At 37.3% G+C, this 72089-nt stretch overlaps 2 non-coding genes across 2 annotated transcripts; both read left to right on the forward strand.

The window, feature by feature from the left end:
* Window positions 1-13771: 13771 nt before the first annotated feature.
* On the forward strand, window positions 13772-13879 carry LOC148567141 (small nucleolar RNA R71). Its single transcript, XR_015881521.1, has one exon. It is a non-coding gene; the product is annotated as a small nucleolar RNA R71 (small nucleolar RNA).
* Window positions 13880-19708: 5829 nt separating this feature from the next.
* LOC148567142 (small nucleolar RNA R71) lies at window positions 19709-19816 on the forward strand. The gene has a single exon (XR_015882171.1). It is a non-coding gene; the product is annotated as a small nucleolar RNA R71 (small nucleolar RNA).
* Window positions 19817-72089: the final 52273 nt, after the last annotated feature.

Here is a 72089-nt window from a genome sequence, read left to right on the forward strand (position 1 = left end):
ACAAAACAGCACTTCCACCATTCAACATCATCAAATTCATAAAACCGGCATTTAAGCCACAAATCACTTTTCTCAAGCCATTTCACTTTGAAATCAAATTTCAACTCTTTTCAGCCTTGGCTTTAAAGATCTCATTTCTCAAATCATCTTAGGCTCATAAGCCAAATTTACTCAAAGTGAGTTCCCTGTTTAAAACAAAGCCACTCTCGGCATTCTCTTTCCAAAACTTCTAAAACCATGGCAAGTTAAGGATTTATTTCAAAGTATTCAAAACCACCCGTCCAACAATGGGATTTTATAATAAAAGCTTCTCGGCAGAGTCCCAAGTCTTTAGGGGAGAATAACATAACTTATTCCGCCAAATTCATTTAAAATCATTAAAACCTTGGCTTTCCTATTTGAGTAATAAAATAGGATCTAAGCCAAACCGAGTCACGTAATCATTTACTTCTTTCAAAGCCGTTTCCTTTACTTAGGCAAAACCAACTTCAACCCCCATGATAAATTCTAGAACGTTTCAACTGTTCAAAATTGTTTTAGTCTTGCAAGAATTCAAAATTCAAAGAGTACTTAAAACATTTCTCAAAACATTTCAAAATGAAACTTGTCAATAGGCATTCAGGTTCTTTCAAAGTCATTGAAACTTCTATAATTGAAACCCCCAAGTCAAATTCAAAGGCATAAACCCTTTTCACATTCAAATAGCTTTAAAACACAAGTTTCATCTAAATAACCTTCTCCTGAAAGAGACACAAGGCCTTTCTTAGGAAGCAAGACTAAATCACAATTTCCGCTTTAATAACTCATTTCGAAAGCGCGAATCATCCTTTTCTTGATAATTCAAAAAAAAATAGTTGAAGTCTTTAGCTCATAATTTTTCCAGACAACATTTCAATAAAGACTCAGATTTTATAGAAATTTTGGCAGCACCTCCCCTAAAACTTGGACTTTGCCACCCGGTTCGGGTCCCAACTAAACCGTTTCTCATCCCTTTTCAACAGCTCAAAACCAGAAATCAATTCAAAAGTAAGCTAAATCCGACAGTCGCCTCAGTGGCATATCTCAATGTAACCATTTCAAAATCAACTCAATATCAACCAATTTAACTTATTTTCAAAGCTTTTAAAGAATCGGTTCGGCAACAAATCATTTGTCCAAACCAAGTCAATTAAAGTAAACCAGGCTGAATTCAAAAGTGCATTCGACTTTTCACATCATCAAATAATTGACTCAATCAAATCAATCCTCAATGGATTAAACTCAGATTTCAAATCTTTAAAGAATCATTTCAAAACATTACATTTCACAAAGCCGCACAACCATTCAACCAAACCAACATACATAATCACTCGAGTCAACCAAATAACACATAAGGCAGATACAATCACCAAATACACAATATCTCACAACAGTATCCATATGTAATAATTCCAATAATAAACTATAGTTTTGGAAAGCGCCCCTACCTCAAAAGGCAATTCCATAACCCAAACATCTCACAGAGTCCTTTCCGCCTCAATCCGAAATCAACAACCAAAATCCCGGCTCTGTTTGTTTTTCGCAACAATCTTAACGACTCTAGTCGCAACATAGAACAATCAGGACTTTACCACACGTTACCACAATTCATATTCATTAACCAACACAGCGAAATACTAACGCGAGGCTTTCTGAAACATACTTACTTACCGAAACGAAGAAGGAACGGATGAACCGAACAGCGGCGGTCTCCAAACCGGTTCGGCGGCAGCTTTAATCGTGACCCGCAATAACCGGAGCTTGACCCTATGTTACAAAACCTCAGAATCTGTGGCTAAATATAGCAGCATATTAATTTTCAAGAGCTCCGGAATGAAGATGCTTACCGGGAGAAAGGATTAAAGACTGAATCAAACTATAGAAGTTCCGGTGATGGTTCCGGCGGCCACAACAGCTTTTTCGGCAGCCATACAAGACAGGAGACAACCCCTGTTGCAGCTGGTTGGGCAGCGACAGCTTCTGACGGCCATAGAAGCTCCGGCGGCCAGAACAGCGGCACGGCTTCGCCCTCCTTCTTTCACGGCTCCCACGACAGCAACCACAATTTAAAACCCTTACCGGCAGAGCATCCTCTGGCGACGGTAATGGCGTTTCCCGGCAGCCAGGCACGGCGAAACCAGACAGCGGCAGCAGCTCGTTTGCGGCAGCGACTTCCTCTGGTGGCGCGGGCAACGACGGTGCTGATAGCTGAGCTTGTGAACGACGGTGGCGCAGGGGCAGTTTCTTCCCCTCCCGAGCGCACCACTTCCTTCTCTCTCCTCGAGGCTCGACGGCGGCAGCAGTCCGAGACGACAGCGACAGCACACGGCGACGCATCCCTGCGCAGTGGGTCGCGCTCCTCCTCGCGTCATTGGCCTGCATTTTCCACCCTCAACATCGCGCAATCTCTCTCTCTCCGCTGAGCTCCCTCTCTGTGTATCAGTTCGGTGGCGACGGTGGTGACGAGGCCCACCGGTGCCGGCGCTCTTCCCTCTTCTCTTCTCCTTCTTGCTGCACTCAATCTCCCTTTCCCCTTTTTGCTTCGTTTTTTTTTTCTTGATTCCTTTTCTCTACTGCTGCTGCGCATGAATGGAGAAAAGGGGAAAAAGGTGTGTGGCTGCTGCTGGGTGTGGTGAAGAGAGAACCGGGTCTTTGGGTTAGGTTTCAGGGTTAGGGTTTCATTTTCAAAAATTAGGGTTAGGGGCATTTTAGTAATTTCAAATAAAATTGAGAAAAATATAGTAATTGAAACCCAAATTAAATCCAACACTAATTGTATATAGAAAATACTATTTGCTCACCAATTTTACAAATTATTTTCAATAAAATGCCCAAATCAAATAATTAGAAGTAATATAATTAATTTCTCTATTTTTCAAAATAGCTGTACTAATATTTAAAATATTACTGATCTAATCCAAACCATGTAAAACCCCTATTATTTCATAACTGACAAATTTATAATCTAAATATAGAAAATAATCCAATAATTATAAAATTGGATAATAATCATAACCCATCTCAAATTCGATAAATCAAAACTTGCCTTAATTTTCTTTAATAGAGAAATTTCTGAAATTAAGGTTACAGAAACACTGAATTTGAAATTAGTTAATGATAGCCCTCTTTCAAAGGTCTTGGGTCTTACATTCTACCCACCTTATAAAAATTTTCGCCCTCGAAAATTGATACAAAACGAAAGAAATTTTATAACAGTTCACCCTTGAACACATTTAAGGAAGAAGCAAAAATATATCTCAACGTATAAACATATATACGATTTTCAAATACTTGGATGGTCGTATGCATAAAGATACAAAGGTAGGAGTGTGATTGCAAAGCAAACGTCCCAAGATAGGCTCAATGCACAAGGTTATATGATCCCAAGGTTTTACAAAAACTTGAGGTGACAAAGTAGGATGCATATCAAGATAGGTGTTCACAACGCAAAGTGGTGGTTAATGTGGTAAAAGGCTGCAAAGCATGTTGGTATTTAAACAGTGGCATAACGTTCAATGACAATTCTTGTTCCCACCTCAGAACTTCAATTTTCCAACTCCACCAATCATTTTACAACCTCTTAGCCAATCATAAGCCTAACAACCGCAAATCCGTTCACAAGGAACAAACCACTCTTAACTCATAACATGGTACACCTACCGCTTCAACTTCCGTATACACATATCACGTCTTAAAGAACTAACGCATCGCGTTACTACGTCTACAAGTCGCACGTGATATCAAAACAATTCTCGAGCCTACTCAGAGGATACAAGATTTAGAAAGGAGAATCAGATGCCAAGGATAGTACTCATAGATTTGAGAGAATTTATCCAATTCCCAGATAAACAAAGACGCTCAAGCAATGAAGTTTGCTAGAAATAAATCAATTGACAACTTCAAAGATAACCCTTGGATCCAAGAAATTCAATAGGACCAATAAGAAGAAGAATCAGTGCATTAGTTTGAAACAAGTCCAAGCTGAGTCGAAGAACTATGAGGCTTACAAAAGAAAATATCTCAAACCCAAGACAAAGCTCACAGAACTCAAGAGCACGATTACAAATACTTTCGGATACATTGTTCATGAAAGAGTCGAAAACTTGTGGAAAAACCACTTTGCAGTCTAGAAGAAAAGTTGAGCAACAAACATTCTTCAAAAGAGTAACAAAAGCATAAATGTGGCTTTACTTCAATACAATTTCATGTTGAAGTAGATCATGTAGAGTTTTAAAAACAAAATGCACACAAGTTTGGCTAAGAGCTAAAATATTTCCTCAAATATTTTAGAAAGATAATTAGATGCACAACTTAACCAAAAGCAGTTCATAAAAACTCGAAAGTAATCAAATGCTTGTTCGAAATTCTCAAAATTTCATATTCAAACAAGCGTGTATAACATTTATAGCAAGTACGAAAGAGGGAGTTAAACTCTCTTTAGAAAAGAAATTCTGAGGTAGAAATTTGCTTACAATTTGGTAAAGGAAATAAGTGGTGTGTTACAAATGAACCGGTTTCCACTAAACAAGAAAACTTTCCAAAACTTCATTTAAAATAGTGCATCCCAACTTTAAATTAACTTCTTCAAAATTGAACCATGGTTTCAATCTAAATCAAGCAACAGAAAATAAATTCCGTTTAAAACTTTTTACAAGAGAATTCAAAACTTCTTTAAAAGTTCAAAACAAGACTCCAAAAGTATACTTGAAATCACCATTTCAAAAGGATATTCAAGGATATTAGGATGTACTTGAAAAGGAGTCAAGCCATACAAGAAAGAATCTTAAATCAAAGTAGTTCAAACAAGATCCACTAGGCATGAGGCATCAAACAAGCTTTTAATTGATTCAAAAGAATACGAAAGTCATAGGAAAATACAACCCAATCATTAGTAATTTCCCAATGATAAATCTTTGACTAAAAAGTCTTGTAAAGATAATGAGAGATTAAACGATGCACTGTTTTGAAACGAATCAAACTGACTCATATAAGAATGAGGTTCACCAGAGAAGAAAAACCAAGATCAATGGTAATGTTCACAAGATGTAAAAGATTAGTTGAAAACAAAGCCAAGCACGACACCTATGGAGATGGAAGGCTTAAGAGAAACTTTAGTCCGTTTATAAGGGGAAAGCCATGAGTCCAACATTTTCAAAAGAACAGCAATGGCATAAACCATATAGCATGCTAAATCAAACTCAATTCAAAATAAGTTAAGTAACGCTTATCAAACGAAACTCAACCGGAATAAAAGTCAAAAATCCTTTCTTTTCAAAATCTTGAAAAAAAATATCCAAATTCATAATCAAATGAAGATGTGCATTGGAACTATAGTAAAACCACTAGAAAGTCAATTGTAATTTAAAGTAAATGCAGTTCCATAAACCAGTAAAAATACGGACGGGGCCTTAGAATTAAATAGTTATTAAACTGTATAAGGAATTTTCAAAGTTCCACATATATATAAGTATATATATAATCAACAGTAAATTTTTATAAAAATCTCAAAATTGGCTGTAATCACTGTCAAATAAGAGAAAACTGAATCAACAATTTCTCTAATAATGGACTTGGAATCCGGAGTTAAAATGCACAGTGCAGTAGGACAAGTTCAAAGTCATGTCAAAGGATACATGAATCAAGAAGAACTCAAACAGAGAAAGATAGATACAACAAGGAGTTCAACCAGGCATATGCACTTAAGATCAAACAAGAATGCATATGAAAAGAGGAATAGAGTTGAAAAGTCAAACTATTTTTCAAAGGATTATCAAACAAGAACTTCAAGTTAGGACATGAAAGAACAGGTCGACTCAAACAAAATCCAAAACACACAACTGAATAGCCTCGAGAAATAGTTTCCAACGTTCCCAAAACCCACGATTTGCTTTACTCAAAACTAGTACGTCATCTATGATAACCCATCAGTGCTTTCATATACATAATTCAATAGTATTAAGCCGGCCAAACTTAATACCAAGAATTATGCAATGGAAAACTAACGGCGTTAATCAATAGATCGTCATGTGCATAAAGCTCTAATTCTTGTCATTCGACAAGACCTATTCCATGACAAACGCTTAGAGTATGCAACTGAAGCATAGTCGGTCCATTCCTCAGGCTCTACAGGAAGGACTGCTCTGATACCATAATGTAACACCCTAACTACCAAAGCTCACGCTTTCGGCTGCGCGACTCTGATAGCTCGGACATTACGACAACACTTATACTATTTAATATTACAATATGAGCCTGTTTAAAACTTTTAACCGCAATACTGATCCAAAAAGAATACTTTCATTCGATAACGTACATTAACAGAATACCATACAACTTACAAAAGCTCATAAGGAGTACATCCATATACACACACACACACACACACACACATATATATATATATATATATAAGTCATATTACAAGCATTAGACAATACAATTCCTATCCCTCTTACAGAATATATCAAATAATGACGAGGGTTCAATAAACGATAACTAAAACAAGACAGAGCATCTCAACAACAACTAAATAAACTCTTCGTGACTTATGCGCCCATATCCTGAAAGGGGAAAAATGTAGGGGGGGTGAGAACATCATCCTCGAAAGGGTTCTCAGTAGAGGGTTTTTGGGAATTATTGTAATAGGATACATGAAGATAAATCGTACCAGTGATTAATAACCGTCTCAAGCCTATTTTCAAAAACGACAGTTTACAATAAGAGTAAAGTCGGAAATCTTTTCTAAAAGAGGAACCGTTCAATTCTCAAAAACTCAAAAGTCTTTCAAAACGGTTTATCTATGCTGAAACAAAATAGCCTTTCATATTTTATAACAAACCAGAAACACAAAACCGAAATCAACCATCGGTTCATCTCATTCCAAACACGGCCCTAGGCCCAAACAATCCAGCCATCAACCAATCACCACAGTCCAACAGAGTCCCAGTAGCAAACGCAAATAGGATGATGCAAGCACAAACAAACAGTTATTGCAAGTAGAACAATTAGCAATTAATCACATAGGCAAACCAAGTATAATATGCACATCCAAACAATGTCACATAGATGCATATGATGCATGCCTGTCCCTAGTGGCTGATGATATCATCTGTCGGTTATATAGCCAACCCGACACGTCTTGGTAGCTAACCATGGACAGAAACACCCATCGCGGAGCAAGTAGGTTTGAGCTACAAACTTCATAGAAGTGGTCTTGATGGACCTTAGAGATGAATCTCTCCATCTCCCATGACTCAGAGGTGGAAGCAATTGCCTTTCCTTTCCTCTTTCTAGAGGTTTCTCTGGCCTTAGGTGCCATGAATGGTTATGGAAAAACAAAAAGGGGTTTATATAGGAGTGGGCAGGGGTTTAGGGTTTGGCCATATAGGGTTGGGTTTGGGAGGGAAATTATTTTGAATTTAAAGGTAGTTGGGTTTTTGGGGAAGAGAGGATGGATGTGATTGGTGAAGAGGTGATGGAAAAGAGTGACTGAGTTGATTGGTGAGGGGTATTTGTGGAAGAGAGTTATGGAAAGATGTGAAGAGGAGAGAAGAAGTAGGTGGGGATCCTGTGGGGTCCACAGATCCTGAGGGAATTCTGTGGGGTCCACAGATCCTAAGGTGTTTGAGGATTTCTTATCCCTGCACCTATTAGGCGTGTAAACGCCCTTTGTAGGCAATCCTGGCGTCTAACGCCAGACTACAGCATGTTTCTGGCGTTAAACGCCACTTCCATGCTTGTTTTGGGCGTTCAACGCCAGTCTATAGCATGTTTCTGGCATTGAACGCCAGTATGGTGCATGTTTTTGGCGTTAAATGCCAGTCTGATGCTTGTTTCTGGCGTTTAACGCCAGCTTTCCTCTGGGTGCAATCCTGTTGTTTAAACGCCAGACTGCTGCTTGTTTCTGGCGTTTAACGCCAGTTTCATGCTCTGTTCTGGCGTTAAACGCCAGCCAGATGCTCCTTACTGGCGTTTAAACGCCAGTAAGCATTTCCTCCAGGGTGTTCTATTTTCGATGCTATTTTTCATTCTGTTTTCGATTTTTTAGTAGTTTTTGTGACTCCACATAATCATCAACCTAATAAAACATGAAATAACAAAGAGAAAATAAAATAAAAATGATTAAATAACATTGGGTTGCCTCTGGTGCGCAGAAATTGTGATTACACTTTAATTATGTAAAATTCATCGCTCTTTCTTTCCCTGGTAATGGCGCCAAAAACATGATGCCAATACCATGGTTCACAACTTCGCACAACTAACCAGCAAGTGCACTGGGTCGTCCAAGTAATACCTTACGTGAGTAAGGGTCGAATCCCACGGAGATTGTTGGTATGAAGCAAGCTATGGTCACCTTGTAAATCTCAGTCAGGCGAATATAAAATAGTAATGGAGTTTTTGAATAATAATTAATAAAATAGGGATAGAAATTCTTATGTAAATCATTGGTGAGAATTTCAGATAAGCGAATAGAGATGCTTTCGTTCCTCTGAACCTCTGCTTTCCTGCTATCTTCATCCAATCAGTCTTACTCCTTTCCATGGCTGGCTTTATGTGATACATCACCACTGTCAATGGCTACTTTCGGTCTTCTCTCGGGAAAATGATCCAAATGCCCTGTCACGGCATGGCAAATCGTCTGGAGGCATCACCCTTGTCAGTGGATTCATCTTATCTTCTCAGTGAAAATGGTCAACGCACCCTGTCACGGCACGACTATTCATCTGTCGGTTCTCGATCATGCTGGAATAGGATTTGCTATCCTTTTGCGTCTGTCACTACGCCTGGCAATCGCGAGTTTGAAGCTCGTCACAGTCATTCAATCATTGAATCCTACTCGGAATACCACAGACAAGGTTTAGACCTTCCGGATTCTCTTGAATGCCGCCATCATTCTAGCTTACACCACGAAGATTCTGATTAAGAGATCTAAGAGATACTCATTCAATCTAATGTAGAACGGGAGTGGTTGTCAGGCACGCGTTCATAGGGAATGATGATGATTGTCACGTTCATCACATTCAAGTTGAAGTGCGAATGAATATCTTAGAAGCGAAATAAGAAGAATTGAATAGAAAACAGTAGTACTTTGCATTAATCTTTGAGGAACAGCAGAGCTCCACACCTTAATCTATGGAGTGTAGAAACTCTACCGTTAAAAATACATAAGTGAAAGGTCCAGGAATGGCCGAATGGCCAGCCCCTCTGATCTAAGAACCAGGCGTCCAAAGATGGTCAAAAGGACTAGTAAAATGTCCTATTTATAATAAACTAGCTACTAGGGTTTACATGAGTAAGTAATTGATGCATAAATCCACTTCCGGGGCTCACTTGGTGTGTGCTTGGGCTGAGCTTGAGTGTTGCACGTGTAGAGGTCCTTCTTGGAGTTGAACGCCAATTTTTGTGCCAGTTTGGGCGTTCAACTCTGGTTTTGGATCTTTTTCTGGCGCTGGACGCCAGATTTGGGCAGAAAGCTGGCGTTGAACGCCAGTTTACGTCATCTATTCTTGGCTAAAGTATGGACTATTATACATTTCTGGAAAGCCCTGGATGTCTACTTTCCAACGCAATTGGAAGCGCGCCATTTCAAGTTCTGTAGCTCCATCAAATCCACTTTGAGTGAAGGGAGGTTAGAATCCAACAGCATCAGCAGTCCTTCTTCAACCTCTGAATCTGATTTCTGCTCAAGTCCCTCAATTTCAGCCAGAAAATACCTGAAATTATAGAAAAACACACAAACTCATAGTAAAGTCCAGAAATGTAAATTTAACATAAAAACTAATGAAAACATCCCTAAAAGTAACTAGATCCTACTAAAAACATACTAAAAACAATGTCAAAAAGCGTATAAATTATCCGCTCATCACAACACCAAACTTAAATTGTTGCTTGTCCCCAAGCAACTGAAAATCAAATAGGATAAAAAGAAGAGAATATACTATAAATTCCAAACTATCAATGAAACATAGCTTCAATCATATGAGCGGGACTTATAGCTTTTTGCCCCTTGAATAGTTTTGGCATCTCACTTCATCCATTGAAGTTCAGAATGATTGGCATCTATAGGAACTCAGAGTTCAGATAGTGTTATTGATTCTCCTAGTTCAGTATGATGATTCTTGAACACAACTATTTTATGAGTCTTGGCCGTGGCCCTAAGCACTTTGTTTTCCAGTATTACCACCGGATACATAAATGCCACAGACACATAATTAGGTGAACCTTTTCAGGTTGTGACTCAGCTTTGCTAAAGTCCCAAATTAGAGGTGTCCAGGGTTCTTAAGCACACTCTTTTTATTTTTTTTTGCTTTGGACCTTGACTTTAACCGCTCAGTCTCAAGTTTTCACTTGACACCTACACGCCACAAGCACATGGTTAGGGACAGCTTGGTTTAGCCACTTAGACCAGGATTTTATTCCTTTAGGCCCTCCTATCCACTGATGCTCAAAGCCTTGGGATCCTTTTTATTTGCCCTTGCCTTTTGGTTTTAAGGGTTATTGGCTTTTTGCTCTTACCTCTTGGTTTTAAGAGCTTTTGGCTTTTTCTGCTTGCTTTTTCCTTTTATTTCTATTTTTTTTCGCCTACTTTTTTTTCTTTTTTTTTCTGCAAGCTTTGTTCTTTGCTGCTTTTTCTTACTTCAAGAATCATTTTTATGATTTTTCAGATTATCAAATAACATGTTTCCTTGTCATCATTCTTTCAAGTGCCAACATATTTAACATTCTTAAACAACAACTTCAAAAGACATATGCACTGTTCAAGCATACATTCAGAAAACAAGAAGCATTGTCACCACATCAATATAATTAAACTAAGTTCAAGGATAAATTCAAAACTCATGTACTTCTTGTTCTTTTGAATTAAAATATTTTTCATTTAAGAGAGGTGATGGATTCGTAGGACATTCATAACTTTAAGACAAAGTTACTAACTACTAATGATCATGTAATGAAGACACAAACACAGATAAGCACATAGCATAGAAAACGAAAAACAGAAGAATTAAGAACAAGGAATGAATCCACCTTAGTGATGGTGGCGTTTCCTTCTTGAAGAACCAATGATGTCCTTGAGCTCTTCTATGTCTCTTCCTTGCCTTTGTTGCTCCCCCTTCATTGCTTTTAGATCTTCTCTGATTTCATGAAGGATGATGGAGTGCTCTTGATGTTCCACCCTTAGTTGCTTCCAATAATTGTGTGGAAGAAAATGTATCCCCTGAGGTATCTCAGGGATCTCTTGATTTGCAGTCAAATGTTCTACCACTGAGCTATAGACCCTTGATGGAAGCTTTTGTCTTCCCTTTCCTCTTTCTAGAGGTTTCTCTAGCCTTAGGTGCCATCAATGGTTATGGAAAAAACAAAGAAGCTATGCTTTTACCACACCAAACTTAGAATGTTGCTCGCCCTCGAGCAAAAGAAGAAAGAATAGAAGAATAAGAAGAAGACATGGAGGAGATGGATGGGAGTGTGTATTCGGCCATATGGGTGGGATTGGGTGGGAGAGAGATGTTGGATTTTGAAGGTAGTGGGTGTATGGATGTGAGTGGTAAATGGAAAACAGAAGGGATGATCATGAATGGAAAGAGAGATGATGAGGTAGGTGGAGATCCTGTGGGGTCCACAGATCCTGAGATGATCTTGTGGGGTCCACAGATCCTGAGGTGTCAAGGCATTTACATCCCTGCACCAATTTAGGCATGTAAAATGCCCTTGCACACAACTCTGGGCGTTCAGCGCCAGGTTGGTGCCCATTTTGGGCGTTCAACGCCCATTTGCTGCCATTTCTGGCGTTGAACGCCAGAACCATGCTTGTTCTGGGCGTTCAGCACCAGGATGCTGCCCATTCTGGGCGTTCAGTGCCAGAACCATGCTCTGTTCTGGCGTTTGAACGCCAGACAGATGCTCCTCCAGGGTGTGATTTTTCTTCTGCTGTTTTTGATTCCGTTTTTGATTTTTTTTGTTTGTTTTGTGACTCCACATGATCATGAACCTATAAAGACATATAACTAAGAAAAATATAGTTAGATAAATAAAAATTGGGTTGCCTCCCAACAAGCGCTTCTTTAATGTCAATAGCTTGACAGTGGGCTCTCATGGAGCCTCACGGATGTTCAGAGCATTGTTGAGACTCTCCAACACCAAACTTAGAGTTTGGATATGGGAGTTCAACACCAAACTTAGAGTTTGACTGTGAGGGCTTTGTTTGACTCTGCTTTGAGAGAAGCTTTTTCTGCTTCCTCTCCATGGATGCAGAGAGAGATCCTTGAGTTGTAAACACAAGGTTGTCCTCATTCAATTGAAGGATCAATTCTCCTCTGTCCACATCAATCACAGCTCTTGCTGTGGCTAGGAAAGGTCTTCCTAGGATGATGGATTCATCCTCTTTCTTCCCAGTATCCAGGACTATGAAATCAGCAGGGATGTAACGGTCTTCAACCTTTACTAACATGTCCTCTACTTGTCCATAAGCCTGTTTTCTTGAATTGTCTGCCATCTCTAATGAGATTTTAGCAGCTTGCACCTCATAGATTCCCAGTTTCTCTATTACAGAGAGGGGCATGAGGTTTATTCCTGAACCAAGGTCACACAGAGCCTTAAAGATCATGGTGCCTATGGTACAGGGTATTATAAACTTTCCAGGATCCTGTCTCTTCTGAGTCAATGTCAGTTGATCCAGATCACTTAGTTCATTGATAAACAAGGGAGGTTCAACTTCCCAAGTATCAATGCCAAATAATTTGGCATTCAGCTTCATGATTGCACCAAGAAACTTGGCAGTTTGCTCTTCAGTAACATCCTCATTCTCTTCAGAAGAGGAATACTCATCAGAGCTCATGAAGGGCATAAGGAGGTTCAATGGAATCTCTATGGTCTCTAGATGAGCCTCAGAGTCCTTTGGTTCCTCAGAGGGAAGCTCCTTATTGGTCACTGGACGTCCCAGGAGGTCTTCCTTCTTGGGATTTACGTCCTCCTCTCCCTCTTTGGGTTCGGCCATTTTGATTATGTCAATGGCCTTGCACTCTCCTTTTGGATTTTCTTCTGTATTGCTTGGGAGAGTGCTAGGAGGGATTTCAGTGATCCTTTTACTCAACTGACCCACTTGTGCTTCCAAATTTCTAATGGAAGACCTTGTTTCATTCATGAAACTCACAGTGGCCTTAGATAGATTAGAGACTAAGTTTGCTAAATTAGAAGTATTTTGTTCAGAGTTCTCTGTCTGTTGCTGAGTGGATGATGGAAAAGGTTTATTATTGTTAAACCTGTTTCTTCCACCATTATTAAAGCCTTGTTGAGGCTTTTGATCCTTCCATGAGAAATTTGGATGATTTCTCCATGATGAGTTATAGGTGTTTCCATAAGGTTCACCCATGTAATTTACCTCTGCTATTGCAGGGTTCTCAGGATCATAAGCTTCTTCTTCAGAAGATGCCTCTTGAGTACTGTTGGATGTAGCTTGCATTCCATTCAGACTCTGAGAAATCATATTGACTTGCTGAGTCAATATTTTATTCTGAGCCAATATGGCATTCAGAGTATCAACCTCAAGAATTCCCTTCTTCATAGGCGTCCCATTATTCACAGGATTCCTTTCAGAAGTGTACATGAACTGGTTATTTGCAACCATGTCAATGAGTTCTTGAGCTTTTGCAGGCATTTTCTTTAGGTGAATGGATCCACCTGCAGAGGTATCCAATGACATCTTAGATAACTCAGACATACCATCATAGAATATATCCAGGATGGTCCATTCTGAAAGCATGTCAGAAGGATACTTTTTGGTCAGTCCTTTGTATCTCTCCCAAGCTTCATAGAGGGATTCACCTTCTTTCTGTCTGAAGGTTTGAACATCCACTCTAAGCTTGCTCAGCTTTTGAGGAGGAAAGAACTTGGCTAAGAAAGCCTTGACCAGCTTATCCCAAGAGTTTAGGCTATCCTTAGGTTGAGAGTCCTACCATATTCTAGCTCTGTCTCTTACAGCAAATGGAAAAAGCATGAGCCTGTAGACTTCAGGATCTATTCCATTAGTCTTAACGGTATCACAGATCTGCAAGAATTCAGTTAAGAACTGAAAAGGATCTTCAGATGGAAGTCCATGAAACTTGCAGTTCTGCTGCATCAGAGAAACTAATTGAGGTTTCAGCTCAAAATTGTTTGCTCCAATAGCAGGAATGGAGATGCTTCTTCCATGTAAATTGGAATTAGGTGCAGTAAAGTCACCAAGCATCCTCCTTTCATTGTTGTTGGGTTCGGCTGTCATCTCCTTTACTTGTTCGAAATTTTAAATCAAGTTGTCTCTGGATTGTTGTAATTTAGCTTCTCTTAATTTCCTTTTTAGAGTCCTTTCAGGTTCTGGATCAGCTTCAACAAGAATGCCTTTTTCTCTGTCCCTGTTCATAAGAAAGAGGAGAGAGAAAGAAAAGAAGAGGAATCCTCTATGTCATAGTATAGGGATCCCTTTGTGAGTGGAAGAAAAGAGGGAGATAAAGAATGTAATGTAATGGAAGAAACACAACTGTGAGGAGGGTAGAGATGTGAGATGAAATGTTAGTAAATGAATAAATAAATAGAAGGAAATGAGAGAGAAGGAATTTTCAAAAATAATTTTTGAAAAAGAGTTAGTGATTTTTGAAAATAGTTTTTGAAAAATGTTAGTAGTTTTTCGAAAATTAAGATTTAAAAATTAAAATAATAGTTAATTAAAAAGAAATTTTGAAAAAGAAGGAAGGAATTTCGAAAATGAGAGAGAGAGAGTTAGTTAGGTGGTTTTGAAAAAGATAAGAAACAAACAAAGAGTTAGTTAGTTAGTTGAAACAAATTTTGAAAAGATAGGAAGTTAGGAAGTTAGAAAAGATATTTTGAAATCAAATTTTTGAAAAAGATAAGATAAGAAGATATTTTTGAAAAGATATGAGAGAAATTAGTTTTTGAAAAAGATTTGATTTTTTTTAAAATCACAATTAATGACTTGATTCACAAGAAATCACAAGATATGATTCTAGAACTTAAAGTTTGAATCTTTCTTAACAAGCAAGTAACAAACTTGAAATTTTTGAATCAAAACTTTAATTGTTATTGTTATTTTCGAAAATTTGATATAAAATTAAGAAAAAGATTTTTTTGAAAAATATTTTTATAATTTTCGAAAATAACTAAGAAATTTGAAAAAGATTTGATTTTTGAAAAAGATTTTAAAAAAGATAAGATTTTCAAATTGAAAATTTGATTTGACTCATGAAAACAACTTAGATTTTAAAATTTTTTTGAAAAAGTCAATCCAAATTTTCGAATTTGATGAGAGAAAAAGGGAAAGATATTTTTTTGATTTTTTTGAATTTTTATGATGAGAGAGAAAAACAAGTAAAATAATGCAATGCATGAAATTTTTAGATCAAAACAATGAATGTATGCAAGAATGCTATGAATGTCAAGATGAACACCAAGGACACCGTGAATATCATGATGAACATCAAGAACATATTTTTGAAAAATTTTATATGCAAAGAAAACATGCACGACACCAAACTTAGAAATCTTTCATGTTTAGACTCTAATAAACGAAAGATGCACATGTAAAACAAGAAAAGACACAAAACAAGAAAACATCAAGATCAAACAAGAAGACTGACCAAGAACAACTTGAAGATCATGAAGAACACTATGAATGCATGAATTTTCGAAAAATGCAAGATGAATATGCAAGTGACACCAAACTTATGATATGACTCAAGACTCAAACAAGAAACACAAAAATATTTTTTATTTTTATGATTTTCTAAATTTTTTTTTTGGTTTTTTTTTTCGAAAATTATTTGAAAAACAAAGATAAGGATTTCAAAATCTTTAATATGAATTCCAGGAATCTTGTCATGTTAGTCTTAAAGCTCCAATCAAAGGGTCAGGCATGGCTTAATAGCCAGCCAAGCTTTAATAAAAATATGAGTGTAATTCAGACATGACAAGCCTGACATACCCTATCCAGAAGGATTGGGCATGACTCCACTGAGGTGATTAGCCAATCCCAAAGCAGTTTGGGTATGGCTTTACAGTCAGATAGGATTCATCATGCTTCATGAAACACTAGAATTCATTCTTAAAAATTTTTGAAGCCATAGAATAATTTATTTTTGAAAACATTATTTTTAAAAAAATTTTTTCGAAAACAGGTGAGAAAATTTTGAAAAATTTTTGAAAAGAAAACAAAAAGAAAATTACCTAATATGAGCAACAAGATGAACCGTCAGTTGTCCAAACTCGAACAATCCCCGGCAACGGCGCCAAAAACTTGCTGCGCAGAAATTGTGATTACACTTTAATTATGTAAAATTTATCGCTCTTTCTTTCCCTGGTAATGGTGCCAAAAACATGATGCCAATACCATGGTTCACAACTTCGCACAACTAACCAGCAAGTGCACTGGGTCGTCCAAGTAATACCTTACGTGAGTAAGGGTCGAATCCCACGGAGATTGTTGGTATGAAGCAAGCTATGGTCACCTTGTAAATCTCAGTCAGGCGAATATAAAATAGTAATGGAGTTTTCGAATAATAATTAATAAAATATGGATAGAAATACTTATGTAAATCATTGGTGAGAATTTCAGATAAGCGAATAGAGATGCTTTCGTTCCTCTGAACCTCTGCTTTCCTGCTATCTTCATCCAATCAGTCTTACTCCTTTCTATGGCTGGCTTTATGTGATACATCACCACTGTCAATGGCTACTTTCGGTCTTCTCTCGGGAAATTGATCCAAATGCCCTGTCACGGCACGGCTAATCGTCTGGAGGCATCACCTTTGTCAATGGCTTCATCTTATCCTCTCAGTGAAAATGGTCAACGCACCCTGTCACGGCACGGCTATTCATCTGTCGGTTCTCGATCATGCTGGAATAGGATTTACTATCCTTTTGCGTCTGTCACTACGCCCGGCAATCACGAGTTTGAAGCTCGTCACAGTCATTCAATCATTGAATCCTACTCGGAATACCACAGACAAGGTTTAGACATTCCGGATTCTCTTGAATGCCGCCATCATTCTAGCTTACACCACGAAGATTCCGATTAAGAGATCTAAGAGATACTCATTCAATCTAATGTAGAACGGGAGTGGTTGTCAGGCACGCGTTCATAGGGAATGATGATGATTGTCACGTTCATCACATTCAAGTTGAAGTGCGAATGAATATCTTAGAAGCGAAATAAGAAGAATTGAATAGAAAACAGTAGTACTTTGCATTATTCTTTGAGAAACAGCAGAGCTCCACACCTTAATCTATGGAGTGTAGAAACTCTACCATTAAAAATACATAAGTGAATGTCCTAAGAACCAGGCGTCCAAAGATGGTCAAAAGGACTAGTAAAATGTCCTATTTATAATAAACTAGCTACTAGGGTTTACATGAGTAAGTAATTGATGCATAAATCCACTTTCGGGGCCCACTTGGTGTGTGCTTGGGCTGAGCTTGAGTGTTGCACGTGTAGAGGTCCTTCTTGGAGTTGAACGCTAGTTTTTGTGCCAGTTTGGGCGTTCAACTCTGGTTTTGGATCCTTTTCTGGCGCTGGACGCCAGATTTGGGCAGAAAGCTGGCATTGAATGCCAATTTACGTCATCTATTCGTGGCCAAACTATAGACTATTATACATTGCTGCAAAGCCCTGGATGTCTACTTTCCAACACAATTGGAAGCGCGCCATTTCGAGTTCTGTAGCTCCAGAAAATCCACTTTGAGTGCAGGGAGGTCAGAATCCAACAGCATCAGCAGTCCTTCTTCAACCTCTGAATCTGATTTCTGCTCAAGTCCCTCAATTTCAGCCAGAAAATACCTAAAATCATAGAAAAACACACAAACTCATAGTAAAGTCCAGAAATGTGAATTTAACATAAAAACTAATGAAAACATCCCTAAAAGTAACTAGATCCTACTAAAAACATACTAAAAACAATGTCAAAAAGCGTATAAATTATCCGCTCATCAGCCTCCCAACAAGCGCTTCTTTAATGTCAATAGCTTGACAGTGAGCTCTCATGGAGGATCACAGATAATCAGAGCAAGGTTGGGACCTCCCAACACCAAACTTAGAGTTTGGTTGTGGCCTCCCAACACCAAACTTAGAGTTTGACTGTGGGAGATTTGGTTGACTCTGCAGTGAGAGAAGCTTTTCATGCTTCCTCTCCATGGTTACAGAAGGAGATCCTTGAGTTTTAAACACAAGGTAGTCCTCCTTCAGTTGAAGGATCAATTCTCCTCTGTCCACATCAATCACAGCTCTTGCTGTGGCTAGGAAGGGTCTTCCAAGGATGATGGATTCATCCTCATCCTTCCCAGTGTCTAGGATTATGAAATCAGCAGGGATGTAAAGGCCTTCAACCTTTACTAACACGTCCTCTACTAGTCCATAAGCCTGTTTTCTTGAGTTGTCTGCCATCTCTAATGAGATTCTGGTAGCTTGCACCTCAAAGATTCCCAGTTTCTCCATTACGGAGAGGGGCATGAGGTTTATCCCTGACCCAAGGTCACATAGAGCCTTCTCAAAGGTCATGGTGCCTATGGTACAAGGTATTAAGAACTTTCCAGGATCCTGTTTCTTCTGAGGCAATCTCAGTTGATCCAGATCACTCAGTTCACTGGTGAGCAAGGGAGGTTCATCTTCCCAAGTCTCATTACCAAATAATTTGGCATTCAGCTTCATGATTGCACTAAGGTACTTGGCAACTTGCTCTTCAGTAACATCTTCATTCTCTTCAGAAGAAGAATACTCATCAGAGTTCATAAATGGCATAAGGAGGTTTAATGGAATCTCTATGATCTCCAGATGAGCCTCAGATTCCTTTGGTTCCTCAAAAGAAAACTCCTTGTTGATCACTGGACGTCCCAGGAGGTCTTCCTCACTGGGATTCACGTCCTCTCCCTCCCTTGTAGGTTCGGCCATGATGGTTAAATCAATGGCCTTGCACTCTCTTTTTGGATTCTCTTCTGTATTGCTTGGGAGAGTACTAGAAGGGATTTCAGTGACTATTTTACTCAGTTGGCCCACTTGTGCCTCCAAATTCCTAATGGAGGACCTTATTTCATTCATGAAACTCACAGTGGCCTTAGATAGATCAGAGACTATATTTGCTAAGTTAGATAGATTCTGCTCAGAATTCTCTGTCTGTTGCTGAGTGGATGATGGAAAAGGTTTGCTATTACTAAACCTGTTTCTTCCACCATTATTAAAGCCTTGTTGAGGCTTTTGTTGATCCTTCCATGAGAAATTTGGATGATTTCTCCATGAGGGATTATAGGTGTTTCCATAGGGTTCCCCCATGTAATTCACCTCTGCTATTGCAGGCTTCTCAGGATCATAAGCTTCTTCTTCAGAAGATGCTTCTTTAGTACTGTTGGATGATTCCTTCAATCCATTCAGACTCTGAGAAATTATATTGACTTGATGAGTCAATATTTTATTCTGAGCCAATATGGCATTCAGAGTATCAATTTCAAGAACTCCCTTCCTCTGAGGCGTCCCATTTATCACAGGATTCCTTTCAGAAGTGTACATGAATTGGTTATTTGCAACCATGTCATTGAGTTCTTGAGCTTCTGCAGGCGTTTTCTTTAGGTGGATGGATCCACATATAGAATGGTCCAGTGACATCTTTGATAACTCAGACAGACCATCATAGAATATATCCAGGATGGTCCATTCTGAAAGCATGTCAGAAGGATACTTTTTGGTCAGTTCCTTGTATCTCTCCCAAGCTTCATAGATGGATTCTCCTTCTTTCTGTCTGAAGGTTTGAACATCCACTATAAGCTTACTAAGCTTTTGAGGAGGAAAGAACTTGGCTAGAAAAGCCGTGACCAGCTTATCCCAAGAGTTCAGGCTATCTTTAGGTTGAGAGTCCAACTATACTCTAGCTCTGTGTAAGACCCAGAACTTTTGAGAAATCTTATTATGATCAAGTCTCAAATCATATAGTTATTTATAGCCTTAATTTTAGAAATTATTTTATCATAGATAATTAAGGCAATTTTTGATTTATTGGATTTGAGACGAGTTATGATTATTATCCAATTTTATAATTATTGGGTTATTTTCTATATTTAAATTATAAAGTTGATAGTTAGGAAATAATAAGGATTTTATATGATATGGACTAAATAATCAATATTTTAATATATTGATATTGCTGTTTTGGAAAATAGAGAAATTAATTATATTATTTTTAAATTTTGGATTGGACATTTTATTGAAAATAAAGTGTAAAATTGAGGAGCAAATAGTATTTCTATACATTAATTTTGTTGGATTAAAATCCGTTCCTAATTACTATGTTACCTCTACTTTTATTTGAAATTACAAAATTACCATTGAACCCAATTTTACCCTAACCCTAAAAACCCTACCCGGTTCCCCTGACCCGGTTTCCCCAAACTGCTACAGCCCTCCTTTCTAACAAGCAGCGGTAATACACAGTTTCCTTTGATTTCCATGAAAGAAAGAAGCTAAAGCAGAGAGAGAGAGAGAGAAAGGCTGAGTGCGCCAGATGAGAGTGAGGAAGCCACCGCTCAAATGGTCACCGTCGAACCCGCCATCGCCGCTGTCCTGCTCAACGCTGCCGTCCCATCTTGCCGCGTCGTCGTGCCACGCCTTGAGGGCTGTCACGCAAGGGAAGAGAGGAGAGAACGTGCCGCCGCTCCCTGCCGTCGACCCACGTCTCACCGTCGCACCACCGTCCCCGTACCACCGTCATTCGGTCCATCCACGAGTCACCGAGCCAGGCTGAGAGCAAGGGAGACGCGCGAAGGAGAGAACAGATCTGAGACCGAGATGAGGTCCAACCACCGCGTCGGAGTCCATCCGCGTCGCCGTCGTACACGCCGTGACCTCCAGCCGTGCCGTTGCCAGTCACGCCTACTCTGCCACCGTGAAGCCCAGCTGCTGTTGGGAACCTTGTCGCTGCTCATGGGGTGCGCCGGTAAGCCTCTGCCGCCAGAAAACGTCACTGCTGCACTGGCCACCGCCGCAGGTGACGCTGTTGGAAAGGGGAGCTGTGCCTCTGTGTTTATGGCTGCCGGAGAAGTGGTTGTGGCTGCCGGAATCACACCGGAGCTTCTGGCCATCTCTGCCACTTGAGACCCCCACTGCCGTCGCCGGAAAACGCCTCTGCCGCCATCGAGATCCAATGCCGGTAAGGGTTTCGAATTTAGTTTTCGTTTCTTGTGAGATTCTAGAGTTTTATTGTTGCGGCATGTTGGTTTCAGTCACCGTTTCCGGAGTCGGGTCGTCGCAGCTGCTGGAGGTGGCTGCCGGGGCCACCGTCCAACCGGTTTAGAGGGCACTGCGGTCCGGTTCAGCCGTTCTTAGTTTCAGTAAGTATTCCTATTTCGAGAGCCTCGCGTTAGTATTCTGTTGTGTATGGTTAATGAATACGAGTTTTGATAACGTGGGTCGAGTCCTGATTATTGTATGTTGCGATTAGTGTTGCTATGGTTATTGCGAACGTGACTGGGAGCTGAGGTTTTGGTTGCCATCAGTTCGGGTTGAGGCGGAAAGGACTCTGTGAGGCGTTTGGGTTATGGAATTGCGTTTTGAGGTAGGGGCGCTTTTTGAAAACTATAGTTTATTATTGGAATTATTACATATGGGTACTGATGTGAGATATTGTGTATTTGGTGATTGTATTTGTCTTATGTATCAATTGATTGACTCGAATGACTATGGATGTTGGTTTGGCTGAATTGTTGTGTGGCTTGTGAAATGTAATGTTTGAAGTTGATTCTTTAAATATTTGAAATGAGTTTAATCCGTTAAGGATTGGTTTGAATTGAGTCAATTATTTTGATGATGTGAAAGATAGAATGCTCTTGAAATTCAGCCTGGGTTGCTTTAATTGCTCTGGTTTTGATAAATGATTTATTGCTGAACCGATTCTTTAAAGCTTTATAAATGAGTTAAATCGGTTGATATTGAGTTGATTTTTGAAATGGTTTCCTTGAGGTATGCCATTGAGGCGACTGTTGGATTTAGCTTGCTTTTGAATTGATTTCTGGTTTTGAGCTGTTGAAAAGGAATGAGAAACGGTTTAGTTGGGACCCGAACCGGGTGGCAAAAGTCCAAGTTTTAGGGGAGGTGCTGCCAAAATTTCTATAAAATCCGAGTCTTTATTGAAATGTTGTCTGGAAAATGATGAGTTAAAGACTTCTACTATTTTATTTGAATTATCGAGAAAAGGATGATTCATGCTTTTGAAATGAATTAATAAAGAGGAAATTGTGATTTAGTCTTGCTTCTTAAGAAAGGCATTGTATCTCTTTCAGGAGAAGGTTATTTAGATGAAACTTGTGTTTTAAAGCTGTTTGGATGTGAAAAGGGTTTATGCCTTTGAATTTGACTTGGGGGTTTCAATTAAAGAAGTTTCAATGACTTTGAAAGAACCTGAATGTCTATTGATAAGTTTCATTTTGAAATGTTTTGAGAAAGGTTTTAAGTACTCTTTGAATTCTGAATTCTTGCAAGACTAAAACAATTTTTGAACACTTGAAACGTTCTAGAATTTATCATGGGGGTTGAAGTTGGTTTTGCCTAAGTAAAGGAAACGGCTTTGAAAGAAGTAAATGATTACATGACTCGGTTTGGCTTAGATCATATTTTCTTACTCAAATCAGAAAGCCAATGTTTTAATGATTTTAAATGAATTTGGCGAAATGAGTTATGTTATTCTCCCCTAAAGACTTGGGACTCTGCCGAGAAATTTTGTTATAAGATCCCATTGTGGAATGGGTGATTTTGATTGTTCCCAAATTGAATCTTTAACTTTCCATGGTTTTGGAAGTCTTGGAAAGAGGATGCCGAGAGCGGCTTTGTTTTAAAAAGGGAACTTACTTTGAGTAAATTTGGCTTATGAGCCTGAGATGATTTGAGAAATGAGATCTTTAAAGCCAAGGCTGAAAAGAGTTGAAATTTGATTTTAAAGTGAAATGGCTTGAGAAAAGTGATTTGAGGCTTAAATGCCGGTTTTATGAATTCGATGATGTTGAATGGTGGAAGTGCTGTTTTGTTATGGGCCGGAATGGCTGTGTATGATTATGAATATTGGCTAGTTCTGGATTGAACCGTGAGCCGAAATGGCCGTGTAAGATATTGATTTATGGCTGATTGCTGAATGAGTTATGGGCCGTATGGCTGACTATGAATTATGAACTTAAGCCAGATGGCTGAGATGGATGTTGATCCATGACTGGGACTGAATGAATATATGCTTGAGATACCTGGGTAGTAGCAAGGGTTATGGTTCGTCCCACTTGCTCCAGGTCAGAGATTGTGACACCTGGGTAGTAGCGCTAGTAGTGGTGATTCCACTCGCTCCAGGTTGAGCTTTTAAACACCCGCCTGGGTAGTAGCCGCAGTAGTGGTTGTTCCACTGGCTCTGGGTTGAGCGGATAGTAGCAATGGGGTTGTAGCTCAAACCTACTTGCTCCGCGAGGGGTGTTTCTGTCCATGGTTAGCTACCAGGACGTGTCGGGTTGGCTATATAATCGACAGATGATATCATCAGCCACTAGGGACAGGCATGCATCATATGCATTTATGTGACATTGTTTGGGTGTGCATATTATACTTGGTTTGCCTATGTGATTAATTGCTAATTGTTCTACTTGCAATAACTGTTTGCTTGAGCTTGCATCTTCCTATTTGTGTTTGCTACTGGGACTCTGTTGGATTGTGGTGATTGGTTGATGGTTGGATTGTTTGGGCCTAGGGCCGTGGTTGGAATGAGATGAACCGATGGTTGATTTTGGTTTCGTGTTTCTGGTTTGGAATAAAATATGAAAAGCTATTTTGGTACAGTATAGATAAACCTTTTTGAAAAGCTTTGATGTTTTGAGAATAGAATGGTTCCTCTTTCAGAAAAGATTTCCGACTTTACTTTTATTGTAAACCGTTGTTTTTGAAAAGAGGCATAAGACGGTTATTAATCACTGGTACGGTTTATCTTCATGTATCCTATTACAGTAATTCCCAAAAACCCTCTACTGAGAACCCTTTCGAGGATGATGTTCTCACCCCCCTACATTTTTCCCCTTTCAGGATATGGGCGCAGAAGTTACGAAGAGCGTATTTAATTATTGTTGTGATGCTCTGTATTGTTTTAGCTATGGTTTATTATACCCTCGCCCTTATCTTGATATAATCTATAAGAGGGATAGGAATTGTATTGGATTATGGTTGTAATATTACTTATATATATGTATGTATATATATGGATGTACTCTTTATGAGTTTTGTAAGTTGTATGGTATTTATGGATGTATGATATCGGATGAAAGTATTTTTGGATCGATATTGCGATTTAAAGTTTTAAACAGGCTCATATTTTAGTATTAAATAATATAAAAGTCGTCGTAATGTCCGAACTATCAGAGTCGCGCAACCAGAAGTGTGAACTTTGGTAGTTAGGGTGTTACATTATGGTATCAGAGCCAGAACCCGGATCGATGTGCCAGCGAGGGCGCTGGGCTCCCTTAGGGGGGTGGATTGTAAGGCCCACATCGGTTGGAGAGGGGAACGAAGCATGTCTTATAAGGGTGTGGATACCTCTCCCTAGCATGACGCGTTTTGACGAGTGAGTGTGGGGGGCTTTGGCTATCATCCCTATCGTCAAAGGCAAAACCGTGAGGCCTTGTGTGCTAAAGCGGACAATATCGTGCTAGCGGGTGGTCTGGGCTGTTACACTCTGTCTCTTACAGCAAACGGGAAGAGCATAAGCCTGTAGACCTCGGGATCAACTCCATTGGTCTTAACAGTATCATATATCTGCAAGAATTCAGTTAAGAACTGAAAAGGATCTTCTGATGGAAGTCCATGAAACTTGCAGTTCTGTTGCATTAGAGAAACTAGTTTAGGTTTAAGCTCAAAATTGTTTGCTCCAATGGCAGGGATTGAGATGCTTCTTCCATGTAAATTGGAATTTGGTGCAGTAAAGTCACCAAGCATCTTCCTTGCATTGTTATTATTTTCGGTCATGTTCTCTTCTTTTTCAAAAATTTCTGTCAGATTTTCTCCAGAGAGTTGTGCTTTGGCTTCCCTTAGCTATCTCTTCAGAGTCCTTTCAGGTTCAGGATCAGCTTCAACAAGAATGTTCTTATTTTTGTTCTTGCTCATATGACAAAGAAGGAAATAACAAAGAAAATATGGAATCCTCTATGTCACAGTATAGAGATTCCTTTATGTGAGTAGAAGAAAAAAAATTCGAACACCAGGAGGAAGAGAGGGTTCGAATTTTTAGATGAAGAGAAGTGTTAGTAAATAAATAAAATAATTAGAAAGAGATGAGGGGGAGAGAATTTCGAAAATTAAATAAAAAGAAAAGAAAAATATTTTTGTTTTTAATTAAAATTAAGGATAGAATTCGAAAATTAAAAAAAAAAAGGAAAAATGAAATTTAATTAAATTAAAATTTAAAACAATTAGTTAATCAAAAAGGAATTTTGAAAAAGAGGGAGGTGATTTTCGAAAATTAGAGAGAGAATCAGTTAGGTAGTTTTGAAAAAGATATGATTGAAATAGTAAATTTTTAAAGTCAAACAAAAAGTTAAGTAGTTAATTGAAAAAGATTTGAAAATCAATTTTTGAAAAGATAAGGAGTTAGAAAAGAAGTTAGAAAAGATTTTGAAATTGATTTTGAAAAAGATGTGATTGAAACTTATTTTGAAAAAGATTTGAAAAAGAAATTTAAAAAGATTTGATTTTGAAAATTAAAGTTGATTACTTGACTAACAAGAAACAAAAAGATATGATTTTAAAATTTAAAGATTGAACCTTTCTTAATAGGCAAGTAATAAACTTAAAATTTTTGAATCAATCACATTAATTGTTAGTAAAGATTTTGAAATTATGAAACAAAATAAGAAAAAGATTTTTTGAAAATCAATTTGAAATTTTCGAAAATTATGAAAGAAAAATGAAAAAGATTTGATTTTCGAAAAAAAAGATTTGAAAAAGATAAGGTTTTTAATTTAAAAATTTGACTTGACTCATAAGAAACAATTAAATTTTAAAAAGTTTTGAAAAAGTCAACTCAAATTTTCGAAATTTATGAGTGAAATAAGGGAAAGATATTTTTTTGATTTTTGAATTTTTAATGATGAAAGAGAAAAACATAAAATTGAAACAAATCATGAAAATTATGAATCAAAACACCTAATGCATGCAAGAACACTTTGAATGTCAAGATGAACACCAAGAACACTTTGAAGATCAAAATGAACATCAAGACTTTATTTTTGAAGAATTTTTAAGAAAAGAAAACTTGCAAGACACCAAACTTAGAAATTTTTTATATTTAGACTCTAAGAATTCAAGAATGCATATGAAAAACAAGAAAAGACACAAGACAAGAAAATATGAAGATCAAACAAGAAGACTTGTCAAGAACAACTTGAAGATCATGAAGAATGCAATGCATGAATTTTTCGAAAAAATGCACAAATTTTAAAAACATGCAATTGATACCAAACTTAAAAACTGACACTAGACTCAAACAAGAAACACAAAATTTTTGGTTTTTATGAATTTATTAATGTTTTTGGTATTTTTCGAAAATTATTTTGAAAAAGAGAATAAGGATTTCAAATTTTTTAATAAGAATTCCAGGAATCATGCAATGTTAGTCTAAAGCTTCAGTCTAAAGAGATTAGACAGGGCAGAACAAGCTTCAGCAGGACATTACATACAACAGCCAAATTGATGGGAATCAACTAGCTCCTGTGATGATAGAAGCATCATCTGAAACACTAGAATTCATTCTTAAAAATTCTGAATAAAAATATTTTTGAAAATATTTATTTTTATTATTTTTTTTTCGAAAATTATTTTGGGAAGAACAAAAAAGAAGAAAATTTTTATGTATTCTTCGAAAATAAGAAGTAAAAAGCTTAAAAATAAAATAAAATTACCTAATCTGAGCAACAAGATGAACCGTCAGTTGTCCAAACTCGAACAATCCCCGGCAACGGCACCAAAAACATGGTGCACAAAATTGCGATCATCAACAATGGCGCCAAAGACTTGGTGCTCTCAAACGTGAATCACACTTTGTCACAACTTCGCACAACTAACCAGCAAGTGCACTGGGTCGTCCAAGTAATAAACCTTACGTGAGTAGGGGTCAATCCCACGGAGATTGTCGGCTTGAAGAAAGCTATGGTCACCTTGTAAATCTCAGTCAGGCGGATTTAAATGGTTTTAGAGATTTGATAATTAAAAGATAAATAAAACATAGAATAAAGATAGAGATACTTATGTAATTCATTGGTGAGAATTTCAGATAAGCGTATAGAGATGCTTTTGTTCCTCCTGAACCTCTGCTTTCCTACTGTCTTCATCCAATAATTCATACTCCTTTCCATGGCAAGCTTTATGTAGGGCATCACCGTTGTCAATGGCTATATCCCATCCTCTATGTGAAAATGGTCCATTGCGCTGTCACTGCATGGCTAATCATCTGTCAGTTCTCGATCATACTGGAATAGGATTTACTATCCTTTTGCATCTATCACTACGCCCAGCACTCGCGAGTTTGAAGGTCGTCACAGCCATCCCTTCCCAGATCCTACTCGGAATACCACATACAAGGTTTAGACTTTCTGGATCTCAAGAATGGCCATCCATGGGTTCTAACTTATACCACGAAGATTCTAATATCTCGAACTCGGTCCCCTGTATTAGATATCTAAGAGATACTCATTCTAGCTTGTTTGCATGTAGAACGGAAGTGTTTGTCAGGCACGCGTTCATAAGTGAGAATGATGATGAGCGTCACATAATTATCACATTCATCATGTTCTTGGGCGCGAATTGATATCTTAGAATAGGAATAAGCTTGAATTGAATAGAAAAACAGTAGTACTTTGCATTAATCTGTGAGGAACAGCAGAGCTCCACACCTTAATCTTTGGTGTGTAGAAACTCTACCGTTGAAAATACATAAGTGATGAAGGCTTAGGCATGGCCGAATGGCCAGCGCTCAAAATGTGATCTAAAGATCAAAAGGTAATCCAACGATGATTCTCCAGATGTAAATACAATAGTAAAAAGTCCTATTTATACTAAACTAGTTACTAGGGTTTACAGAGATAAGTAAATAATGCAGAAATCTACTTCTGGGGCCCACTTGGTGTGTGCTTGGGCTGAGCATTGAGCTTTGCACGTGTAGAGGTCTTTCATGGAGTTGAACGCCAGTTTGTAACCTGTTTCTGGCGTTTAACTCCACTTTGCAACCTGTTTCTGGCGTTTGACTCCAGAATGCAGCATGGAACTGGCGTTCAACACCAGTTTATGTCGTCTATCCTTAATCAAAGTATGGACTATTATATATTGCTGGGAAGCCCTGGATGTCTACTTTCCAACGCAATTGAGAGCGGGCCATTTGAAGTTTTGTAGCTCCAGAAAATCCACTTTGAGTGCAGGGAGGTCAGAATCCAACAGCATCTGCAGTCCTTCTTCAACCTCTGAATCTGATTTTTGCTCAAGTCCCTCAATTTCAGCCAGAAAATACCTGAAATCACAGAAAAACACACAAACTCATAGTAAAGTCCAGAAATATGAATTTTATTTACTAGAGTCATGTCAACAGGAGGTTGGAGCTTTCTTGCTCAACCTGGTCCCCTAAGTAATGTTTCACTCTTTGGGCATTGACTGTGATTCTTTCATCTGAATGCCTGCTCTGAAGTTCTATACGGCCATACGGGGATACTCTTGTGACCAAAAAGGGTTCTGTCCATCTTGACTTTAACTTTCTAGGGAAATGGTTGAGTCTGGAGTTGAAGAGCAAAACCTGCTGGCCAGGTTCAAAGACTCGGGGGGGGGGATATCCTCTTATCATGCCATTTCTTGGCCCTTTCCTTGTAAATTTTAGCATTTTCAAATGTAGCATGTCTAAAGTTATCCACCTCGTTCAACTGGAGCAATCTTTTTTCTCCTGCAGCCTTGGTATCAAAGTTGAGGAATCTGCTTGCCCAATAGGCCCTGTGTTCCAGTTCCACTGGTAAATGACATACTTTGCCATAGACCAGTTGGTAGGGTGACATTCCAATGGGGGTCTTAAAAGTAGTTCTGTATGCCCAGAGAGCATCATCAAGCTTCCTTGCCCAATCCTTCTTAGAGGTGTTTACTATTCTCTCCAGGATTCTTTTGAGTTCTCTGTTGGAGACCTCAGCTTGTCCATTTGTCTGTGGGTGGTATGGAGTTACCACTCTGTGGTGAACACCATAACGGTGTATAATGGAGTCAAGTTATCTGTTACAGAAATGACTGCCTCTATCAATAATCAGCGTCCGTGGGACACCGAATCTGCTAAAAATGTACTTGTGTATGAATTTTGTCACTACTCAAGTATCATTAGTGGGAGATGCAATTACTTCAACCCATTTAGACATGTACTGCCATAAGGATTTATGTGTTCCTATATGATGGTAGGAAAGGGCCCATGAAGTCTATTTCCCATACATCAAACAGCTCAATCTCTAAAATTCCTTGCTGAGGCATCTCGTGATTATGAGGGAGATTACCAGTCCGTTGTCAACTGTCACAGTTGCGGACAAACTCTCTAGAGTCCCTGAAAATCGTTGGCCAATAAAAGCCGCTCTAAAGGACCTTGGTGGCTGTGCGCTCATCTCCAAAATGGCCTCCGTAATCTGAGCCATGACAATGCCATAGAATTTGCTGTGTCTCTTTCTCAGAGTCGCAATGGTGGATTATACCGTCCGAGCACCTTTTAAAGAGGTATGGTTCATCTCATAAGTAATATTTAGCATCATGGATGAGCTTTTTAACTTGCTGTCCATTGTATTCCTCTGAGATGAACCTTATCGCCTTGTAATTTGCAATGTCAGCAAACCAAGGTGCTTTGCGTATTGCAAAGAGTTGTTCGTCAGGGAAGGTCTCAGCTATCTCCGTAGTGGAAGGAGAGTCCCTGCTGCAGGTTCAATCCTGGACAGGTGGTTAGCCACCTGATTCTCTGACCATTTCCTGTCCCTTATTTCTATGTCAAATTCCTGCAAGAGCAATACCTATCTTATCAATCTGGGTTTAGAGTCCTGCTTGGACAGAAGATACTTGAGAAAAGCATGGTCTATATAGATGATGACCTTAGATCTTATTAAATAAGACTTGAACTTGTCAATGGCGTAAACCACTGCAAGTAACTCTTTTTATGTGGTGGTGTAATTTCTTTGTGCGTTATTTAAAATATGACTGGCATAATAAATAACGTGTAACAGTTTTCATGTCTCTGTCCTAGGACCCAATTGCATGATCACTGGCATCACACATTAGTTCGAATAGAAGGTTCCAGTTAGGTGCAGAAATAATAGGTGCCGAGACAAGCTTTGCTTTCAGATGTTCAAAGACATCCTTGCACTCTTTATTAAAAATAAAAGAAGTGTTAGTGGCTAAGAGATTGCACAGGGGTTTTGCAATTTTGGAAAAATCTTTGATAAACCTCCTGTAGAATCCCGCATGTCCTAAGAAGCTTCTGATTGCCTTGACATTAATAGGTGGTGGTAATCGCTTAATTACTTCCACCTTGGCCTGCCCGACCTCTATCCCCTTGTTGGAAATTTGGTGTCCAAGAACAATGCCTTCAGTCACCATAAAATGGCATTTCCCCCAGTTTAAAACTAGGTTAGTTTCTTGGCATCGGTTTAGAACTAGTGCCAGATGGTCAAGGCAAGAATCAGAGGAATTCCCAAAGACAGAGAAATTATCCATGAATACTTCAAGGAATTTCTCAACCATGTCTAAAAAGATGGAGAGCATACACCTTTGAAAGGTGGCAGGTGCATTACAGAGGCCAAGTGGCATCCTCGTGTAAGCAAACACTCCATATGGGCATGTAAATGCTGTCTTTTCTTGATCTAAGGGTCTACTGTAATTTGATTGTAGCCTGAATATCCATCCAGGAAGCAGTAAAAAGCATGCCCAGCTAGTCTCTCTAGCATCTGGTCTATGAATGGTGGAGGGAAATAGTCCTTTCTTGTGGAGTTATTGAGTCTTCTATAATCAATGCACATGTGTTGCCCTGTCACTGTGCTTGTGGGGATCAGTTCATTCTTTTCATTATGGACCACTATCATCCCTCCCTTCTTGGGTACAACCTGGACAGGACTAACCAAGGGATATCTGAGACGGGATAGATAATCCTAGCCTCCCATAGCTTAGTGACTTCTTTCTGCACCACTTCCTTTATGGCGAGATTCAGCCGCCTCTGTAATTGCACCACAGGTCTGGCATCATCCTCGAGCCTTATTTTATGCATGCAACAAGTTGGGCTTATCCTCTTTAAGTCACTTATGGTCCAGCCTAGAGCTGTTTTGTGTGTCTTCAGCACTTGAATCAGTGCTTCTTCCTCTTGTGGCGTTAGGGAAGAACTTATGATTACAGGATAAGTGTCACCGTCTCCCAGAAATACATATTTCAAAGATGGTGGTAGTGGCTTGAGCTCAAGTTTGGGAGGTCCATCCTCCACTTTAGGAGCTTTTGAAGCCTCCTCCTGCTCTTCTGATGCTTCCCTGTCAGAGTTGGCATCCTTAAGGATGTCATTCAACTCCTCCTCTAGGCTCTCAACTGCATATATCTCCTCTACCAGAGAATCGACGATGTCGATCCTCATGCACTCCTCTGATACATCAAGGTACTGAATTTTCTTGGTGGCATCCAGTACGAACTCATCCTCATTGACTCTCAGGGTTACCTTCCCTTTTTCCACGTCAATGAGGGTCCTTCATGTGGCCAAAAAAGTCTCCCTAGAATAATAGACACATTCTTGTGTTCCTCCATATCCAAGACTACAAAGTCTGTAGGGAATGCAAAGGGTCCAACCCTTATAATCATATCTTCAGTTACTCCTGATGGAATCTTAGCTGAACCGTCAGCTAATTGCAGGCATATGTGGGTGGGCTTGATTTCTCGGTCTAGACCGAGTTTCTTTATCAGTGATATAGGTATTAAGTTGATGCTTACCCCAAGATCACATAGAGCCCTCCTTGTGCTGGCGTCTCCAAGATTACATGGTATCACAAAGCTTCCAGGGTCCTGTAGCTTTTCTAGTAGGTTCCTTTAGATGACTGCACTGCACTCTTCAGTAAGGACGACTGTCTCTTCCTTCCCTTAGTCCTTTTTGTGACTTAATATATCCTTCATAAACTTTGCATAGGAAGGTATTTGTTAAAGGGGTTCTTCAAATGGGATTTTGATCTCTAGAGTCCTGAGATAATCTACAAACTTAGCAAATTGCTTATCCTTCTCTGCTTGACGGAGTTTTTGAGGATATGGCATCCGGGTCTTGTATTCAAGTGTGCTGAGTGGTGCAGAGTGGTTGTCTATGTTACCTGACAGAGGAACACCAGCTTGCTTAGAAGGGGTTTTCCTTGGGTTTGCATCTACTTGGGCTCCCCTGTTTGGGCGTTCAACGCTCGTGCTGCCCCCTTCTTGGCACTGAATGCCAGTGTCACACCTCTCGGAGCGTTCAATGCCCCTGATGGTGCTCTGGCCTGCAGCTCGTTCTTCTTTTGCCATTACTTCTTCTTCTTGCACCTTATGGCTTTGGGGTTTGTTGTTCATTGTCCTTCCACTCTTTAATTGGATGGCTTGGCACTCTTCTCTTATTTGTGCAGACAAATGCTGCTCTGTCTAGTTCAACCGTGCTTCCATATTTCTTATGGAGGCTTTGGTCTCCTACATAAAGCCTTGCTGGCTCTTTACAAGTTTTACTATTGTAGGTGCCAGGTCAAGAGTACTCTGAGGATGTGGAGGATGGTGCGGAATTTAAAGTCCACAAACTAACCGACAAGTGCACCGGGTCGTACCAAGTAATACCTCAGGTGAGTGAGGTTCGATCCCACGAGGATTGATGGACTAAGCAACAATGGTTATGTGATTTGCTTAGTTAGACTAATAGAAAATAATGTTTAAAGAGTTCAAAAGCATTAACAGTAAATTCAGTAAATCAAAAAGCAAGCAGTAAATAAGTTGTGAAATATATATGGAGAAAACAGTTAAGGCTTTAGAGTTATCTATTTTCCAGATTGAATTTTCTTACTAACTATTTTAATCATGCAATATTTAATTCATGGCAAACTATATGTGACTAAACCCTAATTTCTTAGACCTTTTTAGTCTCCTCTAAAATTCATCAACCGCCAATTTCTTGGTCACTTAATTCCAATTAGAGAGTGAGCTTAATTGTAGTTTATATGCCACAGAAATCCTAATTACCTAAATATAAGAGGATTATAAGTCACGTATCCCGTTAAGTCCAGATAATTAGAAATTTAGGAGAATATATTTTCAAGCTGTTGTTCAAGTAAAGAGCTTTTCCAAGTTATACAAGAACTCAATTAGAAAGAGGGTCATACTTCCGTTTCACCCAAATTCATAAGATAAAGAACGAAAACAATTCTTGAAATATAAATCAGTACATGAATTAAAATAGAAAAATAATAGTATCAATCCATACAACAGACAGAGCTCCTAACCTTAACAGTGGAGGTTTAGTTGCTCATGGTTAAGAGAGAAAACTAGGATTCAGGTAAACTGTAAATTGCGGAATGAGGTAAGAGAAGAGAGAGGAGAGCCCGAAGGGCTGATTCTTTTCCCTTTTATATCTAATCCTAATTAATGTAAAATATATTTCCTAAAACTAAAATTATATCTTTTCCTATTTTAAAATAAAATACAAATTTAATCAAAATTAATTTGTCTTCATGCGCAGCTTGTATGGAAGCCTGGGGACCACTTTGATATTGAGGATCCACTTTGATATTGGAAGCCAAGTTCAGCGTGGAGAAGGCAGTGTGGTTTTTAGCGTGTCCCTTTGAGTCCACGCTAAACTTGGCTTTTCCCAAGTTCAGCGTGGGATGTGGCGTGTGCTTCCCTGGTAGCTTTCAATTTCCACGCTGAACTTGGCAATGGACAAGTTCAACGTGGAGGAGGCAGAGGTTGCTAGAAGAAAAGTGTGCAGTATTATATATCGTTGGAAAGCCCTGGAAGTTATCATTCCAACGCCGCTGAAATCACGTCAATTAGACTTCTGTAGCTCGAGTTATTTCTATTTAAGTTCAAGGAGGTTAGGATTGACAGCATCATTCGCTTTCATCCTTTTCTGCTATAAAACTCCGTCAAATCCATCCGAATGCTACTTGAAATAAATATAATTATGCACAACTCAAAGTAGCATCCATAGTGGCCAAAAGATATTTAAATTTTGATTAAACTTAGCAATTCAAGTGTAAATTCACAAGAAAAAGATAGATAAGATGCTCAAGCATCAGAGGCTGAGGAGGAGGGTTGTTAACTGAACTTTGCAGGCTCAACACTTGTTGTGTGAGAAAGTTTAGCTGTTGGACTAAAGATTCATTTTGTTCATGAATAGCAGGTTCGATTGACGCTCTGTTGACTTCCCTTTTAATTAGGGTCTTCTCTGATGAGTATAGGTATTGGTTATTAGCCACCATCTCAATGAGTTTGTTAGCCTCCTCTAGTGTCTTCTTCATGTGTAAAGAGCCACCGCAGAATTATCCAGGGATACTTTGGCTCTGTTAGAGAGTCCTTCATAGAAGATATCCAGCTTGACCTAATCTGTGAACATTTCAATAGGACATTTTTCTGAGCATCAACTTGTACCTTTCCCAAGCGTCATAGAGAGACTCGCTTTCTTCCTGCTTAAAAGTCTGAATATCCCTTCATAGCTTAGTCAGCTTCCTTGGCGAAAAGTATTTGTTTAGAATTTTGCTAACTACCTCACTCAAGGTGTGCAAGCTCTTCTTGGGTTGGACATCCAACCATTCTTTTGCTTGATCTCTCAAAGCAAATAGGAAGAGCATCATCCTGTAGACTTTAGGATCCACTTTATGAGTCTTTACAGTGTCACAGATCTGCAAAAAATCTGATATAAACTTGTTGGGGTCTTCCTGAGAAAGCCCATGAAACCGGCAGTTCTATTGTACCAGGATGATTAACTGAGGGTTGAGCTCGAAATTGTCTGCTTTAATAGGGGGCACACAAATGCTCCTTCCATAGAAGTTAGGAGTGGTAGCTGTATAAAATCTCAAGGTTCTTCTGTTTTGTGCATCCTCATTTAGATTCATAGTGATTTTTGGTATTCCTGCACAAGCAAGAGACAAAGAAAAGTGAGAGTCTCTATGTCAAAGTATAGATAACTCCCAGTGAGATACCCAAGAAGAAAGACAAGAATTTTTTTTTTAATTTTGAAAATAAAAAAAATAGAAGGAAAAAGTAATTAGGAAATTCAAAAAATAAAAAAAAATTAGAAAGAATTGGGTGTAAAAATGTTTGAAATTCAAAAAGGAAGAGAAAAGAAAAATTCAAGGGATGCCAAATTTTTAAAATTAAAATGGAAACAAACAATTAACTAACAAGATTTCAAAATAAAGATAAAAGATTTTATTTTGAAAATTTTAAAATTTTAGAAAGAGAGTCAAACAAAAAATTTGAAATTCAAATTTAAAAAGAAAGAATCAAACAAGATAAGATGAGATTTAAAAATTTAAAATTCAAATTTGAAGAAAAGAGAAACTAACAAGATACTAAACTTTTAAAATTTGAGAGAAAGATAAGATAAAGATTTAGAAATTTAAATTTTAAAGATTTTAAAATTTAAATTTAAAATTTTAAAATCAAAACAAGATAACTAAAATAAAAATTGAAAATCAAAAGATAAGAAAGATAAAGATCAAGATTCTAGAAAGAAAAGATATGATTTTTAAAAAATTAAAATTTACCAACAAAAAGTACAAAACTTCAAATTTAAATTCAAATAAAGATAAGATAAAGATTTTAAGAATTTAAATTTTAAAAGTTTCAAAATCTTGAAAAGAAAGTTATAAAAAATTTTGAAATTTAAAAAGATAAAGAAAACACTCAAGACATACCAAACTTAAAAATTTTGAATTAAATGGCCTAATTTTTGAAAATTTCAAAAACAAAAATACTAAAAGACACCAAACTTAAAAATTTTGAAATCAAACACAAGAAAATAACAAGAACAGTTCGAATACCAAGAAAGAAAAACAAGAACAAGTTTTCAAAAACTCAAGAAAAGACAGACCAACTAAAGCCCAAAAGACATAATAATACAAACCCAACTGACACCAAACTTAAGAACTGACACAAGCCTCAAACAAAAGAAAAAGATTACTAAAGCAAAGAAAATATTTTGAAAATTTTTTGAAAAAGAAAACAAAAAACACGATTAAAAGAGAACTAGTAAAAGATACCTAATCTAAGTAGCAAGGCAACCGGTAGTTTGTCAATCTCGAACAATCCCCGGCAACGACGCCAAGAACTTGGTGTGCGAAATTCAGAACTTCGTACAACTTGACCGGCAAGTGCACCAGGTCATCCAAGTAATACCTTAGGTGAGTGAGGGTCGATCCCACGAGGATTGTCGGATTGAGCAAGCAATAGTTGTCTTCCAGGATTTAGTCAGGCGATTAGAAAAGTTGGTTGTTGGTTTAGGCACATAAAACAAGAAAGTAAAGAAAAGCAATTAAAGATTGATAGAAAGATAATATAAAGAAACAGTTAAGGCCTCAGAGATACTTATCCTTCCAGATTAACACTTCTTATAGACGACTTCAACAATGATTGATTCATTCAATGATAAGGCTGTAAGTGATTAAAGCCGGTGCTAATGGTCATTAATCTCCTCTGATCCACATCAAACGCCGGTGCTAATGGTCATCCAATCTGAACGAGTGTGAAGCTCTAGCGTCAATCTCTGGTGATCCTACTCAAAATGCCACAGACAATGTCAGATCTTCTGGATTAGAGAGTGAAGCTCAATGGTTCTAGGCTTAGCACCACAGAGACCACAGTAAACCCTGACTAACCGGATTTGAGTAAAGTATCTCTTTTGTCTCTAACGTTTGGAGTAAGTCCCAAAGTTGTCGCTAACGTGTCAATCGTCCTATTTAAGTCCCTAACGTTTCAAAATTGACTCAATGTTGTCCTACCGTTAGGGATCCATTAACAGAATTGACGGCGGGACAAAATTGAGATGATTTTGAAACGTTAGGGACTTAAATAGGACGAAAACGTTAGGGACAAAAACAACACATAAAAATAAATTTTAATTTAATTTTATCATTCAATAATATTAAATTTTTACTGTACATAGTATTCAACCATTTTTCAATTACATCTAAATAAATTACACTTAATCACCTTACTTTCATTTTAAATAAATTTATTTTTTTATAATTTTAAAGAATTTTGATACATTAGAGACAAAAGCTATAATTTATATTTTATTGTATATATATTATTTTTTTCTTTTCTGCAAGTTCATATACTAGTCATTTTACAAATATTTCATGATAACTAAAAATTTTTAAGAGTAAAATTATAAAAAAAATTAATTTATTTAAAATGAAAGTAATATGATTAAGTGTAATTTACTTAGATGTGATTAAAAAATAATTGAATACTATGTATAGTAAAAAATTGATATTATTGAAGGATAAAATTAAAATTTATTTCTATGTATCATTTTTGTCCCCAACGTTTTTGTCCTATTTAAGTCCTTAACGTTTCAAAATCGTCTCAATTTTGTCCCACCGTCAATTCTGTTAACGGATCCCTAACGGCAGGACAACATTGAGTAAGTTTTGAAACTTTAGGGACTTAAATAGGACGATTGAAACGTTAGGGACAACTTTGGAACTTACCCCAAACGTTGGGGACAAAAACGATACTTTACTCAACCGGATTTTATGTCATTTATCCCGATTAGCCCAGATAACATGTTACAACCCGCGATGTATTCTCAAGCTTGTGGCTCACTACTATCCTACTAAGACTCACAATGAACCCATGTAGAATGAGGGATCATACTCTCGTTCCACCCCAAATCCATAAAGATGAAGAGCGACAATACATTAGAGAATGGAATCAAAACGTTTATTGAAGTAGAAAAGTAATAATATTAATCCATTGAGATGAGCAGAGCTCCTATCCTTAACTTAGGAGGTTTAGTTGCTCATGATTTATAGAAAAGAAATATGAAACGTGTAAAGGGTCAAGAGTCTCTAACAAGGGTGAACTCTTGTCTATATATTCTAATCTAATGACTAAGGATTACAAAAATAAGATAAACTGGACTCCTGGTGTGAAAATCTATTTTCTGGCCCCTTGGTGGGTGTTTGGACTGAGCTTGGGATGAATTCACGTGCTTGGACTCCTCTTGGGATGTTGAATGCCGGATTTGGTCCATTTTGGGCGTTCAATGCCGAGCTTGCTCCTTGTGGGGCGTTGAATGCCGGGCAGGGGATGATTTGGGCGTTCAATGCCCGTTTTGGGCCATTATTTTCAAAGTAAAGTATACACTATTATATATTGATGGAAAGCCCTGGAAGTTAGCTTTCTAAAGCTTTTAAGAGTGCGTCATTTGGACCTCCATACCTCAAGATATACTCATTGGAATGTACAAAGGTTAGGATCTGACAGCATCTGCTAGCCTTTCTTTGCCTCTGAATCTGGCTTTGCCAAAACTTGCAATTTTTTCCCAGAAATTACCTGAAATCACAAGAAAAATACCAAAACTCATAGTAGCATCTAAAAAGTGAATTTTGCACTAAAACATATTAAAACTTGATAAAATATGACTAAAAACTCTAATAAAATAATACCAAAAAGCGTATAAAATATCCTCTCATCACTCATCATAACCATCATCAGTTCTTAATTTCACAAGTTACCATCCACTCACAAGTTGTCAAGCCATTGCCAATAAAGCACTTTTCTAGTCCACCTACAACTTCAGAAACCAAAGTCTTCATCTTCTAAACTCACATAGAAAATTACCAATTTAGTTCACTAACCCATCTCTATTAGTCTTAAGACCTAATTACTAGTTAGCGATCTTAAACAGTAGATAAAGAAGTTTGGAAAGCTAGAGAATCCTTGCAAAGTGAAGAAAAAACCTTTTTTCAGCAAAACAAGGAGTGTGCTTACGCATACCCCTGCGATGCGTACGCATAGGGTTAAAAAAAGTACGTCCGCGTACGCATACAAGGAAATTGGACCATTTTGCGTACGCATACCATAAGTTCGTGTACGCATGGGTGCTGGACAAAGGCCACCATCCGCGTATGGGGATGCCCGCGCACGCATACACCTCAGTTTGCAGAAAAATGCCAAGTTGCAGAATTTTCAGTTTTAAACACCAAACTTTAAACGTTGTTAACTTCCTCTACAAAAATCTATTTTCATCAAACTTTATATCAATTTAAAGATATTTAAATGAACTTTATTTTAAGATAAATATCAACCAATTCCAAGAACTGAAGCTCAAGTTATGATCCGTCAAAGTTCACTAAAACTGGTTTTTACCAAAATTAGCTAGGTTCTCAAACTTCCAAAATTCACAACTAAACCAAACTAAGGCATACCCAATTCATCACAAAACACTACCACATACTATACTTTACCATTCCATAGCTCTTCAAACAACTCAACACCCATTTCACTCGATCTTTCCCACCATAAATTCTCATAATTATCATTATTCAATCTCAATCTCAATAATTAATACCATTCACCAACAACAACATCATAAGTCATCAATATCCTTAACCAGTCATCATAATCACAAATAACAACAATACTCATCATATTATCATCATAATTCATATATCACACATTTCAACACTCCATATCATCCTCTCTATCATCAAACATAAATTCACATATAATTAATCATTAACCAACATCATTCAATCCTATCTTAGAGTTCACTAGCCTAAGAGTCCAGAAATATTACATATTATATAAAGAAAACCAAAACCATACATTGGTCGATTATCCTCCATGCACAAAACCACTTTACCACAAGCGTTCAAGCCCTCACCAAACACCAAACAACACCAAGAACACTCTATATCATGAAAAACAACAAGAATCAAAGCTACGGTTTATGGCATTCAACTAAGCACAAGGGTTTAGTGATATCTTACCTTGTCCAACGAGTTTTGGGGTAAAACCCACTACTTACCCAAGCTATATTACACATAAACAACAAGAACACAAAGAAACTCAACAACCCAACAAGCCATTTTCAAAAATGACATAGGGAAGAGAAACTGGGAAGAAAAGAGTGATTTTCTTACCACTTTATTTAGATAAAAATGAAAAGCTCGACAAGAGTTTTGCATGATCGCAAACAGCTCGTCAATCGGAGGTCCGTAGCTAAAGATATGGACAAAAGAAGGAGGAGATAAATAGTGCTCTTCTTCCTCCTCTCTTCTCTCAAAACCACCGCCCTTCTCTCCCTCTATATGCTGAAATTGAATTTTCTTGGCTCATTTAAGGCTTTATGTATGTTGGACTTGGGCCCAACTTAGGCCCGATCCAACTGCGTAGCGTTTTTAGTTCGTTTGGCCCGACTTTGGGCCAAACCTTTAGAATAAGCGCCCGGTTGGCTATTTCAAAAACTCTTCTAAAGCTTTCTACTGTTTTATTCTCTCTTACGCAGTATTGGATAGACTTAAGCCAGTTCTGCCGCCTAATCTATCGGTACGCATTTTTACGCGAAAATTTTCAAAAAAGAACTTTTTCCCACTCAGAAAAATCCACTGAATCCAAATCTCACATTTATATTTGAAAAAAAATATTTTAATATTTTTGAACCTATTCCAGACAATTAAATTATTATATTCTACTTAAGCGGTTTTTCGTGAAAACTCTGGTTTTTACACAAAGAGAGTGAATTCGGCCTACTCATGGCTCTGATTCCCCTATTCGCGCTAAACGTCAGTTGGGCGTTTAGCACCCAGGGAGGGTGTTGCCAGCTTTTTCCTTTTTAGCTCCAAACTCTGTCAAATTGCTCCAAATTTCACCTGAAATCATAAAAATACTAAAACAACTCAAAGTAGCATCCAAAGGGGATTTTTGCAGTAAAATCAAGTAAAACTAAATAAAATCTAAATAAAAATAACTAGAAAATGATAGAAAAAAAGGATATAACATGCTCACGCATCAGTAAGGCACAAGTAAAGTACATATACAACAAGTAGAACAATTAACAAGTAGGCTTATGATACATGTAGGAAAAATTGAAATTAGACAAAGCATACAAACAGATAGAAGATGCATATGATGAATGCCTGTCCTAATGGATCGGGATATCACTTGTTGGTCCAAAATTTCCAACCCGGCACATGCTTTTGGATGTCACCTTTCTGCCACGTTCAATGATATAGCGCCTGACACGCTTTTGTTCCAAGGACATTGTGCCTGGCACACTATTGTTCCGAGGATATAGTGCCTGGCACACTTGCATGCATCATTCCGAGGATATAGTGCTTGGCACACTCTAGCGGCAGAAGGTTATCAATCATAATTCAATACCAGGGATATAGTGCCCTGCACACTTTTTTCAACAACTAACAAGCTCATCATTCCTTTTCAAGATTTAACCTCATCATAAACATCATTACTTTTCAATTTTTCAAATCTATTCTAAGCATTCTCATTTCTCAAAATCTCTTCGACGAATACTTCACAACTCAACGTTCACCAATTTCATCTACAACTTTCCAAAACCTATGTCACAGGGTCTAAAATCATAACCAAAATACCCCTTTTTAATTTACTTATTGTGTTCTCCCTTGATTCAAAGTCTAAATACTAGCAAAAAGGTTTTAAAAAAGTGTTACAGAAGTTTACAAGCTTTCCAGAAAGGTAAAACAGTTAAAAACAGGGCTTTAGCTGAAAAATAGGGCCTGTGCTTACGCACAGGGCTGTGTGCGTACGCACAACCTGAAACACCCGCTCTGTTTTGTGCGTACGCACAAAGGTGTACGTGGGCACAAATGACAGATTTCCAAATTTTCTACAACATCACAAAATTTAGATTTTTTACCCTAACTTTCAACGTTCATAACTTCCTCTACAAAATTATGTTTTCCTCAAATTTTATATCATTTTAAAGCTCTTTAAATCATCTTGACTTTGAAATAAAAACCACTCAATTTCAAAACCAAAGGCTTAAGTTATGATCCATCAAAGTTGGTTAAAAGTAAGTTTTTACCCAAAAAGCACCAACCCTTAAATTTTCCAAATTCTCAACCCAAAACCAAGAGTTCATAACCCAAAACAGCACTCAAGTCATTCCACACACTTCCATTTATCTCAAAAACATATCACCTCCCTAAACCATCCAAGTATTCCACAATATATTATCAAAATCCATAATCATCATCAACCAACAACAACAATTAAAAATCGTCATCAATATCAATAATCATTACCAAACAATATCTAACATTAACCAAATCTATCATAATCTTTATTCCTCAAATTTAACCTCAAAAAACTCATGGCCTTCACCAATTGTCATCAACATCAATATTCATACTTCTCATCGATTAACCTCAACATTAGCAATCATTATCAACATTCATATTACCACAATCATCATAAACACTCATCAACATCAACCAACATCATAATATATCATTAACACCAATAACCATCATACCCCTTATCAACATCACAATCATCATCAATTATTATTAATTCAATCTTATCCTACGGTCCACTAGCATAAGTTTCACAAAATATTACATATTATATAAAGGAAACTAAAACCATACCTTGGCCGATTATCCTCCACGCACAAAACCACTTCACCACAAGCTTTCCAAGCCACTACTCAATATCAAACAACACCAAGAACACTCTATAATATGAAGAACAAGAATCAAAGTTAGGGTTTATGACATACGACTAAACTCAAGGGTTTAGTGATATCTTAGCTTATCCAATGAGTTTTGGGATAAAATCCCCTACTCACCCAAGCTAGATTACACCTAAACAACAAGGACACAAAAAAAGATAAGCAAAATGAGTTAAGCAAAATAGTAATCAAAATTACGTCGCTCACAAAAGATAAGCGTAGATGGATAAGCAAGATCGAAAGAAAATCTAAAAGACCATAAACATAGATTAGAATTCCTAAATACAAAGATCAAGCTCCGAATTCGACCTGTAAAGTAAAAGCCAACCAGAGTATATATATATATATATATATATATATATATATATATATATATATATATACATACATACATATAACCCAAAATATCTCAGACTCATAAAATTGACAAACTGTTTCTCTAAGTCAACCTCTAAGAGGCATAAGCATAAAATACAAGATGGAGAATCTATATACGTATATAAACATAAATAAAATACAATCTAAGTCCCCAGAGTTCTTTGCTTCCACAGAGTCTCCAGAATGTTCATTGACGTACTTCCTGACCTGCATCTGAAAACAAGAACATATGTATGGAATGAGAACCGGGGGTTCTCAGTATGGTAAAGGTGCCCACATAAATAGTATATAAGGTCCCAAAAAAGCCAGAGACATTTCTAGAATACCGACACTCAGAATCAAACTTAAGGAAAGTAAACTAAACCAGAAAGTAGGTAACTCTCTAAGTTTCTCATGTCCTGAATCATTTTCTAACTTAACCCCTCACTTTCTGCTTCCCCTAGCCCTCCAAAAATACCGGTAGAATAGCCCTCATCACTCCTCCGCCATACAAGGGACCTCTCAGATGCAAGCCTAAGCAAAATAGATAAGGAAAGCACAAGCATGGATAACAAGTACAGCAGATAGGACATGTAACAATTAATTACAGTCAAACAATTATGCAACCCAAAGCAAAGAATTCTCAAACAAATCACACAAATGCTCATGATACATGCCTACCCTAAGGGTGATGAGTCTTATCGGTCAGTTATAAAGCCAACCCGACATGTCCGGTAGCTAATCTGGACATCGTCTTCTTAAAAACTGGTGAGCGATATAATACTACGATCCTCACCTGGTGAGCGGTAAACCACCATGATCCCCACCATCTGCGAGCAGTAAACCACTTCGATCCCCACAGACATTTTCAATTGGAAAGGAACAACCTGTGGGCGGTAAATAACCATTATCCCCACCTCAACTGCAATCCTTGACAAGTGGTACACTACCACGATCCTTGTCAGGTGCATAAATCACAATTTCATAACCTGTGGGCAGTAAATCACCACAATCCCCATAGACATATCGATACAAGACAAGCGGTAAACCACCACGATCCTTGCCAGGTTAAGCCCAAAAACAATTTCATTTTCAAATTCATTATAAACCATTCATACATTTATTAATCAATCATAGCCACAATATATCATTGCCACCCTTATACGCTCTCTCATACACTCACATTTCATCAATTCAAACTCATTTTTTATCATTCTTCTTCCTCATATCTTTTTCGGAGCAAGCAGACAACGTCATTGCCTCTTACCTAGGGTCACATATCTCATTCGTTTACATATTCCTTGAGCTAACTTCAAAACTGTTTTAGAATTTAAACTCAAACATAATTTATTATTTTCTTAAATAAATCAAAATCAAATAATATAATTCTTTCAATCCAAATTAACCAAAATAAAACTTCTCAAAATTCTTCTAAAAATTTCGATAGCACCTCCCCTAAAACTCAAATTCTTGCCACTCTTCATGAGTCCCAACCATCAAACCAAACACCTCTCAATCAGTCAGATCATTCCTAGTATCAAATTATTTCAAAATCAAACCAATTCTAATATTAAATCTTTTTCCAAAACCAACCAACTCCAATAACAAACCGTTTATAAAATTGAATCATACATCTCTCAACCAATCCATTCAATTCAATGTCACAAACTCACCATCAATTCTCAACACATCAACAATCATGTTTATCTTATACTCATCAATGTCGCAATCTAACACATACAAATTCATTTATCCTTTATACACATATTGTATACCATATACATAATTTCTCAATAATATTCAGTTCATTCCTATCTTATGGTCTTCTAGCTTAAGTTTTCACGTTACATTATATTTTATCTACATGAAACAAAAACAATACCTTGACTGATTCCTCTCTAAGCTCGGAACACCTAAAAAATCTTTGCTTCCATAAGCTCCAAGCTTTCAAATGTCAATTTCTCCATCTTAATCACCCAGATTTCGTTCTAAACCGCACAATTAAACTCTAAATCAACAAGAACACAATCTAATTCACACAATATCACTATAATCATCATAAGTTTTACTAATTCAACAATTCACAAGGATTCAACATTTTCTTACCTTATCCATTGATGAAATAGACAAAGCCCAACACTATCCACGAGCTAATTCGACCCCTAGAACATCAAAACCACATAATCTCTCAAAATTAAAACCGTAAATTTCAAAATTAGGGAGAGTGACTGAATAAGAAATGTTTAGATTCTTACCAAATTAATCCATGGGTTTTGTAGAGAATTCCAAGATGAACATGCGGCCGCTGATGGCTCGTCAATCGGAGCTCCGGATTGAAAGTTACGTAGAATTGAAATGTTTGACGAGGGTTCGGAAATTTCCTTCCAAATTCGACGCCCTTCCCTCTCTCATTTGGTTAGAGCATGCTTAATGAAATCAACATGGCTGGTCTTGGTATTTATATATAGGCCTTGGGTATGGTTTGGGTCCAGTTCGACCAGTTTGGTCCGTTGGCCCATTTTTGGGCCAAAATTTTTAAAATTAGTATCTAAATTTGTATTTTAATTATTTCTTCCATTCTAAACTATAAAATTTACTTTTTTAATTTTTTTAAATAATAATTAATTTATTAGTTAATTATTTATTAACTTCCCTGGGGTTTACATCGATGGACTCTGAGGGCTGGTTCTGTTCTAAATTGGAAATTGGAAAGTTTGGAAAGTTGGGAAAAATGAAAAATTGAATTAGACTTAGTATTAGGATAGTTGCCTGAATCATGGATTAGTGAGAACCTAGGGTGAATAATTGATGAAAGGAAACTTAAGATACTTAGTGAGTTTCTATGATAGTGCATTGTATTTATTTGGCATTTTTATCTACTGGGCACCCATAGGTCGGGAGTTCTCATTTCGTATATATCTCTTGTTTTTTAGATACAGGTCTAGGTGTTCAGTATTGAGCTATACTTCATCTGAAAGATGGCGAAGATCATTTGACTCTATCTATATTTTGTTTTGAATCCGTATTTATTTTGAAACACTTATATGTATGTATTTATTTCTTTTTGGAACTCGCCTACAGAGGCCTTTATGTATATTTTTAGAGAGATATGAATTACTATTGTCAAAATGATTTTAATTCTATAACCCTAACTGGCCTAAACTTCGTAGGTCGCGACTAGTGATTATTTACTTATGAATTACTATTGTCTTTATCTTATTCTTCCTTAATGTTTTATTACTTATCGCTTTCCGAATGCACTTTACCTTTTGTTTCCATCGATATGTGAGAGAGTTTCCGATTGCAATTTTATTTACTCCTTTTTAAACTTCTCGTTTAATACTTTCTCTCAGTTATATATATTAAAAATCCAACTTGGGAGTCGTATCACCTTATTATTGTTTACTTATGACTCGAGCCTAAGGATTTGAATATTAGCATGTTACATTATGGTATCAGAGCAGTTCGTCCTCGTGAACCTAAGGGATGAACTGCTTATACTTCAATGCATACTCTGAGTCTGTGCTTATTCAATTTAGGATATCTAAGTGATTTGTTTAGCATGAAGTTGATAAGTATACTTTTGTGAATTTGAAACTCTTGACTTGAGATATTGAGACTGATCACCTTGATATCGCTTGTTTGGTGTGGACAGGACCCGAATTACAACTCGTGGGCATGGTCGAACCCGTATGCAAGGAGAAAATGAGGAAGGCACACCGAGGAATAACCAAGCTGCGCTCTAGGCTGCTATGACTACCCTTGTGAATAGGATGCACGCAAATACTCCGGCTAATAACCATGCCATGGAGAAAATGAACAGGAACGGTGATGGACTTGGTAACCATCACGTTAGGAGAGGTCAGATGACCTTAGTCACTTTTCTAAAATTTAATCCCCAATCTTCAAGGGCTCAAGTGGTCCAACAGAGGCTGATAATTAGTTTCAAGAAATGGAAATGGTCCTGCAAGCACAACAAGTACTTGAGGGCTAGCTGGTCAAATTTACTCCTTACCAGGTGGCTTGGGAAGTACAACACTGGTGGAAAGGGGCTCACTATTTTTTGCAGCAATGGAATAGGGATGGGATAATCACTTGGGAGGTATTCAGAGAGGAGTTTTGCAAGTACTTTGTGAACTTTTCAAGGCAAACTAAGGAGTTGGAATTACTATAACTGAAACAAGGATCTATGATGGTGGCTTCTTACACTAGCAAATTTGAAGAGTTATGCCGTTTTTCAAGGGCTTGTCAAGGTGCTCCAAAATGATACGAGGAATGAAAATGTATGAAGTACTAGGATGGTTTAAGGGATGATATCATGCGAGTTGTGGAACCTCTTAAGATCAAGAGCTTTGCGAAGTTGGTAAATAAGAGCCGCGTGGAGAGGATTTCTCTAAGAGGATTGAAACCCCAAGGACCAATCGTGGTGACTACCACAATCGGGAACGTGTTATACTTGGATGTATGGAAAGAGGTATGGAAAGCAACCTCAGCAAGGCCAAAATAATATTCGAAAGAATAATTTTCGAAGGAATAACAACAACAATCATCAAGGAAGGAGGTATGGAAAGCAACCTCAGAATAACTTGACCTGTAGGAGGTGTGGGAGCTACCACCTGAACATTCCATGTAGAGCTGGATTGGGATTGTGCTATAACTGTAGAGGGGTTGGTCATAAGTCTTGCAACTGTCTTGAGAAAGCTAACCAGAATATTGGTAGAGCCCAACAGCAAGACCGTGTGTACGTTATAACGACGGAAGATGCCATTGGGTCTGACACTTTGTTCAAAGGTAAATAAGAGATTGGTGGTAATGTGTTAACTGTATTGTATAACTGATAAGTTGCTAATTTACGATTGAAGATGCCAAAATTTACATTTGAATTTAGATTTAGTAGCAGATTATATGGTGACTTAGGATAACATTGGATATTTGGTGAATTGTTGGGTAGAAATGGAGAAAAATTAGAGAGTATGATTTTTTAGGTTTGAATTGATTGAAAATTGATGATTGAAAAGAGAGAAAGCTTGTAGATGGCATTAGTATACCTTGGATTTGAACTTGGAATGAAAGTTTGTGAATTTGTATAATTGTGTAGAAATAGGATAATGACTATTGTTAGAAAACTGATGTTATAAGTTTTTAATGATTAGGTAATGTGAATATGGAGATCAAAGATTTTAAGAGATTGTGATTAAGTCTTAGGATGAGCGTAAGCATTATTTAGGTTAGGTTGAGAAAGCTTAGAAGTGAGCCTAGATTTTATGATCCGATAAGGGAATATGACATGAATGCATGATTGGATTCTTGGTGGCTAATGATCAAAGTAACACAGCAAAAGCTTATTGAAGTATTAACATAGGATAGTTGTGAATGGGAGCTGTAGAAGGTGAATAGAAATATCTTAGGCTTGAATATTCAAAGAGTTTAGTGAGTTAATGTAAATAAAGATTTCCAAAAAATTAAGTTTGATTGTGGCTATAAAATTAGATTGATTCTGAGTAGGTTGTAGAGAGGATTATAGGTGTAATTGGATTTTTTCTTAAATTGTAAGGAATAGATTATTAGTTTTAGAAGATAGATTTAGAAAACACTAAATTGAAACATTGATGTTGTATACAGGTTGAATTGAGAAAACCCGTGAAGGGTGGTGAACTTTGGTCTTAGGGAATGTTTTATAAGGGTGAGGTGAACTTGATAATCAGATTAGCTATTAAGAAAAACCTAGAGAAAGCTAAGAGTGAAACGAATGAGCATGGCATAGGCTCGAGTTCAGTTTAAGTTATTATGACGTTGTAAGTAAGAATGAGGAATGCAGATTTAGTGTTTGAATTAATGCTGAAGGAAGGTAGAAGAAGTAATGTGGGAGTAGTTGAATTCAGTATTAGTGAAGTGCAGTGTAGAGGAATTCAAAAGATTTAAATTAGTTAAGGGATAAACAAGGTTTAGATCCAAGCCGTATGGCGAGGGAGAGTGAACTTGAGGTAGAGTTGGTGCTGGGAACGAAGCTAGTTTTGATTGCACGATATGGGAGAGAAAACTATCGACTCAATCGTGGATTCTTGATTAACCCTAAGAACAACAAGGTTGCATCTTGACTTGAAGACGAATTTGAGGCAACTAAATTTTGAGGGCAAAATTTCTAATTAGGTGGGTAGGATGTAAAACTCCAATTAAACAAAAATTAAATAAATAATAAATTAAATAAGCACCGACGAGGTTGGAAAAATTTAGAATCATAATTTGAAATTTTAAATGTGATATTTGAATTTGTAGGATTTTTTGAGCGAAAAAACATCATATTTGGCATAAAAACGCGAAGTGGCGTTTTAGCCGGCAGTACCAGCTTAAGTCTGTCCGGTACTACGATTGAGAAAATTATTTGTGAGTAAAGAGAGTAAAAAGTTAAATTTTAATTTGGAAAAGTAAAAAGTGAATTAAAATACTAATTTTAAAAGTTTTGGTGGGCCAACAGACTAAACCGATGAACCAGGCCCAAGCCCAACATATAAGTAGCCTTGTCAAAGCCATCTCACCACAACACAACACTGTGCAGCTGCAAGAGAAGAAAGGGATTGAGAGAAAACCCTAGCTCCCAAAACACTCAAACCACCATAGTTATCCTCTAACAATTGAAGGAAAGTCAAGTGAACACAACTAAATTTGGCTCACAAGTCCTACTCACTTCATAGAAAAGAACTAGAGTTGGTGAGGTTCAAGCTAATTAGCAATCTCCAATTACCAATCGACATTTGAGTATAACAATTCAAGTGGCTCCAATTACTCAACCCCAAACCAAGCAAGGAAATCTACTCCATGATCATGGATGACATTTCCTCAAACACTTGGTGAGCAAAGATAAAAAACATGATAAAAATTAGGAAAATAACTCAATTCAAATTATCACTAACAATAATTAACAATAGCAAAACAAGCAATAACAATAGATATGAAAATAACTCAATGCATTAACAAAATTCAAAGTAACAAGATCCAAACATGAATTCAAATTAACCAAATTGAAAAGAGTACTAATGGAATTAAAGAAGAAAAATATAAGGAAAATGACTAGAAATGAAGGTAACAGAGTTTCTCTCATGATCCAATTGAAAGTGAAACTAAGAATACCAAAAATCCAAGAGAGAAGTAAGAGTTTATCTCACTAGAATTCAAAACTCAAAAACTAAGCTAAAGTGAAGTGTGTTTCGTCCCTCTCCATTCCCAGAGTATTCTCTTCACTTTCAAGCTTGGAACCGGGCTAAAAGTAGCCCAGAAATCGCCCCTAGTGTATTCCCTTTAATGCAGCACGTGACGCTCATCACGCGTACGCGTCAACCACTCATACACGTCGCTTGGACAATACACTGGCCACGAGTACACATCTGTCACGAGTACACGTCAATGGACGACACTCCTAGTCACACGTACGCATCAGTCACGCGTATGCATCGCTTGGAAGATGGCTTGATCATGTGTACGCTTCAGCCATGCACGCGCGTCGCTTTCAACTTCTTAAATCTTCACATTCTTGTGTTCCTTTCACTTTAGCATGCTTCCTCTTCGTCCTCTATGCCATTCCTGCTCTATAAATCATGTAATCACTCAACAAACGCATCACGGCAACGAATGGTAACAAGAGAGAATTAAAAATTAGTAATTTTTAGGCCTAGAAAGCATGTTTTCAATCATAGCACAAAATTAGGAAGAAATCTTAAAAACATGCAATTTACATGAATAGGTGTGAGAATATTTGACAAAATCCACTCAATTCAATCCAAAATATACAATAAAATAGTGGTTCATTAGTTTCATCAACCATTTCCATGGGTTAAGTTAAGGAATCCCCAAACCTTAGTGATTCATTAAATATCGTGAACCCTAGATTAATGTATGTGTGAAATTGGTTATGTTAGTGTTGTTGGGTGAATTTGGCACACTTTAAGGACTTAAATTTGCTTGTGGAACTTTTGTGGTGAGCCTTCGAGTGGAGAATTCAAGTATTGGGTACGAATCACCGTCATTAAAGGTATGATTTAAGTTTTATTTAAGTATCATGTGGTATGATGAAAATTCCTAGGTTAGATGCTAATAAGTGGATATCTTATACGCTTTTTCATTGCATTTTCTTAGCATTTTAGTTATATTTTATGTATATTTTATTAAGTTTTAGTATGTTTTAGTGCAAAATTCATCTTTTGGATGCTACTTTGAGTTTTTGTATTTTTTCTATGATTTTAGGAGATTTTTTGGTGAAATTGGCGAAATTGACAAAAGCCTTGTTCAGAGACGAAGAAAGGATAGTAGATGTTGTCAAATCTTAACCTCTGTGCATTCCAACGAGCATATCTTGAGCTACAAAGATCCAATTGATGCGGTCTTAATGGCGTTGGAAAGCTAACTTCCAGAGCTTTCCAGAAATATATAATATTTTATACTTCTCTTAGAACAATTGCCAAAACTGGCATTGAACGTCGACATATGGAGTTCAATGCCCAAGAAGGACTAGCCTGCAGCGTTGAATGCCCAGGACTGAGTGCAACGTTCAAAGAGGAGTAAACCCAGCATTGAACACCCAAAGTTGGCGTTCAACGACACCCAGGGAGCAAGGAAACAGCACGCTCACCCCCCTAATGGGCGTTCAACACCAAAAAGCCCAAGTTGAACAACAGGCATACGAAGCAATCACCAAGTGGGCTCCAAAGTGGATTTTAGCACTCCTTAGGCTTTTCTTATTTTATTTTTGTAATTTTTAATTAAAAACAATATCTTTTAGGTTTAGTCTTAGAAGTTTTTACTATAAATAAGGAACTTCCTTCCTCCTGAGAATCATGCCTCCCAGGAGGGGAGAAGCACAGACACATTACTTTACACCTTCTTAAAGCATGAGTAACTAAACCTCCTTATTAAGGTTAGGAACTCTGCTGATTCCTATGGATTAATAATATTACTGTTTCTATTTCAATATATACTTGATTCCCTTCTATGATGTGTTGTCGTTTTTTATCCAAATGAGACTGGTATGTCCCTTTCTCTACATGAGTTCTTTACGAGTCCTAACCCGGATAGTGTTGAGCTAAAGCTTGAGATTGCATCACCTGAACCAATAACTCATCTGTGCTAATCGAGGATAAGTAACATATAATCCGGTTATTTATGGGTGATGAGGTTCTTGTGGTGCTAAGGTTAGAATCATTGAGCTTCATTCTTCGATTCGGAAGATCTGACCTTGTCTGTGGCGTTTTGAGTAGGATCAACAAAGGAGAGTGAATTGTGCGGGCTTCATCTTCGGCCATATTGAATGACCACTGACAACGGCATTTTGGTATGAATCCGGGGAGATTAACTTGATGAGAGGACATGAGTTAATCACTTACAACTTTGCCATAGAATGAATCATTTATTGTAGAATTAGTCTGTAAGACGTATTAATCCAGAAAGATAAAGCATCTCCAATGCCTTAACTATTTTATCATTATTGTTTCTATCTCAATTCTTTACTGGTTTCTTTATTGTTTCATTTATCCACACTCAACAACAACAACTACCTTTCGATTCGCCTGACTAAGATCTGCAAGATAACCACATCTTACTCAATCTAACAATCCTCGTGGGATCTTCCCTCACTCACCTGAGGTATTACTTGGGCAACCCGGTGCACTTGCCGGTGAAGTTGTGCGAGTTCAATTTTGCGCACCAAGTTTTTGGCGCCGTTGTCGGGGATTGTTTGAGATTGACAAACTACCGGTTGTCTTCTCCTTAGATTAAGTAATTTTTAATGTTTTTTCTTTTAATTGTATTTCTTGTTAAAATTTTCAAACCATCTTTGTTTATTATCTTAAAAATTTTCAAAAAAATTCATCTTAGTCATCTTTTTCTCTTTTTTGAATTTTTGGTCAAAGTTTTTAAGTTTGGTGTTTCTTAGTAGTCTTGGTCAATTATTTCTTTCTCTTGATTTTTGAAAATTGTTCTTGTTTGCTTTCTTGAATTTTTTATTTCTATCTTGTTTTACCTTTTTTTTTTCTTTCTTTTTGTTCGAAATTTCTAGGTGTTTTCTCTTGTTTGATTTCAAAATTTTTAATTTTAGTGTCTTGTAGTGTTTCTCTCTCAATTTTTCGAAAGTAGTGTTAGTTGATTTCAAAATCTTTTACGTTTGGGGTTCTTTTAGTGTTTTAAAATATTTTAAATTTAATCTTTTTTATCTTTCCCTTTTTAAATTTTCAAATTTTTTATCCTAATTTCAAATTTTAAAAGTTTGGTGTTATCTTTTTCTTTCTTTTTGAATTTCAAAAATTTTTAAAACTCTTTCCTTTGAATTTTCGAAAATTTCTTAATCTTTATCTTATCTTGATTTGATTTTAAGTTTGGTGTCCTACTAGTAATCTTTTTGTTTAATTTAATTTTCTCCAAATCTTATCTTGATTATCTCTACTAATCTTTTTTATCTTTCTCTTTAATTTTAAAATTTTTATATCTTATCTTATCTTTCTTTTAATTTCAAATTTTAAAAATTTAGTATTTTGTTAGTATCACTTTCTTTCAAATTTAAATTTTAAAATCTTGTTTTGACTTTTTTCTTCTCAAAATTTTGGAAACTTCATTTTTAATTTCAAATCTTTCTAATTGGTTGTTTGTTTTATCTTGTTTTAAATTTAAATTTGGTGCTTCTTTAGTCTTTCTTTCTTTCAAATTTTAATTTCAAAATCTTTAAATTTTCAAATCTTATCTTATCTTGTTTCTTTCTCTTGACTTTTTCGTTCTAATTTTTGAATTTCTAAATCTTTAAATGACTTTTTCAATTTTAAAAAATTACATCTTAAATTTTAAATTTTCTTTATATTATTTTTATTTAATTTTAAATTTTAAGTTTGGTGTCTTTTAATATATCCTTTTTTTTTAATTTCAAAAATTTCAAATCTCTTCTTTTTCTTTTTAATTAAGTTTCTTTTCAAATTTTCAAATCATATCTTGTTTATCTTTCTTGATTCTTGATATTTATCTTGTTTATCTTTTCCTTGATTCTAGTTATTTGATTTCTTCATTTAAATTCAAAATTTAAAATTTAAGTTTAGTGTTTCTTTAGTTTATCCTTTTTTCTCTTTTTGAAATTTGAAAACCTTTTCTTTTGAATTTTAAAAAAATCTTTAATTAAATTTTACACCTTTATCTTATTTTTATTTAAATTCAAATTTTAAAATTTGGTGTTCCTTCAATATTTTCTCTTTCTTTTTGAATTTCAAAAATTTTTAACCTCTTTTTTCTAATTTTTTTATTTTTCAAAATTTCTAGCTATTTTTCTTATTTCAAATTAGTATTCTACTTTTTTTATTTATTTTCAAAATAAAAAAAAAACAAAAAAAACAAAAAGTTCTTTTGGGTATCTCACTGGGAGTTCTCTAGACTTTGACATAGAGACTCCCCACCTTTCTTTGTTTCTTGACTGTTCAGCAATACTAGAATCACTATGTATCTAGATGAAGGTGCTCAACCCAGAAGAACCCTAGGATTTTACTCAACTCTCACTCCTGATTTCTATGGAAGCAGCATTAGTATACCTCCTATTGGAATAGATCATTTTGAGCTCGACCCATAGTTGATCTTCCTAGTGCAACAAAATTGCCAGTTTCATGAACTCCCACACGAAGATCCCAATAAATTCATCTCCGACTTCCTACAGATCTGTGATACTATAAAGACCAATGGAGTGGATCCTGAAGTCTACAGGCTGATGCTTTTCCCATTTGCTGTGAGAGATCAAGCAAAGGATTAGCTTCGCAACCAGTCCAAGGGGAGTTTAAACACTTGGAATAAGGTTGTTGACAAGTTCCTGAACAGGTTCATTACCTCACAGAGATTGACTAAGCTAAGGATAGATGTTCAGACCTTCAGGCAAAACTCAAGGTAAAACTCCTTGTGATATGAGTGGTAACTTCTCTCAAGGTAAAACTCACAACTATGGCCAGTGGACACCTGAGCAGGTTAATTATATAGAGAATTCCTTTAGAAATCACTATGATACCGCTTATTCTCTGACTTTTAATCAAGGGTGGGGGAATCACTGGAGTAGAGCTGAAGTTGAACGCCCAAGAAGGAGCAGAGATGAAGTTGAACGCCAAGGAGGGGGTAGACCTGAAGTTGGACGCCCAGGAGGGGGCAGGGCTGAAGTTGAACGCCCAAGAGGGAGTAGGGTGGATATTGAATGCCTAGAGAAGGGGGCAATAGACATTAATTCAAAAGATGTTCCCCCTAGACACCCTGACAACCATTTTTCATTCACTCTGGACACTCATCCTGCATTACCCAAGGCCCCATAGTACCAAGCCAAATTGCCATACCCTTAGCAACTTCAGAGACCCATTACTTTTCCTAGTAACACAGTGCCTACCCAAAATGAAGAGTGTAAGGCCATCACAATGGATGCTAAATCCATACCAAAGGAGAAAGTACAAGTTGCTAAAGGATCATAGGAGAAAGGAGCTACAGAAAAGGCTGAGGTTACACTGTTACATGCCCCCTCTATGACACCTATTCAAGAGGTTGAAGCACCACAGCCTCAGAAGCCCCAAAAGGAGATCAAGGATATGCACCACTCACAATCCTTGGAAGGCTCTAAGAAGTTGCAAATTAATATTCCTTTTGCTGAGGTTTCGGAGCAAGGACCTCTCTCTACTGCACTCATAAAGAGCTTATCCATGAAAAAGAGAAGGTCTGTGGTGAGTCCATATTTTCCGATATATTTTGGTTTGATTTGAGTGGATTTCATCACATAAACCCACATTTATTCATCCAAATAGCATACTTTTGTGTTCTCTCCCTTAACTGAGCCTAATTGTGAAAACATGCTATTTTGTGCTTAATTTAATCACTTTTATCCCACTCTTATGCCATTCGATGACATGACATATTTGTTGAGTAATTTTAGGCACTAGTGGGAAGTTTGGCAAGGCAAAAGTGGAAGGAAGCATGTACAAAGGGAGAAAACTTGAAGAAAATAAAGGAGAAGCACACATTGGAGTGTGCGTGCACACAACCACCTGTGCGTATGCACAAAAGCCACAAAACCATGTGTGCGTACGCACGACAACCTGTGCGTACGCACAAGAAGAAAATCAGCATGTGTGCAGACGCACACACCTGTGCGTCCGCACATGTCCCAGCACGTGACTCATTTATTGCAAATCGCTGGGGGCGATTTTTGGGCCTCCAGAGCCCAATTTTGGGACTTTCTGAAGCTGATTGGGTGCTATATGAAGGAAGGCCTCACTCCATGTGAAGAGGGGGAATTAGGGTTAGTTTAGCATTATGTAGGTTGCTCTCTAGAGAGAGAAGCTCCCCCCTCTCTCTAAATTAGGGTTCTTTAGTTTAAATTCTTGTAATTTCTACTTTTAATTCTTGTTTCTATTTACTTTTCCTTGTCATTTATTGTTATTACCTCTTTGCTTTTCTTCATTGCTCTTGTTATTTTCTTTATTTTGTCATTTTTATGTTTTATGATACTCTTTTTATTTTAATTTACAATTAATGCAAGTTTATATTTCCATGTCATTTATTACTTTCTTTAATTGTTATTGTCATTTTCTTGCTTTTGGTATTTTAGATTTTATTTTATTGTATTTTAATATTATTTTATTCTTATGCACACCAAGTGTTTGATAAAATGCTTGGCTTAGTTTCTACTTAGTTTTTCTACACTCTTGGCTTGAAATTGATGACTTTGGTGATCATTGAGTTATTGATGTCCATTCTTGTTTGATATATTAGAGTAGTTAGTTAATCTGGTTTCCCTTGACTCTATGTGACCCCTAGTGTTGACGTAGGACTTAGGGATTGAAATTAACTATGCCTATTTGACTTATCTTCGATGTAAGGTTGACTAAGTAGAATTAACTCTTTATAATTATCATGTGTTGGTGGTCAATGGCTAGGATAGGTAACCTTAGCTCTCAATTACTTGCCAAGATGTTTCCTTGCATTTGAAGTTTCCTTTCCTTGCATTTAATTGCTTTGACTTTTATTGCTTTGAAGTTTCCTTTCCTTGCATTTAATTACTTTGACTTTTATTGCTTTGATGTTTAATTTCTTGCATGTTTAGTTTTCACACTCTTGGTTGAGAAATTGGATGTTTGGATAAAATTGAGTTGTGGATATCCATTCCGCATTGTGTGAGAATAGTTAATTGGTTTGGTTTCCATTGACGCTAGTCTTTCACTAAATAATTAGTGAGTTGACTAGGACTTATGGATTGAGATCAATTACATCCTTTCACTAATTTTCAAGGAAGATTGACTAATATAGATTAATTCCACACAATTGCCATGTTTGAGGTCCACAACTAGGATAGGAATCCTAAATTCTCCAATTCTTGCCAAGAGTTGCCATTTACATTCCTTGCATGTTTATTTAAGCCCTTGCTATTTACATTCCCTTGCTCTCTTGCTTTCATTCCCAATCCCCATACTCTCTCTCATAGCCAATATGTGTATTTCATTGAAACTCCTAGGGAAGACAACCCGAGGTTGAATTACTCTTGATCTCGGTTATTTTGTATTGAATTTATTATTTGATGTTGAAAATTCATTGTTGGTTTAGACTATGCTACCAACGAATTGATGCTTGTCTTTGATTGATTCCGAACCGGCAAGAATTCTCATCCATCATTCTGCAAGAAGGAATCCAACCCTTACCCTAACAAACAAGGAGAATCAAGCTGATAACAATAAGAGAAAGCTTGTTAGGAGGAATTCACATCCGAGGGCACTAATCTTCTCCTTTTCTCCCATAGAGTCATTTCTTTTAACCAACTGGAAGAAGAGGAAGAAATTCAACAATCAAGTGTCAAGCTAATGGCATTAAAGAAGCGTTTGTTGGGAGACAACCAAACCATAAGTATCATATAGTATTTTCTTCTTTTATGTTTTCTTTCTGTTACTTTACTTTGAATCTATATTATTTTATTTTCTATTTATTTTCTTATTTTTCCTCTTTTTCTAATGTTTGTGATCATGTGTAGCACTTAGAGCAAAAATAGGAACGCGTAGCAGAGAAATAGAACCCTTTACTGGCGTTCAATGTCAGAAGGGGGAAGAGAGCTTGGGCGTTCAACGCCCATAAGGGAACAAGAAGGGACCAAGTTTTTTTTTCATGGGGACAAGCAAACTTTTTAAGTTTGGTGTTGCAGAGCGAGTTATGGGTTTATACTATCATCAATGGCACCAAAGAAAGGTGAATCATCTTCATGGAAGATCAGCAGCCGCCATAACTGAGGTGGTTAAGTTTTATTATCCCTCCCTTTATCTTATTTCTTGTTTTCTATTCTAGCTTTTGCATGATCACTACTAGGATTTCCTTTGCTTTTTAGTCTAGTAGTTCAAATTTTCGAAAAACTTTTGGGTCTAAGATGTCTCATGTATCCCACAACAAGCTTGAAAGAAAATTTTTGAAAAAGAAGTAGTAAACTACACGATGTTTTGAGTTATATTATGAGTTATTTCAATTACCTTGATGTGGTGGCCTTACCTTTATTTTCTGAATGTATGAATTAACTGTGCATAATTGATGTTTGAAGTTGAGTATATTGACTCTTGAAGAACGATGAATATAGAAAAGTATTATTGGCTCTCTGAAAAATAAAAAAGATTGATTCTTGAAGCAAAAGAAATAGCAAAAAGAAAAATTCAAAAAAAGCAAGGATCTAAGACTTTAAGCATCAATGTTTAAGAGGGTCAAAATTGGCCTAAAAAGCTCAAATGAGTTACTATCCCTAACTAAATGCTTGTGGTGTGAAGTAAAAATCTTGAGACTGAGCAGTTAAAGTCATGATCCACTGCATAAAGAGTACGCTTAAGAACTTTGAGCACCACTGTTTGGGAATTTAAGCAAAGCCAAATTCGAATCCAAAGGGTTCCCCCAGTTAAGTGCTTGTGGCGTTTATGTATCCGGTGATAATACTTGAAAACAAAACGCATACAGTCACGGCTAGACTCAATGGTGTAAATCACCAAAAGAAAAAGCTGTGTTCAAGAATTAAGAAAAAACTAAAAAGAAGAGAATCAATAATATCATCCGGATTCTAGTTCCAAGGGTGTCAATATTTCTGAACTCCAAAGGAAAGTGAGCTTCATTGACAATTCTAGAACCTTACGTATTTTTTTCTCTTCTTTTAGTCCTAACTTGTTTTTGGTTGCTTGAGGACAAGCAACAGTTTAAGTTTGGTGTTGTGATAAGTGGATATCTTATACGCTTTTTCATTGCATTTTCTTAGCATTTTAGTTATATTTTATGTATATTTTATTAAGTTTTAGTATGTTTTTGTGTAAAATTCATCTTTTTTATGCTACTTTGATTTTTTGTGTTTTTCCTATGATTTTAGGGGATTTTTGGGTGAAATTGGCGATGTTGACAAAAGCCATGTTCAGAGACGAAGAAAGGATAGCAGATGTTGTCAAATCCTGACCTCCGTGCATTCCAACGAGCATATCCTGAGCTACAGAGGTCCAATTGACACGCTCCAAATGGTGTTTGAAAGCTAACGTTCAGAGCTTTCCAGAAATATATAATAGTTGGGATAAGTACTTTTTCGTCCCCAAGGTCTGGGGTCAAAATCAAAATCGTCCCCGACCTTTTTTTCTTATTAAAATCATTCTTAATGTTACAAAATGTTATAAAATTGTCCTTTTCTATTTTTTGGACCAAATTATCCTTAACTATTAATAAAAATAATATTAAAAAAATAAAACCCCACCCCACCCACACCCAGCATCTCTTCGTCTCCCCTAACCCCAAACCCACCCCTCAACCCCTCACCCCCTTACCGTAACCCTCCACCCCTCACCCCCTCACCGTAACTCCCACCCCCTCACCGTAACCAGAATTCAAATTTTCAGGCAAACTCATGCAAAATTATGAGAATACTAAGATGCCAATTCACCAGGAACAAAAATTATTGGAAAAAAATCAAAAGCTGCAAGACACAAAATTGTCATGGAAAAATGTTGCCGCTAACCATGATCAACCGAAATCAAAGTACCCTCTTTGGCAAAAATAAAATCACAAAAAAAGTAATCACTTGCAACAGATCCTCATGGAAATTCAAAACCCAGGCACAAGTTCTTTCCTCAATTGAATCCAAACCAACAATCAAAACTGACTTAAAGCCACAGAAAAATTATTGATCCCACCCTAAAAACCAAAAAAAAAAAAAAACACTGTTCATGGTCATCATCAACAGAAAATTCAAGCAACATGCACTTTGAATAATAATCAACAAATTCAGCAACAACAATATTCCACGATAAATTTCATCAAAAATCCAGAAATTTCACAAAAAATTCAGTTCACAGAAGAAGAAGAAGAAAAAGAAGAAGAAGAAGCGGTGGTGCGGTGGTACGGTGCGGTGCGGTGCAGCAGGACGGCAGGGCGGCGGTGCGGTGGTGTGGTGGTGCGGTGGTATGGAGAAGAAGAAGAAGAAGAAGAAGAAGAAGAAGAAGAAGAAGAAGAAGAAGAAGAATATGGTCGTGTGGTGGAGCGGTGCGGTACGGCAGGACGGCAGGGCAGCGGTGTGGTGCGGTGCAGCAGGACGGCAAAGCAGCAGGGCAGAGCGGCGGTTCCACTTCTCTCCCCCTTCCTCCCCCCCCCCCCTTTTTCTCGCAGCCTCCCCCCTTCTTTCTCTCCCCAGTCCCCACCCCCTTTTCTTCTTTTTTTTATTTATTTTATTTTATAATTTTTTAATAATGAAGGGTAATTTAGTAAAAAAAATAAAATTGAAATAGAAAAAGACAATTTTATAACGTTTTGTAACGTTGAGGATGATTTTAATAAGAAAAAAAGGTCGGGGACGATTTTGATTTTGACCCCAGACCTTGGGAACGAAAAAAGTACTTATCCCATAATAATTTATACTTCTTTTCCAGAATGATTGCCAAAACTGGCGTTGAACATCGCCATATGGAGTCAACACCCAAGAAGGACTAGCCTCCAGCGTTGAATGCTCAAGACTGGAGTTCAACGTCCAAAGAGGAGGAAACCCAGCATTGAACACCCAAAGCTGGTGTTCAACGCCACCCAGGGAGCAAGGGAATAGCACGCTCACCCCCCTAATGGGCGTTTAATGCCAAGAAGCCCAAGTTGAATGCCAGGCATACGAAGCAATCACCAAGTGGGCTCCAAAGTGGATTTTAGCACTCCTTAGGCTTTTCTTATTTTATTTTTGTAATTTTTAATTAAAAACAATATCTTTTAGGTTTAGTCTTAGAAGTTTTTACTATAAATAAGGGACTTCCTTCCTCCTGAGAATCCTGCCTCCCAGGAGGGGAGAAGCACAGACACATTACTTTACACCTTAAAGCATGAGTAACTAAACCTCATTGTTAAGGTTAGGAGCTCTGCTGATTTCTACGGATTAATAATATTACTGTTTCTATTTCAATATATGCTTGATTCCCTTCTATGATGTGTTGTCGTTCTTTATCCAAATGAGACTGGTATGTCCCTTTCCCTACATGAGTTCTTTACGAGTCCTGACCCAGATAGTATTGAGCTAAAGCTTGAGAATGCATCACATGAACCAATAACTCATCCAGGCTAATCGATGATAAGTGACACATAATCCGGTTAGTTATGGGTGATGAGGTTCTTGTGGCGCTAAGGCTAGAATCATTGAGCTTCATTCTCCGATCCAAAAGATCTAACCTTATCTGTGGCATTTTGAGTAGGATCAACAAAGGAGAGTGAATTGCGTGGGCTTCATCTTCAGCCATATTGAATGACCACTAACAATGGCATTTGGTATGAATCTAGGGTGATTAACTTGATGAGAGAACATGAATTAATCACTTACAGCTTTGCCATAGAGCGAATTATTCATTGTTGAATTAGTCTATAAGACGTATTAATCCAGAAAGATAAAGCATCTTCAAAGCCTTAACTATTTTATCATTATTGTTTTTATCTCAATTCTTTACTGTTTCTTTATTGTTTTGTTTATGTGCACTCAACAACAACAACTACCTTTCGATTCGCCTGACTAAGATCTGCAAGATAACCACAGCTTGCTCAATCCAACAATCCTCGTGGGATCGACCCTCAGCTGACGTATTACTTGGATGACCCAGTGTACTTGCCGGTGAAGTTGTGTGAGATTAATTTTGTGCACCAGATTCACCTAGGATTAAACTTAAATGCTTTGATTGAATGTATTAGTATGTATAGTGAATGTATGAATGGAATTGGTATTAGATAATGATTTTGCATATATGAATTTGCATTGATTTGATATATGTTGAGTCAGAGGCCTTGAAATTAGACCAGAGGCCGTGGAATTGTGCCGAAGGCTGTGAAGGTAAGCCAGTAAGTTGTTGAATGATTATGATTGAGGTTAAATTGTGAAGTTGTTGGTTTGAGGTTGAATTGTGAAATTAAATGGTCTAAGGTTGGAATGTGTGAATTGCATAGGTTTGAGTAAAAAGGAATGTGAATAAGTGATTTGGATTGGTTAGAGGTCATTATGTTGAGTTGAGATTGATGAGGCTTGGGAATCTTTGGAAATTTAGTAAATTCTATTTTTTGTAAAAAATCAATTTTTACCAACTTCGTCATATCGTAACTTGGTCCTTGAAATTGAAAATTTGCAAAACTAAATTTTTATGAAGATTTATTTATAAATCTTTCCAATGGTTCAAGAATGGTTGAAAAATGAATTTTGTGAAAAAAGATATAAAGGTTTGAAATTTAGCCTAAAAACTGGTTTTTTGGAACATATAAGCTTTTTCACATTTGAATATGGCATGTGTATGCGGGAGTTGGCCTCTATCCAACACCCATGCATACGCGAACATGGACTGCGTACACAAGTTTGTCATAAATACGCTCATGCGTATGCAGACATGGTGATGCGTACGCGAGCATCCTTCATTGCCTGAATTTCTCGCTTACACGACGGTGGTCTGCGTATGTGAGTAATCCAAAACTTGAATTTAAACGTTCTTAACCATTCTCTTAGCCTTCTACACCTTTGTAAACTCCGATAAGAGTCTAGAGCTGGTGTGATAAAGGATAGAATAGCTAGGAATAAGTTATAATAGGTTTGGGTTAGTGAATCGATGGATAATGAACTAAGTATAGCTTGAATCATGACGATGATAATGGTTGGTGATGATTAAGATATGAAGCGAATGGTTAAGAGGATGACTGGTAAATATGATTTATTAAGATTGAGATATAATGAGGAGGATTATGATATAGAGAGATAGCGATAAATGATTGAAATTGAAATGTACATGTCCGGATAGATGCAGTGGAGTGATTCTGCTTACTTTGGGATGTGGTTGGAATAAGATAATTATGATGATGAAGGATCATAATGACCAATAATGAGAAATGTGATTGAAGATGAAAGTGATAATTATACTGAGTTTGATGAAGTACACCTGCCTAGGTAGATGCAGTGGAGTGATTCCGCTTGCTCCAGGACGTGGTGAAATGTAATTGCCTGGGTAGATGTAGTGGAGTGATTCCGCTTGCTCCAAGATGTGACACTTTGATAATGATATTTGATCTGAGTTTTGAATGTACCTGCCCAGGTAGATGCAATGGAGTGATTCCACTTGCTCCAGGATGTGGTGAAAACTCTGTTGACCCTACGTCACAAGTTGTGGCCGGACAGTTGTACCTTTCCGGACGTTCCTCTTTGAAGATGTGAAATTTCTCTTAGTAGATGCGTGCATGTTGGGACTGTCTAGGGTTTGCTACCGGACATGTCAGGTTAGCTGTATAACCGACAGATGAGCTCATTAGCCATAAGGCAGGCATACATCATTTGCATTTGTTTGAATTGTTTGGGTTTACCCTTCTTGTCTTGACTTGCTTAATTATGCATAATTAACTGTCTATATTCTATATATGTTGTACTTGAATTTAATTGTGTATTATTTTGTCTGTTTTGCTTGTGCTTGAACATCTGAGAGGTCCTTCATGCTGGTTTCGGTTGATGCTGAGGGCTGGTTCTGTTCTAAATTGAAAGTTTGGAAAGTTGGGAAAGATGAGAAATTGAATTAAACTTAGTATTCCTTAGGACAGTTGCGTAAATCATGGATTAGTGAGAGCCTAGAGTGAAAAATTGATGAAAAGAAGCTTAAGATGCTTAGTGAGTTCCTATTTTAGTGCATTGTATTTATTTGGCATTGTTACCATACTGAGAACCCATGGGTCGGGAGTTCTCATTCTGTATATATATATCTCTTATTTTTCAGATGCAGGTCCAGGTGCTTAATAGTGAGCTATGCTTAATCTAAGAGATGGCAAAGATTATTGGACTCTATCTATATTTTGTTTAGAACCCCTCTGTATTTATTTTGAAAATTTTATATATTTGTATTTATTTCTTTTTGGAACTTGCCTACAGAGGCTTTTATATATTTTGGGAGAGATAGGAAATATTGTTGGCAAATGGATTTTAATTCTGTAACCCTAGCCAGCCTAAACTTTGCAGATCGTGACTAATGGCTATTTACTTATGATTCCTGTCTTTATCTAATTGTTATTCCTTATCACTTTCCGAACGCACTTTACCTTTCGTTTCCATCAATACGTGAGAGTTCTCGATCGCGATTTTAATTTACTTATTTCCAGGCTTCTCGTTTAATACTTCCTTTCAATTATATATATATATATATATATATATATATATATATATATATATATATATATATATATTAAAAATACACCTTGAGAGTCGTAAAACTTTATTAACATTGACTTATTACTTGAGCATAAGGATTTGAATATTAGGGTGTTACATGGCTACACTCGTTTATTTTTTTTAGTAACCCAATTTTGGGGACAAATTCCTAATTAGCGGGGTAAAATGTAAAATCTGGTAAATTCATAAATAATTAACAGATAAGTTAATTATGAGCCAAGGGGATTAGGAAATTAAATTTTATACTTTAGAGAAGTAAAAATATTAATTAAAACTCTAATTTTAAAGATTTTAGCCCAAAGTTGGACCAACAGGCTAAACCAAGTGAACCGGGCCCAAGTAGGCCCAAGCCCACACACTCAACCCATGTATATAAGCTCCATTCATCCTTTTTTCCCCCTTTAATTCGTAAGAATCATGCCGAAATGAAGGGCACCGAGGAGGAACCCTAACCCTCACTCCCAATTTTAATCTTCCATAACTTTCAATTCGGAGCTCCGGTTGATGAGCTATTTGTGGCCATGCATTCATCTCGTAATCCTCTTTGATTTTAACCTAACAAAGTGGTACGAATCTATGAAATTCTTCCCCAGTTCTCACTTACCTATAATTTCGAGTTTTTGGTTTTGGAGATATTGAATTATTGTGATTTTGATTGTTTAAGGATACTCTATCATGGATATAAGTGGGTTTCAACCAAATTTTGAGTGGGTTAGGTAAGGAACCTTTAGAACCTTGTAAATTATTAAAATTAGTGAACCCTATGTTAATTATAGTGAAATTATATGGTATTATATTGAATTGTGTGAATTGGAGTCAAATTAGTAGATGTCTTCAATTGAGCCTTGGAAGCTAGAAATTCATTTGGTGAGGAATTGGAAACTTGGAAACTTGGGACAAAGAGAGGTTTCAAGGTGTTTTCGGGCTTGGGGAGAAATCGGCCAAGGTATGGTTTTAGTTTCTCGTAGTTAATATATAATGTTACGTGAAAACTTAGGCTAATTGTCCGTAGGATAAGTTGAATTACGTGAATTGCTGAGGTTTAGATATTATTAATGAAAATGTTGAATTTAATGGAATATTATTGATGGAAATTATAAATTTGCATGTTGATATATTGTGGAGTGTTTGGAAAGTATGTGAACGTGATTAAAGGACATTTTGTGCTGTTTTGGTTAGGAAACATTTGGTTTTGAATTGGAAACTTTGGAAAACTAGAGGTTTTAGCATGTTGGTAAAAGCTAATTTTTGACAACCTTCGGCAGGACATAACTTGGCTTCCGAATCCCCAAATCTTATAAAACTTGTCTTAAATGAAAATTGGATTTGTAATGTTCGAAGAACGAGATAAAAATAATTTTTAACGAAGAAGTTATGTATGTTCGAAGTTAGGGGTAGAAAACTAATATTTTTAACTTAGCAACTTTTTGCAACTTCTGCTATACTCACGTACGCGGGCGGTATGACACGACATGGAGAATGCTTACTGCCCAAGGGCTCGCGTATGCGGCCAAGGGTTGCGTACGCAAGGGTGTTAAATTTTGCACTTCCGCGTACGCAGACATGGCATGCGTAGTTTTTCTGAAAATTATATTTTTGTGTTTTAAGCCATTCCTCTAGCTTCCCAAACATCTATAACTACTTTATTAGGTCCGATAACCAGCTTTTAGGCTTCAAAAAGAGAGCGAACCTATTGAGGAAGTTAGATTAACATTAAGAGAGATTTGTGAAGTGAATACCTGAATTAATGAGGCATTGATAGAGTGTAAGATATGTGAATAAGGTTATGTATTGGAGTGCTAAAAGTAATTATGAAAGCTTAGGAATAAGGAACAGATTAAACGCAGAATTGATCTAAGAAATGAATGATAAGATTGGTGACGGCCTAAGTGGCTAAGTTGGCAAGGTCTGGGAGATATCCCGCTCGTGTATTATTTGAATATCCGTTAGGACGAGGTCTGATTGAATAATGATTATATTAAGTTGCGAGTTTGCTTATGCTAGTACTGAGTTGGATGTGGGAAAGGCAGCAGGGCACAGATCCTTCAATTTATTCTCTTGCATTCTTTGTGATTGTGATGAGTTGGATATGGAAAACGCGGTAGGGCACTAATCCCTCGATTCATTCCCCTGCATTCTTTGTGATTATGTTTTATGAGATGTGAGGAAGGTGGTAGAGCACTAATCCCCCAACATTTTCTCTCACATTCTCTCTCTCTTTCTCTCTCTCTGCAAGGTGGTAGGGTGCTACTCCCGTGACTGGTATGGCACAGCCTCACTAGGAGAAGGTGGTAGGGTACTAATCCTCCGATTTATTTCCCTTGGTATTTGCCTCTAGGAGAAGGTGGTAGGGCATTAATCCCCATATTTTATACCTTCTGAAGATGCGCAGTAGAGAGACAGCATCTGGTTTAGCTACCGGGTGTGTCGGGTTCTGGCAGTTAATCGACACGTGAGCTTATGGTCAGTAGCACTGGCATGCACTATATGCACTTGTATCTTTTGGTTTGCCTATTTGCTTTACTGTGCTTATCTGCTACTTGATCTACCTGCTATATCTGTACCCGTTATCTGTGTTTTTCTTGTTTGCTTTATTTGTGTTTATCTTTGAGTGGTAGAGGAGCGTTGAAGGTTGTTCTACAATTGGCGATTGGAAGGATTGCAGGAAATGAAAATTTAAGAGATAGTTTAGCATTAGAATCCCTAGATAGGTTACCAAATTTCGGGTGTAGCAATAACGTTAGGCTTTGATACGAGTGTCGGAGTTCTAGGAATGCCTCTAGCTTTTTCGGGACTGTATATAATACCTATGCGGGAACCTTTAACCTACTAAGAACCCTCGATTCTCATTCCATATATATTTTGCTGTTTTTTCATATGCAGGACAAGGGGCACCTCGCTGAGCATTCTGGAACCTCTTTGGAAGCAGAGAATTACTTTGGGACTTGATGTTTTGTATTTCCATATATATATATATATATATGTATTCTCAGCCCTGTATATATTGTATTTTGTCCCTCTTAGAGGTTGACTTGGAAAAACAGGTGTATTATCTTGTCTTTTGGGATGTTTTTGGATTGTATATACATATATGTATACTCTGGTCGGCCTTAGCTTCGCAAGTCGAGTCCGGAGCTTGATATTTGTATCTTTTGGAACTTTGATCTTTATGCATATTTTATCCTTCCTTTTGATCTTGTTTATCCTTCTATGTTTATCCAAACGAGTGTGATGCGCTTTTTTGTTTTGGTTTTATTTAGCTCTTCTTCAAGGCTCCTAGCTATTTATTTCCTTCTGTATACCACTTATCATCGCTCAACCATTCCAAACTTAATCATCCCATTTCCAAACGTATTTAACACACTCCAATAACTATATTCATTCTGAACGACAATATAAAACACTCATATACCCAATTTCTCATTCAAGCTTCTACTTACATAATCAATCTCATCAATCATTTTCATAATCAATAATTCACACCGATTACCTTAGCTTACCTCATAGGGAATCTCCTCACCCTATCATGGCCTCCAGCCCAATATCCACATTAATTATCAACAAAATCAATAAATACAATTCATTTTATAATATCTATCATAATTACTGTAATTGAATTTGGTTGTGTTTGAATTTCATTACTTGTGTTTGCTGTTACTGATAAACAGTGAGACCATGTATAAGGATGTCGAGATGAAATAGGGAGAACTTGAGACTGAAAAGAAATAGGATGACTGAAAGGTGAGAGAACTGATATATTATTTGAAGTTTTCGATAAAAAAAATTGAATTTTATAGCATATCAGCTTTTTAAAAACCTGGCATGCATGCCTACGCGACACATGTCATGTGTACATGACACATGTTATACGTACACAAGTCTTCGTTCTGTCCAACATGCCCACATACGAGAATGTGGTCCGCGTATGCGAGATTGGCAAGTTTACACTCATACATACGTGAAAATGTGCATGCGTATGCGACCACCCTTGTTTTTCTGAAAAGTAAAATTTTAAGTTCTCAACCATTCTTCAAGCCTTCTAAACCTCTGTAAACCATGTTATGAGTCTATTTACTTGTCTTGGCTTATTGATGAGCGGATATTTTATACGCTTTTTGGCATCATTTTCATATAATTTTTAGTATGTTTTATTTAGTTTTTATTAAGTTTTTATAGGTTTTAGTGTTAAATTCACATTTTTGGATTCTACTATGAGTTTTTGTATTTTTGTGTAATTTCAGGTAATTTCTGGCTAAAATTGAGGAGCTGGAGCAAAAGTTTGATTCAGAGACAGAAAAAGCACTGCAGATGCTGTCTGGATCTGACCTCCTTGCACTCGAAAGCGCTTTTCTGGAGCTACAGAAGTCTAAATGGAGCGTTCTCAACGGCCACAAAGCAGAGACCAGCATCCAAACGCCCAGAGAGGACCCCCTAGCCAGCGTTCAATGACTTAGGACCCTCATAGCACATGGATCTCATCAAAGCACCGCCCAAACACTCACCTAGTAGGCCCCAGAAGTGGATTTTAGCACTAGAAAGATTGTTTTACCCTTACTAGTCATTAGTTTAGTATTTAAGAGATTAGATTTATGTAATTCGGACATCTTCAGCCCATCATACAGTATATTTTCCTTTTTACCATTGTATTTCCTTTCAGTATGAGTTTCTAAACCTCCTAGGTTAAGGGGAGGAGCCCTGCTGAGTGCTATGAATTAATAAAAGTATTATTATTTCTTCTTCGATTCGTGTTTGATTTATTTCTAAGATGCATACTCGTTCTTCAACATGATGAATAGGATGATCAGTGACAATTAGCTCTGTTCATCATACTAAGACAAACGTGCCTGATAAACACCCGTGTCTACTAGGGTTCGTGTGAATACGTGGCTGGAAAGTGTGAACTGCCAGCTTGATTATGCATCTCTCAGATGGCTAATCCACCACTTTGTTGGGAATTTTTCGAGACACCAGTTCAGCCAATTTCAGGGGAGATTAGGGTCTCTGTGGTATAGGATAGAACCCAACGAAGTAGCATTCTCTGATCTTGAATATTCGACCTTGTCTGTGGCGTTTTGAGTAGGATCGCAAAGAGAATGAACTGCTAGAGCTTCACCCTTCATCAGATTGGATCACCACGGGCAATGGCGTTGATCACATACAACCTGCTATAGAAGAAGTCATTCAGAAGCAAAGAGAACAGTACTACCAGAGTTAATTCAGAAAGGCTAAGTGTTTCGAGGGTTACCTGAAACTGACGGTCGATCTCGGAGGAGATCTGCTGTGGTAGCCGGAACAGTCGTGTCCGACTTGTTGGAGTTGGTGCTGCTGATCCTTGATCACCGGAGGGTGGTAGTACCTGCAAGAGACTCCGATGCTTAAGTTACCATGGGCTTTTAGCAGGTATTTTGTGTAGAATCAGAGTATGAGTTATACCAGGGTGCTCCAGTGTATTTATAGTAGTGTGGAGTGACCTCCCTTTGAGATAAGTTAGTTATCTTATCTTATCTTTTGTGGGTGGGTCCCCTTATCTTTGGCCAGCCGCCTTTAAGTAGGCTGCGATCTTCTGTTTTGGGCCTACTTAGGCCCTTATAGCAGTTTGGCCGAGCTCTTTGGGAAGAGGTCGGTATCAACCATCCTTTGTAAGAGGTCGGTCGCTTTTGTCTTCATCCAACCCGGCTTGCTTAGCTCGACTCACGGTATGAACAGTGCCCCTGCTCGAGCTTCGATCTTCCCTTGAGGTCGTGCTTTCCAGCCTCGATCCCTTAGGGGAGTCATGTTCGAGCATGTGGGTCCGATCTATACTTTCGTTTGGAGAATTTTACTCTAAGTTTAAATACCAAGCAATTTTTTGCTATTTTGCCTCCTTTATTGCTGTGCTTTATTCCTCGAGGGGGGTTACTTCCTTGGGAACATGCACGTGCCTTTAATGCTTCTTGATTAAGCTTTCATTTTGCTTTGCCATTTCTTTTCCCCCTTAAAACTTCTTTTTTGAAATCCAAGAAAAAATGTTTTTCCCTTATTCCCTCTTATTTTGCTTCATCTTCAAACTTCTGAAAAGGATTTCCCCTTTTCGGCTCTTGCTCTTCCATCTTTCTACCTCCAAGTTTTCTACTTTTCCCTTCACAGTCGTTTGTTTGTATCGTTTGCTCGTTCATTCATCGCGCTCGTTCCTCCTTCGTTGCAGGTTGGTATTCTTCTTCCTTCTTACGCTTTGATAGTTGCTTTTACTGTTATATGCTTGCAAAGTTTTGATTTTTATTGAGTTTGCCCTGAGAAGCTTGATTCTTTCCGCGAAAAGACTGCGTCTTTTTGCTTTAGATCGATTTTACAATTTTCTCTATTGCTCCCATGTGCGCCTTGTTGCTATCAGTAGTTTTTTCTTTTTGCTGAATGTATGAGGGAATGCTGGTACTTAGGTTTGAGCTCCTTGCATGTTTTAAAAAGGTTTTAGCTGGTTAGGGTTCAAATTCCAATTTTTGCGTCTTTTTCTTTCTGGGTTCTCTTTCTGTTATTGCCTCCAAAGGGTGCCCCTGGGCTTTGTTGAATACTCCTTATTTCCGTAGACCCTGGGGTGCCCTTTTTGTTGCCCCGCCTCTATGTTGATTCACTATTCCTTCTTTGTTAATTTCATTCGAGTTGTTTAGTAGTGACCCTTGTTATCTTCCTTTTCTGTAGGTGTAGTTGTCGTATGTCTTCCCGAAAAAATATTGTTGAGATGTCTAGCAAGATCCCCGTGGACATGGCCGACTGGCTGGACTCTATAGTCCTAATGTGCGTTACTGTGGCCGATCCGGAATACCGTGAGAGCCTTAGGAGATTCCATAGGATTTTTAGAAATAGGGACGATGAAAAGAACTATGAGCTGCTGTCGCCCGATCCTGAGGAGAGAGTTAGTTTCCCTTCTTTGACCCCGTGAGAACATCCGTTCTTTTATGCCTATGACTATTTATTTAGTCTGCTGAACATCACCATCCCCTTTACTGCTTTTGAGACTGACATTCTATGGACTTGCAACGTGGCCCCTTCGCAGCTTCATCTGAACTCTTGGGCCTTTATTAAGATCTTTCAACTGTTATGCCAGGAGTTAGGTGTACGACCTACCAAACCTCTTTTCCTTTACCTGTTTGCATTGACCAAACCTGGAGTAGCCAAGAAGAAGGGTTCTTAGGTTTCATTCCGAGCTACCCAGGGAAAAAAGGTATTTTCTATGTATGATGAGTCATTTTGGGATTTTAAGAACTATTACTTCAAGGTCCAAGCTGTCGAGAATGCCCGACCTTTCT

This window comes from Arachis ipaensis, chromosome B4, assembly GCF_059453495.1.
Source record: "Arachis ipaensis isolate K30076 ecotype BB chromosome B4, ASM5945349v1, whole genome shotgun sequence".
Taxonomy (NCBI): Eukaryota; Viridiplantae; Streptophyta; class Magnoliopsida; order Fabales; family Fabaceae; genus Arachis; species Arachis ipaensis.